Source organism: Leuciscus leuciscus (genome assembly GCF_965113295.1).
Source record: "Leuciscus leuciscus genome assembly, chromosome: 16".
NCBI lineage: Eukaryota > Metazoa > Chordata > Actinopteri > Cypriniformes > Leuciscidae > Leuciscus > Leuciscus leuciscus.
In genome coordinates this window covers 7,059,957-7,132,045 of record NC_138740.1, presented here as the reverse complement: position 1 = coordinate 7,132,045, position 72,089 = coordinate 7,059,957, and the positions used below count along the sequence as shown (strand labels likewise).

The following is a 72,089-nucleotide window of genomic DNA, read 5'->3' as shown; positions in this document are numbered from 1 at the left end:
AAACTGAATCAGGACTGAATGTTGTAATAATAATGTATCTTAACTGCTTAGCTAAAAATTTGATATGTTAAAGCATGAAATAAGGTACCACGAATCAGTGAATTTGAGTTTGATGTGTGTATATTATTATTATATCAGTAATATAAAAATAAATATATAAAAAAAGTTAATGTTCAAAAAAGTATTTCAGAGACGAATACTAATGTCGTCCACCAGAGGGAGCCACAGAACAGCAAATTAAAAGACTATGAAAATTGTTCAATAACTTGTAGTCAAAATAGCATACATTCATTATAGTTTCATAAAGTTGAAAAAAGCCCAAGGGTCCGTGTACTTTTTGTTCATTTGATTTCCTGTTTGGAATGGAATAACGAGAAATGAAAACCAGCTTGTTTATTCGTTTTTTTAGTTTAGTTTAAAAAACGAAAAATGAGATTTTGGCTCGATTTTTCGTTTTTCGTTAGTGGTTTACAAATCGGTTTATGGGCTCGATATTTCATTTGCACACGTGGGCGGCGCTGAAACGCCCCTTTCATCTGATTGGTCAAACCGCTCCGCCTTCAGTAAGCTACGAGCTTTTCTTTCTTTCAGGCAGAATAAGAGTCAGTACGAGTGCGGCACTTTAATGCACTTTAATCAAATAATGTCTGAAACCACCACTCACTGTTAACTACGCACAATATGTGAAGCAGAAATATGTTGCTGGTCACGTAATTCGTTTTGCTGAGACTTGCAAGTGTGACTCCATCTATATGACAGATTATTTTAGCATGATGTATTTCCCATTGATAAATACAGTGCAAATAGTTCAAATATCTCCTTGGATAAAAGGGAAGTGGAAATAAAAATCAATAATAGGCTGAACTGTGCCATGATAATATGTCCGTAATATTAGATGCCTGTAGATGACCTACCCATAACTGTTACATTAGAGTTAGGGGATGACACAGTTTGTACAGTATAAAAATCATTATGTCTCAAGTTCCCATTAAACATGAAAACCCAACAACCCAATGGGAATATATCCTTAATGCGTAAAACATCCAGAGGTGGACAGTAAAAAAGTACATTTACTTGAGTACTGTACTTAAGTACACTTTTTGAGTATCTGTAGGCTACTTTACTTTTACTGTACTTGAAACTGATTTTCATTTTCAACGTTGGGTTTGGTCTTCTAAATGCAAATGTTGTCTTTGTTTTGGCTTATAGATAACAGTAAGGCTAACATATTCATACTAAAAGCCAAAAAACATTAAATCCCATTACTGGAACTGTGTTCTAGAAATAAATGTGATGTTGATATGAGGGTAGAAAGGCAGGCGTAGATTCAGAGGCATAAGGTAGGCCTACTGTAAGTATTACACACAACAATGCAACAATAATAAAACAATACATTGACATTTACTTTTGATACTTAAGTACTTTTAAAAACGAGTAGGCTACTTCTGTACTTTTACTTAAGTAAAAATCGGTCTTTACAACTTTTACTTGTAACGGAGTAATATTTGACCAGTATATCTGTACTTTCACTCAAGTGAGGAAGTTGTGTACTTTGTCCACCTCTGAAAACATCTGTTCATAATCTGTGATTACACAATTCCAATACAAATAGCACCGGGAGGCGTCTGGAATAAGCCCGCTAATTTTATAGTAGCCTAGGCTCATATTCAGAATGTCCTTTTCGTATAACGCCAACAACCGCACAAATGGGCTTCCTTTGTGAAATATAGCAGACCACTGTTTTAAATAACAGTTTAAAAAAGGTGGTCTGCTATTTTTCTCAAAGGAAGCTCAGTCAGTCAGTCAGTCAGACAGTCAGTCAGTCAGTCAGTCAGTCAGTCAGTCAGTCAGTCAGTCAGACAGACAGACAGACAGACAGAGAGAGAGACAGACAGATAGATAGATAGATAGATAGATAGATAGATAGATAGATAGATAGATAGATAGATAGATAGATAGATAGATAGATAGATAGATAGATAGATAGATAGATAGATAGATAGATAGATAGATAGATAGATAGATAGATAGATGCGCCTTTGTAAGATATGCGCTCGTCTTCACAAAAACTACATGCAGGGTTTTTAAACATCTCGTGTGGAGAAAATATTGTTTGTTCTGGGCAGTATGGCAAAGCCATGGCAAAAAGCAGGATAACTTGTAGGCTATAGCCTACTTGAAAGGAAAACAAATTTGCCAAGTAAAAACAGTGTTTGTGTTATTTTTTCTCTCTAGTAGGCTACATCTTTAAATATAGAGCTCATGACAAATAAAAGTTCCAGATGGACAAACATTAAATGCAAAAACCAGTGTGAATAACAATATCTTAAAATAAACTAGAGAGTGGATACCCAGATATGGCCTGTTTATGAATGAAATTAATGCATTTATTTGTCATTTAAACTGATGCAAACAGGGAAAGAGAGTAGAAAACACTTATTATCCTGTCGCCCCCTCTAGTGGACAGCATTAAGTATTACCGCCTTCATTGCTCAGATAACGCAAGTCAATGGATTTTTTGGGAAAATAAGTCTGACCAGTTAGAAAAGATATAAGCGAGTCAGACCAGTCTTAAGGTCTGAGCTGAATTTGGTGAAGCATTAAAGTTCTAGGCGGAGTCAATTTCTCATAATAATAATAATAATAATAAATAATAATAATAATATTCAAATATGCTGGCTTTCTTAAGCCAACATAATAAAGAAAATTCAGTATGTAACATCGACCAATTCAGTATGTAATACAATTTTATTAGTTTTATAATAAAACTAATAACATTTTAAAGGTATGCCGTGCTCTTCAATTTACATGATTTTAATTAATCCCAAACCTGGTAATTTTGTCATTATTAATGTACGTTCACTGATTCTAGCTTCTTTCTTTTCTGTCTCTTTCTTTTCATGTGAACTGAGTAGGCTACACATGCTTACATTCATAAATATAAACTTTATTTCTATTCAATTTTCAAAATGATTTATAGCCTACATATAAGCCTACACGCCTACCTGCCTTTTGATGTAAATAAAAGACGAGAGTGGTAAATGTTACGGACATATTATCATGGTACAGTTCAGCCTATTATTGATTTTTATTTCCACTTCCCTTTTATCCAGAGAGACGGAACTATTTGCACTGTATTTATCAATGGGAAATACATCATGCTAAAATAATCTGTCATATAGATGGAGTCACACTTGCAAGTCTCAGCAACACGAATTACGTGACCAGCAACATATTTCTGCTTCACATATTGTGCGTAGTTAACAGTGAGTGGTGGTTTCAGACATTATTTGATTAAAGTGCATTAAAGTGCCGCACTCGTACTGACTCTTATTCTGCCTGAAAGAAAGAAAAGCTCGTAGCTTACTGAAGGCGGAGCGGTTTGACCAATCAGATGAAAGGGGCGTTTCAGCGCCGCCCACGTGTGCAAATGAAATATCGAGCCCATAAACCGATTTGTAAACCACAAACGAAAAACGAAAAATCGAGCCAAAATCTCATTTTTCGTTTTTTAAACTAAACTAAAAAACGAATAAACGAGCTGGTTTTCATTTCTCGTTATTCCATTCCAAACAGGAAATAAAATGATCAAAAAGTACACGGACCCCCAAGAATGAGTTTGCAAAAACTTACAGACCATGAATTTTTTTTATTTTAATGATATTGACAACATATTTGTCAAGTTGCAGACATGAATGTATGTCCAACTGAAGAAGAGGCACTATATTAACTGTCTACTTTTATATAGTAGGCTACATATATTCATACTTCCATAAAGAGACACTTAAAAACTCATATTTTATTTGAAAAGAGACATGTCCATCCATTGTATAACTATATATCATCAGCACAAGCCATTGTGCTTGAACACCGACGATCGCCTCAAGTTAAACTGCATTGTTTCATTTACCTTCTGTGTCATTGCCCACAACGCTTACGTGACAGGACTTTGAAACAGCAAACAGCTAAAACAATAAAAGGCATGACTTACATCGCATCCTTTTTTATAAGCCCACTAAGATCCACTTATCATTTTCAAGAATTTATTTAATTTTTTTATTAAGCTGAATGATTAATACGGCCTAAAATGAACACTCGCCAAACGCGAGTAAAAATCAACGTTGGCGAGTATGAAACGGTGTCAATCACCAGTTGGCCAGTAACATTTTTATGAATTCTAACAATGCAGTGTTATGAGAACATGAGCAAACATGACCGACGCTCGGATTGATGGACCAGCGCTGCATCGAAAGTTTAAGGCGTGCCAATTTAAACATGCAAGCGCAAGAACAGTTTGAACTCAATTTGTTATTCGCAAGTGGTTTGGGAAGTTTCTGTGCGCAAAAGCACACGCCCAGAAAGCTGTGACTCAGACAGCGCGCAAATACTGAATTGAGCCGTTTAAAAAAAGTGCGTGTTTCAACGAGTATCCTAGTGAACATAGTCAAGTCAAGTCACCTTTATTTATATAGCGCTTTTTACAATACAGATTGTTTCAAAGCAGCTTTACAGTGATAACATGAAAATAATACAACAAAGTTTGTTTTTCGAAGAAAATGGCATCATCGTCCACCTTAAGTAAGGCAGATCAATAATATTGTTGAATATTAAATGTCCCCCAACTAAGCAAGCCATTATAGGTCAGAAGTCAGATTGGATCAGAACATTGAGAATATTTATCCAGTTCCATCTGGTTGAAGATCGGAGTCACGCCGGTATGGAGACGAGTTTGTTGAGGATCGGTGCCGATGAGGCCTTCACAGGGCTGATGAGGCTGACCCTTGAGGAAGGCGTTGTGGTCGTGTCTAGGCGCAGGTCCACCATCTGATCTGGATACGGCCCGGATCTGGCTGACTGCAGTAAACCTCATTAGCGTAGATGCCATTCTTCTTATGATGTAACGAGTACATCAGGTCAGGTCATCATAGTCAGTTAAACAGCTGAGAAAGAAAACACACATGTACAGTATAAGTAGGCTATATTGCATCAGTGCATTAGGTCTTAAAGTGACAGCAGCCTAATAATCCTGCTGCTCTCTCAAAGGACAAAGGGGAAAAAAACTTACTGCTCTTGATTGAATACCTTTTGTGACTTTAATGAAGATTAATCTGTTTAATTTAGTAATTAATGCAGTGTTATTTAACATTTGATAATTGTGATTAATTTATAATGGCCCTTTTGCAACTTTTCCCTGTATTTATTTCAGATATCTGTCAACAGGAGACTCATTCCGATCAATAGCTTTTAGCTACAGGGTGGGTTACTGCACAGTGGCAAGGGTGGTAAAAGAAGTGTGTGAGGCAATATTGTCTCTCTTGGTCCAGGAATACATGCTTGGTGTCTCACCAAAAGTGGCAGATGCAGAGGTGTGAAGGCCACTTGCATCCTTCACAATTTCCTACGTTATGAGGATGCTGATGCAGAGGAAGGAAGTTGTGCCCCCCTGCCATCAGAGCCACAGTTTGCCATGCAGCCCATCCAGCGAGCTGGCAGCAACAATGCCTCTAGGGAAGCACTGGAAATAAGCCAAAGGTACACCACCTACTTCTCTTCTCCAGCAGGTGAAGTTGCATGGAGGTATTCTGTCATCTAATGCCTCATAATTACTCCCACCACCATCAGGACCACTGCCATCAGTGCCATCCAGGACCACCACCAATAAAAATAAAAAAAAGGCTCTTTTAAAGCGTAACTCTCTCCAAAATGCAACCTAGGCTCTTTTTGTTAATCTACCCGAGGCAAACTTTCGTTTAAAAGCATAATTAGAATGGAAACGCCACTTTAAGTTTGACCGTATTTTCGTTTTAGGTTAAAATGCCTTGTGAATGGGAGTGAATGGAGCACTTTTATGATAGCATCAAAGCCCGTCTACGGAAAGCCTGTTCACTCCAACGCCCCATTAAGTCCTATTGGTTGTAGTTCCAATCAGAGTTCCACTGGGGGCGCTCGCCATGAGTGCAAAATGAATGGGAGTCAATGGGGCTAGACGGCTAAATTTGTCTCTTTCACCCGATTGCCGTTGAGAAATCTCAGATTTGATTGTAGGTTTTATAAGTTCAACATGGGTTATAGGTCGAAAGTTGAATGAACGAGTACTTATGTCCTTTCGATTTCTTACAGGTTGAGTTGTTGTTGCCCATAACACACTAGCATTCTGCTAATGAACGCTGATTGGTCAGTGAAGGACTGATTACGACCAGAGATGCCGCTTGATGGCATCGTGGCATCCGAAGCGGGACCAGAAACAAACAAAACAAAAACTCATCTAGCACGTGTATTTACCTGTGTCAGCTGTGTTGTGTGTTTACCTGTGTCAGCTGTGTTGTGTGTTTACCTGTGTCAGCTGTGTTGTGTGTTTACCTGTGTCAGCTGTGTTGTGTGTTTACCTGTGTCAGCTGTGTTGTGTGTTTACCTGTGTCAGCTGTGTTGTGTGTTTACCTGTGTCAGCTGTGTTGTCGATGCCTCGAGAGAAAAGAAAGTGCAGAGCGCGAAAGCACCAAAGTGACTGAAGGATTGCCGTGAAGCAGTATCTCTGGTCGTACGATGTGTATGACGTCATTGACATTTTGAAAGACTTTTTAAAGCAAATAAGTGACTCTAAAAAATCTAACACCAAGCAATGTGTAATTTCTTTGCATCCCCTTTCGAAAACAACATTCAAATTACTAGACAAAAAATTATATTCTGAGAAAAGTGGATTTTGATGTGTATAGCGCCATAGACCTCCATTCATTCTGCACTCGTCCTGTGAGCGCCCTCATATGGAACAAGAGTGGAACAGAAACCGGAAGTTTATTGAGTGGCACTTCTCCCCTCATTAGACTTTCTCTGATAGCATCCAAAATCACTATTTTTAAAACACTAAGGAGGCTCGATACGACATGAAACTTTGCTCAAAGTATCACCAGGGGCTCTACACATGAACTCGAGCATTGAGAACATTGTTTGTGTACACAGAGTTTACTGAAAAGAAAGATTTTGAACAACTCACTGTAGCTGTGTCCACCGGGATTTTGACAGTCAAAAATAGTCGATTTCCGAATGCGAATGAACGGACTCTGAATTTTAGTATTGTTTCTTATATGAGGATCCTTTTTCAAATACAAGGTCAATATTAATTTTCACTAACGAGAAAACAACAAATTGTCCGTGAATTTATATTGAAGTAAGCTTTAGGAGCTTTCCTCCCTGTTACGGAGATTGACTATTTTTGACTGACAAAATGTCGGCGGACGGAAACACAGCGAGTTGTTCAAAATCTTTCTTTTTAGTAAACTCTTTGTAATTCCAGTTTACATCCGGTGTTTTAATCCGTCTCTTTTGTCCACTTCCAACCACTTCTGTCCTGATTTCTTCGAGGGGAAAGTCTATGGGTGGGTAAATGTATGGGGTTTATTCAGATCTTTCAATCTAATGGACAAAATAAGCTCACACAATTTACATATGAACGCGACCGGAGCCGACAGAAAACACAAGCAGAGCATCAGCTTTAGTTTCTGATCTGACAGATGCAAGCCCAGCCGAACTACTGTGAGTGTGTGTTAGAAATCAGGGGTCCGTTCTTCGTACGTCGCTTAATACATCCGCACTGTTTTTCTCCACAGCAGAGCAAGAGCTACACTTATGTTACCCGTTTAAAATGTGCTTCCACTCGATCCAGCCCGATCTCATGAAAGTGTATAGCACGAATTTGATTTCTCATACCATTTATAATCTCTAACCACGACGCTCCGACTTTTAAAAGATCTGCTTTCGCACTCCATACTCAGTTGGATAAGCTTTCAGACACCGGTTCACATGGAGGGCTTTCCCCATAGCGTCATCGACACAATGTCTCGTTCCCTGTTCTCAGGAAACATGTTACAGTTGTAACCTGAGACGTTATAGTTATCATCTTTAGATTAATCAAAGACTGAATTTAGTTACCTGAACCTAGATTAATCAAATCTTAACAAAGTGACCTAAACATTTTACTAGTAATCACACGTTTTATGTGTAATTTTACATGTAACGTTACAATAAATCGTAGGTATAATTTAATTATTTTCAATTTGAGTTAATACAGGTGGAGCTGGGAAAGGTGTAGTGTTTCTGAAAGCTGTAACTACAACAAATGCTGACAAAGTAATTGAAGGTTGAGCACGCAAGCTCATTGGCTACTCATACAGCAGGAACCAATCAGCTGTGCCCTACAGAGAATGATGGACCAATCAGCCTGTTTCATGACATCACTTTTTATTTGTTTTTGGGGAACTATTCCTATAAGCTTCAAGATTGACCTAAATCTTTCTAATAATACAAAAATAGCATCTTTAACTTAAATAACCAATGGGGGTGTCAGGCAACAAATTGTATTATTATTATTGCCCACAGACTCTAGTCTCATTTATTGTAGGGTTATGTTTTAGACAGGCTGTGTAAGTTTGCAACCATGTACAGTAGATGGAGATTTTAAACCTTTTTAGGAACTGTACGGTTATCCGGACCACACGTGTGTCTTTTAGTCCCGTATAGTCCGTATAGTCATCCCTGATTGGTCTTAACCCCAGTGACGGGTAGGTTTAGGGGCGGGGTTAGGGGTAGGCCATCGTGTGGTCCGGATAACCGAATAATACCCCTTTTTATTTCGGGAAGCACAAAAATAGGCTTTAGCCTTTTCACTTCAAAGTTTTCTCATAGGTTGAGACTTTTTTAAAGCATTTCTTCTTTTGTATTCATTGAAAGCATTTATTCAAAGGGGACATATATACAGATTGGTCATTTATAAAGCACTATATACATAAAGATGACTTGTCTTGACTTTTAAAACAAAGATGACTTGATGACTTCTTTCCAGTCTTCAGTCTCTCATGTTCTGGCTCAGACGTGGACAGGCTCTGATCTCTAGTGTGACGGCTTGAGTTCCTGTCAGGATGGGGTTGGACTTCAGGCTTCAGGTCAAGTCTCGAGCTCGAGCCCTCCACCGAGGACAGCAAGTATGTTATTTCCTGTCCAATACAAAGATTATATAAGCAAGTCATCTCATGAATGTTTTTTTGTTTTGTTTGTTTATTTAAAAAAAAAAGAAGCTGATTTACACAACGGAATTGAATTTTTTCTTTTGAACAATTGAACAACTGATTCTGTTTATTACCATGAAGCTGCTTTGAAACTATGTGTATTGTTTAAAACGCAATATATATATGTTTGTGTGTATATATATATATATATATATATATATATATATATATATATATATATATATATATATATATATATATATAATAATCTAAGAGAAAACTATATTTTGTTGTTGTTGGCCTGGCTGATGTTCTTACCTTCAATGCCAGGAAACCAGGTCTGGAGCTTTCTTCTGAACTCAGCCTTCTCTTCTTCAGCGTGTTTAAAGTCAGCTACTAGTGAATTAAATGTGCTTCCTGGGGAGGCAGTGGACATGAGTGCTTCCTCTTGGGACGAGTTGGGCACAGGTACTTCCTTAGGGGACACAGTGGTCACTAATGCTTTAGGTACAGGTATTCCCTGTGGGGTCCCGTCTGGCATGGGTGCTCCCGCAGGGGACTGGGCAGGCACAGGCTCTCCCTGCTGGTACCTAGCAGGAGTTGGGGCTCCTTGTGGGGCCTCCACTATTCCCCACTGGCCTGAAGTGAGCCCACACCCGTTCTTCTCAAATGATGAGCGTAAACGATCCTCTACCTCCATTATTGCCCAACACCTCCCTGCGCGGAGGGCTGTGATGAGCTCATGCTCACCTAAGGGGCTTAAGGGTTCTGTTTCTCTGGAACAGGAGGGCATGGTGGACATGCTCAGTTTGATGGATAAGCATCTTTGATGGCTGTAAGACATGTTGTTCAAAAAAAAAAGTGTATAACCGAATGGCTGTTCGTGTGCAACAGTGAACTATCTGTGAAAAACTGTGAGAGAAAGAGAGAGGGAAGAGAAGAGATGACTTAAGTACACCCAGGAGCTCCGGAAGCTGGTTGCCTTAGTTTTATAACATTCATTAAATGTATCAATCTCTTTATTTATTATTATTCTTTACAATAAGCGATATGCCCAGTGGCAGTCCATCAGAGGAAGAAAAGGAGACAAAAATGATAAAAAATTAATATAACAACGAAGTTGATGAAGTTAACTTGTGTTGTATTAAAAAAAATTCTGTATTAAAAGTGTTGTTATTATACTTTTATTTTTAAATATACTAAAGTAATTAATTATACAGTGAAATATTTGTTTAAGAACTTCGGAAACTACCTTGACTATTGACAAGTTGTGTTGGTGATCGACGTGATTATAACGCGTATCAAGACTTTATCTAGACTTTAATTATCAGCAAATATATACAAATTATTTGTCTTAGTTTTTATTTGTCAATTTATTATTATATAATTGTATAATTAAGTAGGCTATAATTATCACCAAAAAATTAATAAATATATACATATATAATATATATATATATATATATATATATAATGTCTTAAATACAAATATTTAGACATTTTATATAGATAATTATAGCCTACTTAACCCTAAAACAGGCAGCGTGACCTGAGAGTCTTTTTTGGGGCATAAGAATTTTTTTCCCCATCAAATCCTTTTTATCATTTATCACAGCCTGGTCTGTCTTGAGTATGCTGGTCACATAATTTGCTTCAAATTTTTTGTGATAAATTAGTCAGCCTGACCTAAATCCAACATGGCTACCGGTGATGCAGGACATTCAGATTTTAAGGAAAGTAAATATATATTAAACTTACTTTTCTTCTGGAAAAATTATAATAATACTGCTAACATTAATTTTGAACATTGTCTTAAGGTGCTGAAGAATAAAATTAATTAATATGTTGTTCATGTTGTTATTTAGCACGTTTTGAAATATATGCGACTCCTGAGTCACGTTGCCTTTTTAGGGTATAAAAAAGGGATTCATTTTGACCATCTTTGTATTTTGAGTTTTTAATTCACTATATTACAATTAAATCCTAATCTAATCATGACAAACTATATATCGTTGGAAAGGTCTAAGACTCCTAAATATATATTTTAGCACTGTTTTTTGTTACAAACTATGTAGGAACAGTAATAGATAAATTTATGACAAGTGCACCTCAAAAAATCTACATCATAACAGGAGTTCTGGCGATTGTCACAAAAAAGTCGACGCACACACTTTTGATAATTGAAACTTTGGTTTTCATGCTAAAAGTTCATAATAAAACATAATCTAGTATTTGTCAATAAAAAATGATCAAATAATATTATACTCTATATATATTATCCTCTAAAATATAAAATTATCTTTTTTATCACTTTTTTATTACATCATATTTTAGTAGTTATCATAAATTAGGTATCATTTGAAAGCTTACAAACTCAGAATTCATCCTGTGAAAAACGTTTTGAAATTGGACATTGCGTTACCATAGAAACGGTACTCTAAATTCTATTATCGGGCTCCTCCCCTTTTGGGCGTAATCATGTTTCATAATTTATGATCAAAACCTTTTCTAATCTTGACAAAATATTGTCAGAAAGGTCTGAGTCTCAAGGTTCAATATTTTGTGATAGAAGTGATATTTGGACAGAAGTGTATTAATTTGTTACGGCAGAATGCATACAATTAAATTCAATGGAATGTATGTCACCTGGTGGCTATTTTTGGTATTACGCCTAAACAAAATCTCATGGGAACTTAAAGTTTTGTGATATCAACTTCAAATTTGGAACACAACTTGGTTAGATGAGTTCGTAAGCTTTCCAATGATATATAATTTGTCAACATTAGATCAGATAGGCCAGTAACAGTTAACAGATTAATGACTTGGTCCTTACCCTAATCAGGCAACGTGAACTGGGAGTCACAACTCATAAAATCCAAAATATATCAAATATTTCAAAAATTCTTTTGGATATGTTTTACTTAAGTCCAGATGATACAAAAAATGACTCGATCCCCTGGTCAATAAAACAAAATGCATTTAATTATAATTAACATGACAATGTGTACAAAAGTAAAGTAGCCTAAATTCACGTTTATTTTTACGTTTCTGTCAATCTGAGGTCGGTGTCGTTGCCACAACGCGTTGCTATTGGTTGCGTCAAGTTGCGTGTGTCTTTCTTCGGATGAGGGTCTAAAACTCCAGAGTAGTGTGTGTGTGTGTGTGTGTGTGTGTGTGTGTGTGTGTGTGTGTGTGTGTGTGTGTGTGGACGGCAGGCGTAACCGTAGCAAAAGTTATGCGTTTTAAAATGAAAATGCACTAGTGTAAACGTAGGTATTCCACATTCTGCCTGGGAACCGATGCTCTCAAGCCAAATATAGTTATTTCAGTGGCCTATGTGGCTCGACGGCAGGAAGGAATAACCAAACAATTTTTAAATGTTTTTTTTCCAATAAAAGTGTCGATTCAATTAAAAATCCACATATCACATATTTTAAAATATTAGATAATTCAATGAAGCCTGTTTGTCATGTATAATACACCGACCAATCGTTATCTGGCACAAGTTAAAATTTCATTGGACAATGTGAAGTGGAGCGGTAATTTTCCAGTCATTCATAAATCGTTTGAAAATTCGATGGACAGACGAATTTACATTTATGAAGCGATCTGAATCTGCGTCAATGGATGCTAAAATCAGTGGCGGAGCTAGACTTTTAAAACAGGGCTGGCAAAGGGGTGGCAAGGTATTATTTTGGGGGGTCAATATACAAAGTGTTCAATTACACTAAAAATAAATTATTTTCCACAAAATGTATATAGATTAAATTGAAGTTGTTTATTTTCCAAAATGTACACAATTATATATGTATTAAGTATACAGCAAAAATAGAACAAGTATTCAAAGTGCTCCTTGGACTAATCAAGTCCAGTAGTAAACAAAAACTGAGGTAAACTTGGACCTGTCAAAACAAGGCAGGACAAGGCAGTTGTACACATTCAAATATGTACCAAAAGAATAATAATAGAACAACAATACAAAAAACATAGAGCCCTTTAACACTGACTCTAATGATAAACTTCAATAGTTGTACCAGGTATGACCTGCATCTACCCAGTGGTATGACATCACTAAGTTCACAAAAACAAACATTCAGAACAGCATAATTCTGCGGTTCTGGTGAGATGAAGCAAAATGTTTTACAAAGTCCTCCATATTAATGGAATATGCCCTCCTTGACTCAACACTGAGTATGCACAGGTGACTTAATCTATCATCTGCCATTGTTGTCCTGAGGTGGGTTTTTATTAATTTAAGGGCAGAGAAACTTCTTTCGCAGGATGCAGTGCTAACTGGAATCGCAACCGAAATTTTACTAAGCCTAAAAAGTTCATGGAAAACCTCTTCCAAAAACCCCACAAACTCAAGTAGAGAAGCTGGTCTCTCTCCACTTTTCTCCCTTCTTAAAAGAAGCCGTCTCGTTTGATGAAGCTCATGCTTAAGGTCTTCTAAATCTGACTCGAATGTTTTCCCCAAAGCAAGCAGGGGTTCCTCTTTTAAGAATGATGGGCTTTTGGGGTCAAGAGACTGCACTCCTTCCATTATCTCACAGTTAACTAATTACAACTAATTACAAAGCACTGCACAAAACCAGCACCAAAAGTCGCATTAATGGGTATATTATAGCTCATTTATAAAACAATAAGCTGGTCTGTCACAGGCTGAGGGACATTGCGATTTAAGAGACAGATTTTAAGATTGTCTGATTTGAATGTTTTTTTTGTTTTTTTTTTACCACTGATTGATTTGTAAGAATGCCTCATGTGAGCAAGACTCTGAGATTGTAGCTGGTTTTCTACTCTCAGAATATGATGTTGATGATGATGATATTATAATAAAGCTAATAAAAGATTTTACAGGATCCACCTCTTAGTTTCTTCAGCTGTTTTAATTCAGTGATGTATAGAAGCTTGTTTCCGCCACAGAATAAAAGGTAATTACGCCTTTTTAATCTCACAATTCACATTTCTAAACTCCTTATATCCTGCAATTCTGATTTTTTTCTCATTATTTCTAGCCTTGATTAATTTGGACAAAAATCATCCCTGCACAATGTCCATTGCATTGTGATGGTGGGAGTGGTCCTATGTGTGTATATACAATGCAGTTTTCTCTAAGCGGTTCTCAGAATTGCGTCCTTGGGACGAGGGCACGTTAATATATATATGATGTGCATGGATAAATCATTTATAATAAATTATTTCTTTATTGCAATATTCAATAAAAACAAGAATTGTCCATTTGTCCATTTCATGGTGACTATAATATGTTGTTCAGGCAACACGTGCATACTATGATAGTTCCAATACGCAAACCAGGGAAAGATTGCACAAATCCAGGAAATTATAGACCAATTGCTTTGACATCTAACATCTGTAATATAATGGGGGGAAAAAAGGTAAATGAAAGGTTAATGTATTATGTGGAAAATAATTTTAAAAAATTCAAATATCAGAGTGGTTTTAGGAGAGGGAGAAATACCATGGATCCAGCTGTGTGTGTCTTTACATGAAATAAGAAAAGCACAAATAAATAGAGAGTGTAGTTACCCTGGAAATCCAGAGTTCTCACGAGAGCACAAGTTGAATTTGCTCAGCAAATTTTACTCTGGCGTCGAGTAATGATGCTCATTAAATATGCCCTTGTCTCCGAGCTGCACCAATCACATCGGGTTATCTGATATAGGCGGGCCAGAGGTGAGCTAAACAGATGACGACAGCGCTGTGACGTCGAAGTCATTAGTTAACATTGCAAGATGGCTATGGATGAACACCAGTTGTTTGAAACGGCTTTGGCCGCTACAATGAACGAGTTAGACTTGGCTTTTCATCTAAAACAGGAACAGAAGACGGCGCTCGAATCGTTCCTTTGCAAGAAGGGCGTTTTTGCTGTTTTGCCAACCGGATACGGCAAGAATCTAATCTACCAGTTAGCGCCGCTGGTAACTAAGCGTATGGGGTTTATTGTTGTGATTGGTCGTAGTGTTATCTTACGTGCAGTGAGATTTTTAAAAAGCATGCTTGGTGCCGCCCCTCGAGCTGGCCGATTTTCATTAGTCGACGCCAGACCATTAATCTTTCAGATTTAGGTCTGGATTTCCAGGCTAGAGTGTAGTGGCATTTTTCTTTGATATAGAGAAAGCATACAACATGATGTAGAGAGAGAAGGGCTGTTAATCAAATTAGGCAAGTTAGGAATTAAAGGTCAAATGTATAGATGGATCAAGGATTTTTTATTAGGGAGAGCAATAAAAGTTAGAATAGGAAACAGATATTCAGAGAAAAGTTTATGATCGAAAATGGAACTCCACAAGGAAGTATAATGAGTCCTTTATTATTTGCTATAATGATAAATTATGTATTTGAGGATTTGGAGAATGGGCTGGGGTTTTCACTTTTTGCTGATGATGGGGCAATCTGGAAGAGGGGAAGGAACATTGATTTTATTGTAAAAAAAAAAAAAAATACAGGAGGCTATTAAAATAGTTGAAGAATTGTCATATTGATGGGGTTTAAAATTCTCAGTTGACAAGACAAAGATAATGTTTTTTTACAAGGAAAAAAAATGGAGGTGAGGTAAATCTAAAATTATATAATAAAGAACTGAAAAGAGTGAAACATTAAGTTTTTAGGGTTGTGGTTTGACGAAAGAATTACATGGGCGATGCATATCCAGAAAATATTGGACAAATGTAAGAAAGTGATAAATATAATGAGGTGTTTAGTAGGAAGTGGATGGGGAGCAGATAGAATGGCATAAAAGGCCATATATAGTGGGCTGATTAGATCTGTATTAGATTATGGTTGTGTGGTGTATGGATCAGCAGCAGATACGTCTGTCTCTTAGACAGTATACAGCATCAGGTATTGAGACTATGTACAGGAGCTATAAAAACTACACCAATTATAGCACTACAGTAGAAATGGGGGAAATGTCATCAGAAATGAGAAGGATACAGTTATCACTGAATTATTGGGCTAATTTACAAGGCCATAGTCAAGAGCATCCAACACAAGACACTTTAAAGCCCTGTTGGGAAAAAGAGAGGAGGAAAACAAAAAGCTTCGGATGGACAGTCATACAGAAAGCAACAGAACTTAAAGTTAATCAGTTAAAAGTTAGTTCAACTAAACCACTACCAGTAATAAAACCTTGGTTACTTTCAGACGCCACAGTAGATTTTACATTGTTAGAAAAGAGAAACAAGAATAAGGAATGTAATTCATGTAATGTGCAGACATATATTAATGAGTACCACAGCTATGTTCAGATCTACACAGATGCATCAAAGAGTATAGACAATAAGATAGGAGTTGCTTATACATTTGACCGTCAGTGCTGCTAGGAGGCCTGCGGGGACCAGGCCCTTCATCAAATTAGTTTCCCTCACTCCTAAATCCTCATGTGATGTACAACATACTTATGCTTAAATAAATTTTTGATAGTATTTGAACTAATAAAATGAATTATGGAAAATAAATAAATAGAACCTTTTCTTCTTTTCGGTGTGGCAATGTGCAATTTACCCTATACGTCACATCATGTAAAATCACATGATTTATTTAATCAGCAGTTGGTCAGTTAGTTAGAATCTAACTCTTCTAATGGAGAGTTTTATGTTTTTATATATTACTGTATGATAAAATAATGCAAAGCCTATTTTTATAGGCTTAGTATTTTAATTAACGTTACTTCAGGTTATCACTGACCCAAATAATTTGATCCCAGTGGTGGACAGTAAATATTTTTACTTCGTTACTGTACTTAAGTACATTTCTCAAGTATCTGTACTGTATCAGAGTATTTTTCTTTTGGGAAACTTTTACTTCACTACATTTCAAAGCATATTATTGTACTTTTTATTCCACTACATATTTTTTTTTTGTACTTTTTATTCCACTACATAAAAACATTTGCTCCAGTTGAATTGTGCTTGTATTGCACATTGCACCACTGATCTATATAAGTGGTGCAACCATAAAGCTGCCTCTCAATCCGCTCGCGGGTACCACATTTACTTCTTTTTCGTGGCTTTTTGTGCTTAAACGGCCAAATACATACAAAATTGTCAAAATGCCCATCTTGCTATTCAGGTAAATACGGTCAGTCTTGGAACCCAAAATAGGTGAGAGAAAACGCATGTTGTGTAACAGTATATTGGATCCGTGCATAAGCTCTTAAGTATCAGCAGCCTAATAAACCTGCTGCTGTCATGTTAATCATGCATTCAAGTTTTACAATGGAAACTATCAAGTGTTATTTTACATACAATTACTTACATTTTTGTAGTATTTCTTACCAGAATGCTACTGTTAGACCCACCTGAAAAACTTAAATCCATGTTTATTTCATTTGTCTTTTTATTCTATTGTATTTATTTGTGCTATCATTTGCAATTTGTTTATTTATTCTTATTTTATTACTGACTGTTTACTTGTCTTTTTTTGTAAATGCAGTTCAACAATTCAAATAAAGCCTCCCTGTGTTGTGTGTAAGCTATTACACAAAACTACCCCAATTATCAAACAATTATGAGAACAAATTATCTGTGGTGGTGGTGGTATATGGCAGTTTTCCCTGTGGTATCAAAAACGGTATCGAATATTTTTCAAGGTATTGTATCGAATTCCAGTCCCATGACACATTACTACATGGTATATTTTGTTATTGATTAATCAGCAATTATCAGTAGTATCAATGTATTACAAGTTTAGGTAATAAAATAAAACGTTTTCTTGCTTGCAGATCAATACATATTAAAGGTGCTCTAAGCGATGTTGGGTGACGTCACTTCTTGTTGACGTTAAAAGTATTGTCAAACAAAACGGAGGCTAGCTCGACCCTCCCTCCTCCTCATCCTGTCCTCGGGCGGCAGTCTAAGGTGGGGGCCTCGACAACCCGATGCCTGGACACGGAAATTAGCTCTAGGGACGTGGAACGTCATCTCGCTGGCGGGGAAGGAGCCTGAGATTGTGCGTGAGGTTGAGAGGTACCGACTAGAGATAGTCGGGATCACCTCCACGCACAGCTTGGGCTGTGGAACAAAACTCCTTGAGAAGGGACTCTTTACCACTCTGGAGTTGCCCATGGTGAGAGGCGGCGGGCTGGTGTGGGTTTGCTTATAGCCCCCCAGCTCAGCCGCCATGTGTTTGAGTTCACCCCGGTGAACGAGAGGGTCGCTTCCCTGTGCCTTCGGGTCGGGGATAGGTCTCTCACTGTCGTGTGTGCCTACGAGCCAAACGGCAGTGCAGAGTACCCGGCCCTCTTGGAGTCTCTGGGAGGGGTACTGTAAAGTGCTCCGACTGGGGACTCCGTCGTTCTACTGGGGGACTTCAACGCCCACGTGGGCAGTGACACCTGGAGGGGCGTGATTGGGAGGAACAGCCTCCCTGATCTGAACCCGAGCGGTATTCTGTTATTGGACTTCTGTGCTAGTTACAGCTAGTCCATAATGAACACCATGTTCAAGCATAAGGGTGTCCATCAGTGCACATGGCACCAGGACACCCTAGGCCGGAGGTCGATGATTGACTTTGTGGTCGTTTCATCCAACCTCCGGCCGTATGTCTTGGACACTCGGGTGAAGAGAGGGGCGGAGCTGTCAACTGACCACCACCTGGTGGTGAGCTGGATCCGATGGCAGGGGAGGAAGCTGGACAGACCCGGCAGACCCAAACGTACTGTGAGGGTCTGTTGGGAATGTCAGAGAGATCTTCAATTTCCACCTCCGGCGGAGCTTCGACCGGATCCCGAGGTAGTCTGGAGATATTGAGTCCGAGTGGACCATGTTCTCCACCTCCATTGTCGACGCAGCCGCTCGGAGCTGTGGTCATAAGGTCTCCGGTGCCTCCCGAGGCAGCAATCCCCGAACCCGGTGGTGGACACCGGAAGTAAGGGATGCCGACAAGCTGAAGAAGGAGTCCTATCGGGCCTGGTTGGCTTGTGGGACTCCTGAGGCAGCTGACGGGTATCGGCAGGACTAGCGACCTTCAGCCCGGCTGGTTGTTGAGGCAAAAAATCAGGCCTGGGAGGAGTTCAGTGAGGCCATGGAGAAGGACTACCGGTTGGCCTCGAAGAGATTCTGGCAAACCATCCGGCGCCTCAGGAGAGGGAAGCAGTGCCCTATCAACACCGTTTACAGTGGAGGGGGGCAGCTGTTGACCTCAACTGGGGATGTCGTCGGACGGTGGAAGGAATACTTCGAGGATCTCCTCAATCCCACCGACACGTCTTCCATTGAGGAAGCAGAGGCTGAGGGCTCAGAGGTGGACTCGTCGGTCACCCAAGCTTAAGTCACCAAGGTAAATCAAGAAGCTCCTCGTGGCAAGACACCGGGGGTGGATGAGATCCGCCCTGAGTACCTCAAGTCTCTGGATGTTGTGGAGCTGTCTTGGCTGACACGCCTCTGCAAAATCGCGTGGCGGTTAGGGACAGAACCTTTGGGCTGGCAGACCGGGGTGGTGGTCCCTCTTTTAAAGAAGGGGGACCGGAGGGTGTGTTCCAACTACAGGGGGATCACACTTCTCAGCCTCCCCGGGAAGGTCTATGCCAGGGTACTGGAGAGGAGAATTCGGCCGATAGTATAACCTCGGATTCAGGAGGAACAGTGCGGTTTTCGTCCCGGTCGTGGAACACTGGACCAGCTCTATACCCTCTCCAGGGTGCTGGAGGTTTCATGGGAGTTTGCCCAACCAATCCACATGTGCTTTGTGGATTTGGAGAAGGCATTTGTCTGTGTCCCTCGCGGTGTCCTGTGGAGGGTGCTCTGGGAGTATGGGGTCCGGGGCCCTTTGCTAAGGGCTGTCCGGTCCCTCTACCACCAGAGCAGGAGCTTGGTTCGCATTGCCGGCAGTAAGTCAGACTTGTTCCCGGTGCATGTTGGAATCCGGCAGGGCTGCCCTCTGTCACCCATTTCTAGGTGCAGCCAGGGGCCGGAGGGTGTCAGGTTTGGGGACCACACGATTTCGTCTCTGCTTTTTGCGGATGATGTTGCGTGTTGGCCCCATCAGACCAGGACCTTCAGCATACTGGGACTGTTTGCAGCCGAGTGTGAAGCGGCTGGGATGAGAATCAGCACCTTCAAATCCGAGGCAATGGTTCTCAGTCGGAAAAGGGTGGCTTTCCCACTTCAGGTTGTTGGAGAGTTCCGGTCTCAAGTGGAGGAGTTCAAGTATCTTGGGGTCTTGTTCACGAGTGAGGGAAGGATGGAACGGGAGACTGACAGACAGATGGTGCAGCTTCTGCAGTAAAGCGGTCGATGTACCGGTCTGTCGTGGTAAAGAAAGAGCTCTCTATTTACCGGTCAATCTACATTCCTACTCTCACCTATGGTCATGAGCTGTGGGACATGACCGAAAGGACAAGATCCAGGATACAGGCGGCCGAAATGAGCTTTCTCCGCAGGGTGGCTGGGCGAGCCCTCAGAGATAGAGTGAGGAGCTCAGTCACTCGAGAGGAGCTCAGAGTAAAGCCGCTGCTCCTCCACATCGAGAGGGACCAGCTGAGGAGGCTCGGGCATCTGTTCCGGATGCCCACTGGACACCTTCCCAGGAAGGTGTTCCGAGCGCGTCCCACCGGGAGGAGACCCCGGGGAAGACCTAGGACACGCTGGAGGGATTATGTCTCCCGGCTGGCCTGGGAACGCCTCGGTGTATCCCCCGGGGAAACTGTCATCGCTAGTGGCCCGTGCATGCATATCGACTGTCACTAAAAATCAGTGGTAAAACGTGAGGAAATGCTAGATTTTTTTAATAGCTGGCAAAGTTAAAATCTAATGAAATACACGGACACCTTATTTTTGTCCTTTTCAAAAGTAACTGAATGCCCTGCTACATATTAGCCTACTACGGTAATCATAATTGTATTTAAAACATTTAAATGTACATGTATAATTATGTCATTATAAAATAAATATTTGTTTATATACACACTATAAATGCATATATTTGAAAGTAATACATTTTCCGCTTAAAAAAAAAACAAAACAAAAAACGCTCCGTACATAGCCTATATCTACGCGTCCCCTAAACCCACATAATAAAGATGGACAGTGACATAGAAATTTGCACAGACTAAGCATACGTTCCATACAATTGAGGTATTATCCGAAATATCTACATTTTAATAACGAGTGATTATTTAACAAAAGGCATAACGGTCAGGGTTACATTTTAGACACACACACACACACACACCTCTGAAGCGATAGAAAAGTCCTCGGGACCGCATCACTCGCAAGACGAAACCTGCATTGGTGTACAAGGCCGAAGTCCACCATTCTCCAGTTGAATGGTTGCTACACACACATAGTTTAGATGTGTCCGTGGTTGATGGCCGGAGTCTAGCCCTGGCAGCATCGCGGGGAAAGATGTACTGGAACTTTTGCACCACGAAAACAAACGCGCGTCCCATCATTGCCTCTCTCATCTACTACGCGATATCACAGTTTGACATGTCTGTCATTGGAAAGTTCCACGTGGTGTCATGAATAATTAAGAGAAAGTGACTTCTCATTGGATAAGAAAACTCAGTACATGAATAATTATGAGACACCGATGAGTCATCAAAGTACTATAGTGCTCTGCCACGTCACTGCCTGTGACGTGGACACGATGAAGATTTTAAACCCGGAAGACGAAAATAGCAGAAAAAAACTAAAATTTAACCATTTTCCCCATACTATTAAATCTAACAGATGCTAACATTGTCTTCAATGGTGCTCAACACACATACCTCTGTTAAAATCTCAGAAAATTTGGTTTAGGGTTTCATGACCCTTTAAATATTTGGAGTGACATGACTATACTGACAACTGTGATCTTTTATAAAGTAAAGAAAAGTCATTGACAATTTAAACTCGATATCTTAAAGAATAAGAATAAGAAATTGAAGAGTAACGGCTGGAAAGTCAGGATAACGCCTCTGCACTGTAGATAGGCTGATGACTGCAGAACGATTCAGACAACCACAGGCCTGCTGATGTAACTTCTGTGAAGACGCAGGACGATACCGATCTAAACCAACGATAATGATTTGTGACTTCCTCTGTATATTCCTCAACAGAAACCATAATTTTTTGTAAATTTGATTTTAAATTTGTGCAGAACAGAGACCAATGAAAATGAGATCAAATTTGGACGAGTCAAATGAATGTAAATTGTACACAGATCTCATAAACTATAAATGAGTGGTCAGTGCTTGTGCATCGAACCACTTAGCCAGGGTCTTCATGCAGGAGAGAATCAACATTAAAATATGATCTGAACCAGTATAGTTCCACAAGGACCTGAGTTTAGTGTTAGTACTAGTCCCACAATTGTGTGGAAAAATATCATATGCAAGTGTATTTGCCCATGTGACATCACAGACCCCGTAATATCCTAACAAACTGCTTTTGTAGCTCGGTTAAATGCTTTTGTTTTAATGAGGAGGATGTTTTAACAACTTCTAGGGTATTTTAACGGTATAAAGACCTTTTATGTGTCAAAAGGTCAAGGGAAATTTGATTTCTCATGTCATGAGCCCTTTAAAGTACAATAACAATCAAAGGCATTTCCTGCAAATAAAATGATGCTTTCTTTATTACTTTTCTGCAATTTTACCTATGTTGTAGCTTACTCTAACTTTACTGGGTATTGCAGTGATTATTGTTTGTTCTTGTATGAAAAATTGCTTTCTATGTTTCTCTTACATAAAGCGCTTTGTATAATCTCATCTGCTGAACAATTTCTTAGTATTTTCTGAATAAATATACAAAAATGTGTATAGTGTGTAATATAATGTTTTGGACCAAATTTTGTATACATTACACAATTATTTTACATGGCAAGATCACCATAGCAATGGTTATAACATGTTAAGCGATTTAGCATCTTTCTGTGGAGTCCTTGTGATATTAAGCCCACCAGTTAGTGATGATTCAACTACACCATTAGTGCTAAAAGTTGAGTCAGACTTCCTTCAGTCTAGGTCATCGCACACATGGGCTGTTGCTGATTGTTGATTCTTGTTCTCTGCCGAACCACATCAAAACCAAACCTACACACTCTGACAAACCGCTACTTGAAATTACCCTTCAGAAAACCCCTGATAGCAAAACCTACTTACTGGTCTAGAGCTTTATAGTAGATGTCCAGGTCCTTATTGGCCAACTCTGTTGTTCTCATGACAATCATTTTGTCTCTGTAGAGATCCTCAGCCCGGCTATATTGATCCTCATTGAGCTCTTTACGAAAACGGAGGATCTCGTCCTCGTAGCCTTTCTACCGACCGACAGCCACACTGCGGTTCTTTTTCAGGTCATCCAACTTTCGCTCCACTTCTCGCCGCTCACTTGACAACAGAAGATACACTCTTTAAGATACACACTCATTTGAACTCTCAGCCTTTGTGAACATTTAAAGCGGCGCTATGCAGTTTTGGCAATTCCTTCGTTGTTTTCTCGCCAGTTTCTCTATGGAGCTCCCCCTACAGCTTCGGAATAGATATTTGACAACACTGTCGTCAAAACTCATTGGTGACTCTCCCCCTCCCATCTTCTAACTCTGGTCATGTACATTTGTTTTCAAAGAAGCCGGCGAATGCATGGAGCCATGTCCACTGAGGTGTGTATGATACACAGAAGGCCAGCATATAAATGTTTAGATAGTGTATGTGTGCAGTGCCGTAAAGCAATTCATTACACGCGAGACCTGATATCACACGATACTTCCTGACGCTGAGGTCAGGCCCGCCGGCCCAAAGTTGCAAGGGTGATTTTTTCCGCTCACAGGCGCTAGGGGGGGTGCGAGAAGACCACCATTCAACCCGAAAAAAGTCATATAACCATTCCAATGACTCCGAAGCCGTTCAGTTATGGTAAATTAAGCTAAAAAAAAACTGCATAGTTCCCCTTTAAACAAACTAGGTTTCATTAAAGTAGCAAGGAGTAAAATCTATGAGTTGGTGAGAGAGATTAATTTAGAGTTATGGTAACCAAAGAACATACTCAGCATATAAAGTCTTCTGAGCTTCAGAAAGTGTCAAACATCATCAGGACTTCCTAACTGGCACTTAGTAGTTGTATATAAGAGGTATAAGTTATCTCATACTTGCGCAACTGCACGACTTGCATGTTTCCCATCTCCTTAAGCAAAGCCTCAAGTTTTCTAGACACCCCTTTCAGCTCCTCTGCACGCTTCCGTAAGGTCAAGTTATCTTGTAGGCAGCGTTCTTGAACCTGTTAAAAATCACAAAATCATATATCATTAAAAATGGAAATGAATAGCTATATTGTATAATTAAATTATACTGTAACGCTAAATGCCTATAATTAATGGCTAAAATTGTGAAAAAATCGATTTCATAGAGACATCAATAGCAGTTTTGGTATCGGTGATATTGGCCTTCTTTCATTAAACAAATATTTAAAATATAGGCTACTGTCTTTATGTTGTTTCTGCATTGATTTGGAGAATATGAAATTATTACAAATAAAAAATATATTTAAAAAAATGAACGTTAGGTACGATTAATCCAGTAAATGAACGCACTTATACAGTACTGTACAAAAGTCTTAGGCACTTTAGTATTTTCACCCCCCAAAAATTTATTTAAGCCAGTTATTTCGATCTTTTGCTGTAGTATGTCAGTAGGAAATATCCGTTTACATTTCTAAAGATTCCTTTTGCCATTAATTGTAATAATCCAGTGATATTTTTAAATGCACAAGGAGTCTGACAACAGCCGGTGCTCCACACGGAGATCTGATCTCACCATCATCAAGTACATCTGTGATTACATGAATGCAACTTTAAATTACTTCTGCAGTCTCAAAATTATCCAACCACCCGAGTAGCCCTAACCCTAACCCTAACCCTAAACCCTTGAGTGACCGCAAAAGACCTGCAGCAAGACTTGGTGGCAACAGACACTGAGGTTTCAGCTTGCACAGTAAGGTACGTACTAAACTCATGCGGTTTTCATGCCAGAACTTCAAGACGTACACCACTACTAACCCAAAAGCACAAGAAAAGGCAGCTCCAATTTGCTCAAAATCATATAAATAAGCCACAGAGGTTCTGTGGAGCGATGAAACAAAACTTTTCGGCCCTGTGGATCAGCGGTATGTTTGGAGGAACAAGAATGAAGCATTTGCTAAAAAAAATAAAAATAAAAAACTCTGCCAACAGTTAAGCATGGTGGGACTCTGTGATGCTCTGCGGCTGCTTTGCATCCTCTAACACTGGAAGCCTGCAGTGTGTGGAAGGAGAGATGGATTCATTAAAGTATCAGGAAATCCTAGTGAGGAAGCTAAAGCTTGGGCGTCATTGGACCTTCCTTGGTGGGATTTGAAGACGACGGTTGCAGCACGCAAACCCAAGAATATTACTGAAAAATATTCTAATATTCAGAATTAATGAATATTACTGGGGTAATATTGCTCATGAGGAATGGGCTAAGATTCCTCAGAAACGCTGCCAGAAGCTGCTGTCTGGTTAAACATCTCGTTTGCAGCAGGTCAAACAGCATAAGGATGTTCTACTAAGTAATAAAGATGCTTGCCATTAAAGGGTTGAATAATTTTAGAACTGCAGAAGTCATTAAAAAGTGGCATTTTCAGTTGAATTTGGGGAAACCACTTGAAAGATTTGTTGTGTTGAGCTATTTAAATTACCTTTGTTTGATTTGTTCATTGCAAACAGCTGAAAGTCTGTAAATGTTGCCAATAAATCTGATTTGCAATGGGGGTTGAATAATTTAGATTACAACTGTATATATAGGCCTATGCAACAACAAAAGCAAAAACACATAAAGCTTTGCTTGACCTTCTGAGTGTCAATATCTTGTCGGATGTTGCCCATGTCTTTATTGGTCTTCTCTCGCTGTTTTTCAGCCTCGTGTAGTTGTTTGTCAACCTCTTGTAGCTCAGTTTCTTTTTGCTAAATAAGAAAAAGTAAAAAAAGAAAATAAATGAGAAAACATACTTGCATTTATTAGGAAACGAGAGCTAAGAGATGCACATTATTTTGTCGTACCTCTTTGTAGCTGTCTTTGCCCTCTTCAATGTACTTGGTGATCTCTCTTTCAAGGAGGGTCAAGTTTTTAACTTTTTCCTTGAGTGAATTTATCTAAAAGAAAGTATAAAGTTTTAGTCAACTCTGATGATAAGCAATGACTTTGGCTTGCATTAAAGTAAAAATCCACAACCTTTCATGTAATACATTGTGGTGAATAATTTCACAGTAAACATAAATAAGTCACATAAAACCTAAAACACAAATGCAAAAACAAATTAACCAACACCTTTTCTTGCCCTTCTTCCCGTTTCAGCATCCTGCGCTTTGCAATGTCCTGTTTCTCCAGCTGGAGCTTCTCCAGAGTTGCAGCTAGAGGAGACATCTGCTCCTTTGCATCCTAATAAACACAAATCATGACACACCAGTAAAAATATGATTACATTATCGTTCAAAAGTCTGGGGTCTGTAAGATTTTATGTTTTTGAAAGAATTATCTTATGCTCACCACAGCTGCATTTATTTGATCAAAATACTGTAAAAAAAAACTGTTGTGAAAACTGTTTTTCTATTTAAATATATATTTAAAATGTAAGTTACTCCTGAGATGGCAAAGCTGAATTTTCAGCAGCCATTATACTATTATACTAAAATGTATATTACTGTCATTTTTGATCAGTTTGATGCAATCTTACTGAATAAATACATAAGTAATCTATAGATGTTCCCTTTTATGGGTTCATATAACGCTGAGTCAGGAGCTGAAGCTATGGGAACAGTAAACCACAGCACTACACTACGAGATAACTGCTGGTTTATCAGTCTGTGATTGCAAAAACACAAAACACTGACAAACATGAATAAATAACACCCCGCTCAAGCAAAAAGCAAAAAAAACAACAACAACAACAACAAAACTGGGAACCTGGGGTCAGGTTAATATCAAGATTATAAACTGTTATAAAAGTGTCCAGAGGTGAAGATAACCCACACGCCTCATAAGCTTTACAAATAGCATTTCTCACCCAATGCAACATCAGCTACTCAGACCTACACCATTATGGTCTTGATGGTCAACTTAAACCTTTAACTCTCTGGGGTCGATAAACGCACCGGTGCATTCTGTAACTGTTGGATTTTTTCCACATAGCAATGTGGTAATACTTCTTTTATATTAACAATGCATGCAGTTTCTTTTATATTACATTACTTTGTTTAGTCAGCCACATATTTTAATTTTATGTGTTTTTATTTTATTTTATTATTATTGTAGGTGCATTTAAACCTCTCCTGTAAATTTAAAGATTATCCCTAACTGAGATTTAAATCAGAGTTTAAAGTAATGGAGCAACAAGATTAAAGTTAATTTATCTTAAATGTAAAATAAAACTAGGATCAAAATGATAGTTTAAATGAGAGCATGCTTATTTTTAAACAAATTTTAAAGTTTGGTGCAACAGAATTACTAGATACACATAAGCGTAATCCCTATTGGTGCAACTCAACCTAAGTAGTGAAAGTGATTAAAAGTATCGAAAAAATACCTTTTCCTATTAGCATCTATCTATCTATCTATCTATCTATCTATCTATCTATCTATCTATCTGAGTTGGTCGTTCTGTCTATCTGTTGATACAGTACTCAGGATATACAATTTCCCTTATAAATTTATATAAATATAAAATAAGAATATCAAAGAACAAATGACACATGTTTAAATTAATGTACATGGCCATTCAAAAGATTGGGGTCAGTAAATGAATACTTTTAATTCAGCAAAAGACTATTTAAACAGATTAAAATTGACAGTAAAGATATTTATTATGTAACAAAGGATTTCAAATGCGGTTTGAAATGCTGTTCTTTTGAACTTTCTATCCATAAAGACTCCTGAAAAAAGTATCATGGTTTCCACAAAAATATTAAGCAGCACAACTGTTTTAAGCAGTACCAAATGAACTGAAGGATCATGTGACACTGAAGACTGGAGTAATGATGCTGAAAATTCAGCCTTGCTATCACTGGAATAAATTACACTACTATTTTTGTATATATTAAAACAGAAAACATTATAAATTGTAATAATTGTCCACATGTTTTTACTGTATTTTTGATCAAATAGATGCATCCTTGGTGAGCACAAGAGACTTCTTTCAGACCCCAAACTTTTGAACAGGAGTGTACATTCACATGAGATTCACAAAAAGTGTTTTGTATTCTACATAAAGAGCTGAACGTACTGGTGTCCAGGCGGTGTTGGGTCTCTTGTTTCTCCTGGCTGACCTGCGTCATGGTTCGGCTGAGGTCAACTCCCTGAAGCTTGGCTGCATGCTGAGCGATCTTTCTCTCCACATCCTTCAGGTCAAGCTACATATGACAGGAAACATTCTGATTACCCACAGTTCAATAAAAATACTGCGTTGTGCTAATACTAACTTGTGCCACATCAATTACTGTTGCATCCACGTTTATACTCTATTTCAAGTGAGAATAATATATCGAAAGCCATTTATGAGAACTATTCATTTATAGCACACCTTTAAGCTAAGCTTTTTTTTTTTTAAAAACAAGGAGAACACTATAGTCTCTGGACTCTGTCCCGGACACCAAAATTGTAATGATTCATAACAATTTGTTTTTAGATTTCTATGGAGATAAAGGTTAAGATCGTGATTTTTTCGGGAGTAGTACAGCACACCATGAGAGTATATTAGCACAGTTTGTTTGCTTTTGGGATCCAAAGGAGCATTTGGACCTGGAAACTGTAATGTATGAAATCAGACTTAAAGGTGCACTTATGCAGGATTTTCGGGGAAAAAATTGTGTATAGACTAATACAAAAATAATGCCTCTCAATCACGGTTTATGGTCCACTAGAAGTGTGCAGCGGTGTTTGTGTCTACAAATACACTACTGCCTATATTTTCATATTTTCTTCCTGAATTCCTGTGGAATGTGTAGCCCCAGCCAATAATGATGCGTGGCACAGGTGAGGACAGGACTTTATCATGTGAGTCTGAAGCTTGGTTAAGTTGTCCGGTAAGTTGCTATTGCCTTGTTGACAGCTATCTGTAATCCGTCAGAATACTAGGCATTATAATTATGTTTTTATGATGACACGTAATTATTGTTTATTAGTGAGCTAGACTGATGATGGCTAAACTCGCTCGCAAATTACAAGCAGTCATCTAATTATTTGCGGATGATTGACACAATATTTGATTTTTTTTTTTTTATAACAAAACAGCTTATCGCTCATGTTCCCGCTGGTGTTCTCTTGAGTCGTTCGGCTGCGTGTGCAACTGATAGACAGGGAGAGGACTTGTGCCTCTGGCGGTTTTCAGCCTGTGAGGAGGGGCCAAGTTTAAATGTTGTGTTTACAAACAGTAACTGAAAATCCTGCATTGTGCACCTTTACAACCGGATAACAACTTTTGCTCTATTCTTCATAAAGCTACTATATGACTTCAGAAAACTTGAGATTTAGTACATAATAAACTTTCAGTATTGTGTATTTTTAATAAGAATCCCAAATACTGCAGTTTTCTGAATGTTCTATGTGATAAATAAATAAGTCTTTAAGTAAATGTTGTGTTGTTCTGATGTGCTGCATGTTACTGGATTTTATTTTCTGCGTTTGGACTGGCTGGAGATGAGCTTAGACCTGATAGCGATCCATGAGGGAGACGTCCTGCAGACAGGCCTTGGCGGTGTCTTCCTCAGACATCAGTGTGCACAGCAGCGTCTCCTGCTCCTCAGTGTCTCCTTTCAGCTTCTCAATGTCTCGATTCACACGCTGGAGTTTATTTCTGAGCTCTGGCAGCTCTTTCTCCTGGAGCTCCACTATGGACTGCCTGTCAAGACAAAAAATATTCATCAATATCAATATAAGGGGTGGATGGAAGGAGGGGTAATCTGGTGGATGGATGGAGGATGGGGAATGAAGAGGTAAAAAGGAGGAAGTATGGATGGAGGAATGAAGGGGTAAGTAAGTGGATGGATGGATGGATGAATGGATGGGGGAATGAAGGGGTAAACAGGAGGAAGGATGGATGAGGGATGGAGAAATGAAGGGGTAAACAGGTAAAGAGAGGGGGGAATGAAGGGGTAAACAGGAGGAACGATGGATGAGGGATGGAGAAATGAAGGGGTAAACAGATAAAGAGAGGGAGGAATGAAGGGGTAAACAGGAGGAACGATGGATGAGGGATGGAGAAATGAAGTGGTAAACAGGTGGACAGAGATTGCTGCTGTCATTGCAATGCAACCATGCACTGCGCTCTCCACAACAACGAAGAAGTTTTAGTTGCTAATGGATTTCCACCTCCGAAAAACGCTTGCTGTAGCTCTGCTACAAGATTTATTTACGGAGAAGAGAAAAACACCTGTAGTGTTTGGGTGCACCCCCCATCCTTCATGCTAACTGAGATTTTAATGTTGTTACGGAAAGGGTGAAGTTGATTGGTTGGTTCTTGTCACATGACCTGCGGTGCGTTTGCGGCATTCTGAAAAGTAGATATTTTTTCATCTCGCTGTGCCTGGAAAAAATAAGCGCATCGCTTTAATTATGAGCGTGCTTGCCGCGCGCCTACATTTGAACAAACTTGAGCGTGCAAAAGACGCGATATGTGAACGGCCCATCGGCGAGCTACCTCCAATCAAGCCACGAGCTACTGGTAGTACACGAGCAACGTGTTGGAGACCCCTGCTCTAGAGCTCTGCTTTGTAGACTACGACTCAATATTTTTTTGCTACTTTGTAACTTTCTGCGGCCAGCATTTCTGGAAATGAACAAGGGTAAAACCTTTTTTAGACCTGACTAAATTACATTTAAGACCTCGGATGAAAATCTGGCCCTTTTTAAGACGTTTTAAGGCCTTAAATTTAAAGGTCAGAATTTTTTACTTTTTAAGACCCCGCAGGAACCCTGGATAAACAGGTGGATGGTGGATGGATAGATGGAAGGATGGGGAATGAAGGGGTAAACAGGTGGATGATGGATGGATAGATGGAAGGATGGGGAATGAAGGGGTAAACAGGTGGATGATGGATGGATAGATGCAAGGATGGGCAATGAATGGGTAAACAGGTGGATGGATGGATGGATGGATGGATGGATAGATAGATGGAAGGATGGGGAATGAAGGGGTAAACAGGTGGATGATGGATGGATAGATGCAAGGATGGGCAATGAAGGGGTAAACAGGTGGATGGATGGATGGATGGATGGATGGATAGATAGATGGAAGGATGGGGAATGAAGGGGTTAACAGGTGGACATATGGATGGGGAATGAATTGGTAAATAGGTGGATGGATGGATAGATGGATAGATGGAATGAAGGGGTAAATAGGCGGACAGATGGATGGGGAATGAAGGGGTAAACATGAGGAAGGATGGTTGAATGGAAGGATGGGGGAATGAGGGGGTAAACAGGAAGAATGATGGATGGAAGGATGGAGGAATGAAGGGGTAAATAGGCGGACAGATGGATGGGGAATGAAGGGGTAAACATGAGGAAGGATGGATGGATGGAAGGATGGGGGAATGAAGGGGTAAATAGGCGGACAGATGGATGGGGAATGAAGGGGTAAACAGGAGGAAGGATGGTTGAATGGAAGGATGGGGGAATGAGGGGGTAAACAGGAAGAATGATGGATGGAAGGATGGAGGAATGAAGGGGTAAACAGGTGGATGGATGGATGATAGATAGATAGGGGAATGAAGGGGTAAACAGGTGGAAGGATGCAGGAATGAAGGGGTAAACAGGTGGATGATGGATGGATGCATGGATAGGTGAAGTAAAAGATGGATGTATAGACATGAAGTAAAGGATGGATAGTTAAAGTGATAAACAGATTGAGGAATAGACAGATAGATAGATAAAGTGATAACTGAATGGCAAGAAAAGTGTTATTGCCTGATGGGCTTCAGTGCCATCATTTCATCACGCTTGCGCTCTTTCCTCTTCAGGTCCTGCTCGGTGTTCTTCAGTTTGTCTGGGACGTGCCGCAGCTTGGACTGCATGTCATTAATGACGTCCTGGAGCTCGGCCTCTGAGGGGAACACACGCTGACACACGGGACAGCAGGGCTCGCCCTCCTCCGTCAGCTGACTGATGAACTGACTGTACACGGCGGTGGCGCCCGCCAGCATGGCTGCCAAGAGAAGACAAAAAGATAATGAGAATCAGTGCTGGGGGGAACTCATTACAAGCAACTTGAGATATGTAATCAGATTACTTTTTCAAGTAACTTGTAAAGTAAAGTTTGAATTTTCCAAAAAATACCTCAGTTACTTTTTAAAATAAGTAACGCAAATTACTTTGTTTTCCCATTTATTGACTGACAGCTCTCCTGTCCCCATGTTGAGAGAATCATGAGTAAGTGGAGAGGCGTTGTGTGAGTGTGTTTGTGTGCTTTGTGAACATGATGCTTATTGTAGTTCTAGACTAAAAGTGAGCGTGCATTTACTCATCTCACTTGCACAAAAAAAGATTCAATATTTCTCAAAATGAATAAAATCAGTGAAATGCAGAATCAAAATACTATGCAAACCTTCAAAAACTAAATATGTTAAATAAAACATACATTTTTATGCATTTAATCTCACTTTATTGACCAATGTACTTGTTTCTGACCTTTGATAATGTAGAGAAACAAGTAGAGAAACTTGTGCATGCTTTCATCACCAGCAGGGTGGATTACTGTAATGGACTCCTCACTGGCCTTCCCAAAAAGACCATAAGACAGTGTCAGCTCATACAGAACGCTGCGGCCAGGATTCTGAGCAGAACCAGGAAATATGAACATATCACACCAGTCCTCAGGTCTTTACACTGGCTCCCAGTTACATTTAGGATTGATTTTAAAGTATTATTACTGGTATATAAATCATTCAATGGCCTAGGTCCTCAATACATTGCAGATATGCTCACTGAATATAAACCCAACAGATCACTCAGATCATTAGGATCATATCAGCTAGAAATACCAAGGGTTCACTCTAAGCATGGCGAGTCTGCTTTTAGCTATTATGCCAGCCGCAGCTGGAACCAGCTTCCAGAAGAGATCAGATGTGCTCCTACAGTGGTCACATTCAAATCCAGACTCAAAACACTTCTGTTTAGCTGTGCATTTACTGAATGAGCACTGTGCCACTGTTCGTCCGACTGTTTGTACTGTACTGTATTTTATTTTTCTGTATATATAACTGTTTTAATTATTCTTATTTATTTGTATTATTTTTATTTCTTCTATGTAAAGCACTTTGAATTGCCATTGTGTATGAAATGTGCTATATAAATAAACTTGCCTTGCCTGCCTTGCCTTGCCTTGCCTTGATGATTCAGTTAAACCATAAGCAAAAATGACTATAGATTTTTTTTTGTTTTATTGGTTAAAGTAAGTTTTAAACTTTGAATTTTTAAGTTTTATTGGTTAAAGTGTTAAACCTGCATCCTATTCTTCCGTTATCCAGAAATGGCAGCAGAGCTGATAGGCTTGTCTGAGCTGCGCCCTCTACTGTACAGCTGTGAATTTCCTTCAGCCTGAGGCTTATTATTTCACTTTTGGTGTGAAAGGGTCTTTACATTTGCCCAAAAATATAACTTTTTTGTTATAAAAAAAACAAGCCCAGCCCAGGTGCAAAAAAAGTAACGCAAAATTAACATAACTCATTACTTTAAAAAAAAAGTAACTAAGTAGCACAATTAGTTACTTTTTAAGGGAGTAACGCAATATTGTAATGCATTACTTTTCAAAGTAACTTTCCCCAACACTTCCGATAATCACATTCAAAACACGGAAGACTGAGAAAACCAGGAATGTTCTGAATTCACACACATACTGGGTTGTGTAACTGCTGTGGACTTCATAAACTCAGCTGTGTGGGTCCCAGCTTGATATCTTATCAGACTTCATATCAACAGTCATTGCTCTACTTGGCATAAAGAAAGTCTATATCCTGTTTACCAATAAACAGTAATTTACCGTCAAGCAGGCCCACACAGAATCTGCATCTGAAAAGCTTCAAAGACTTCAGCAGAATTCAAAGGCCATCATACACAAAACGCGTCCCTCGACCCTAACGGGCTCATGTATGATTTGTCCATTATATTAGCATTTTCTACCAAATGTATATGGCATTATTCTGAAGATTTGCCAACAAAATGAGCACAGTATGTAGATTTAGTGTGGATCTGAAATGTTTTGTGAGAGCATACCTCTCTCTTTAGAGGACTTCTCCAGCTCATCCTCCAGTTTACTCAGGTCTGACTGGAAGTCCTGACTGCCGCACACGTTGAAAAGTCTCTCTTCATAGTTGACCAGCTGCTCTTCCTTATGTTTGATTTCTGCCATTAAGTGAGTCTTCTTCTGTTCTCCAGATGCAAGCTCCTTACTATGAAAAATAAAAATGAAAAGTCTTGTCTAGTAATGCTAGTTAATTTATCTGTAGGCTGCAAAGGATGTATTAACATTTATTGGGAATTATTTCAGCACTGTTAAAGTTGGAGGATAATTACATTTTATTGTGTAAATACAGCATTTGGAAAATTGTACATTCTCCAATATTATTTTGCACATAAACATGTATTTTATTGATGTGTGTGAACTTACGAACAGTTGATGTACACTACTACAAGTGCAAGTCATATCTGCCATATTTGCTAGACAGCCCTATTTTAGACATGTCTGTGTAAGCTAAACGTCACCATTTGAAAACTACACTGCATGTTCCACTGACCTGAAGATGACCTGTTCCTCAGGAACCCGGAATCGAAACCAAATATGTATAAGATTTAAGTATGTGGGTGGTTGTACAAAGCCCAGTATTTTCTGTTACATCAGTGTCAATGCATGTGTGTATGTCGCTCATCACGTAGACATTTAAATACTGATTAAAACTGCATTAAACATTATAGGCCCTCACACTGAATATCATCATTTATGGCATTATCTAGCTTATTATAATAAACGTTTGCGGATAAACAAATCAAAGGGCGACAGACTTCATTTTGCTGAGCCGTTCTCTGGTGGAGTTGATCTCTCTGGTTTTGGAGTGGATCCAGTCTGCCAGCTCGCTCTTGCTTGGAAAGTGTCCTAGCAGAGACACCAGCTCTTCATTGTGTCTCGACTTGATCTTCCTCACTTGCTCTTCTTTCTCCATCTGGAATCCGAAGCAGAGATAAACTATTTATTTTCTAGTTGGATAAAGCTGTCACTTTGCAAGCCTCTGTCTGGCATAAGCACTGATCATAAAACTGCTATATTAGAGTCTATAGATCACACTATCCTGACATTACTGTGCTGTATATTCTGTATACTGCCATAACTGCCTAGAAAGAATGCCTTTTGGCCTAATGACGTCCAGTTAATATCTCACAGTTTGCTCTGATTCAGCACATTTTGATAAATGTAATAATGGGAATAATTTGGTTCATCCATATACTGTATATAAAAATCTGCAAACTTCTAAAACATAAATAGTAGCATATATTGTCTTTGCTAAAACACTCTTGCTTTTTAAAAAGAGTATGAAAACATAATTTCTGAAGGAACTATTTTATAGATTGCACATGACCTTAATAAATAATTATTTAAAAGCAATCTATTCAATTAAAGAAATTAATCTGAAAAATTATCAAAGTAAGAAATGGATGACCAATGTTTGTAAAAGATGATGTGTTTGATTGACCATTCATTTTTAAATTCAGATTTCCAATCATATCTTGCTTTAGGCAGCATGGAATGTTATAAATTATTTTGATGCCCCATCAAACATTTTAAAATAAACCTAGCATTCGTTTTCATTTTAATAGGCATCAATTCAACTTTTTTTGTTGAAACTGAAATTTAACACAATGTACAATTGTAATAGTGTACAAATGTACACTATTGTTATAAATAGTTAATTTTTTGTGATGTAAAAATGACAAACTGAAGTGTTTATAAAAGACTGGAGGATATTAGGCGGTCAGGAAACTGCAGAAAGACTGTACTGACATCTAGTGTTACAGTTATTTACTGCAAACATTGTGCTGGCAAACTCAAACACATCTAGAACTTTACACATTTTGTAGGATATATTGTGGTATCTCGAGATTATTAGCAGAATTCTGATGTCATCTCTGCACCCCTTTATTGTCCAAAGACATTTGTTTTGTTTGTTTGCTGCATTTGTTTCAGAATTAGGCATAAATGTGTTATCACAATGGATGGATGAAGCATTTATAAAGCGCTTTTCTAATGTACTAATGTACAATACTGTACATACGGTCTCTCCTCAACCACAACTGGAGAGAGTCTGGACTTCGGTTTAACGTCTCATCTGAAGGACGTGCTTTTTTTGACAGTATAGTGTCCCCATCACTATAGTGGGACGTTAGGACCCACACAGACCACAGGGTGAGCAGCGCCCCCTACTGGCCTCAACCTAGTTTTCCCAGGAGTCTCCCATCCAGGTACTGACAGACTCAACCCTGCTCAGCTTCAGTGGGAAACCAGTCTTGGGCTACAGGTGATATGGCTGCGGGCGAGAATGATGTGTGTGTTCACCTTGGTCTTCTTGAGCATGTCCATCTCTGCATGTGCCCTGGTGTGTGTGTTGAGCAGTTCCATCTCCTGGTCCAGTCTGCGCTGGGCCAGATCCAGTTCAGTTTTCTCCTTCTGTCAGTGGCGTATCCAGGACATTTTTACTGGGGTGGCCAAGATGGGACACAAAACTAGAGTGGGGTGGCCATATATACTATAAAGTAATGTTATGTAAACCTTTAAACTCTTATATGTAAGGTGGGAGGAGTTGGATCTAGATTAGAGGAAATAGAGGATTTTAATAATAGTAACAAAGTGCAAACTTTATTTTTAAATAATGGTACTATTTCATAAAATGTAAGATATAGTCACAGGCCTATTTAGGAAATGTGTTTACTATAGTCTGTTATTAATTGCCATAGTGGGGGATATTATTTACTCAATTAACTTGGCCATTAACTTGTCCGAAAATGCATTTGTGTTTATCTGCAAAAAGGTTTACATACACTAGATTGCAGCCTAGGCTACTGTTAATGTAAATATAATGTTAGTGGTTTGTTTTTAAAGTCTACATTAGAGACCTGCGCGGGACGGATTTCTCACTTAATAATTCCTAAAAAGCTGACATCTCAGTTCATCGCCATCTCACAAATCTCTGTTATTATCAATGAAACTGGCAGCATAATTAATCTTTCATATTATCTACACTTTGTTTGATATAATAGATGATTTGCCAGTATGCAGAATTCAGCACTGAACAAAAAGTCCATTTTGAGCGGTGAGGGGATTCTATCTTAAATGCATCTGATTGGCCATTGCGTTCAAGAAATCAACACATATGTCTGTGATTGGTTACATTGTTCAACGCTGCAAACATGTTATAAATAGAGACTCTGGCCTGTAAATAGTTTCTATTTTGTTTTAGTTGTTCTTGTTGCTTTTGTGCAACAGATGAATGACAATTTATTTGTTTTTATTTGTTCAATTTATAGATCATTCTATTTTGCGGGAGTCCCGACTCCCGCGAATCGACACACGAGTGCATTACCGCCCGCGCCCGCACTCGGCCATCAGATCTATATTCCCGTGCCGCACTCTGTTGCGTTGGGTCCCGACCATACCTCTCAATCTCAATCGACTGATTCCAGCGTTTTTATCGTTGTTGTATTGTTGCAACTGTGTGACGTCCTCTTGTTTCACGGACCAGCAGCAGCAGGTGCACCGTGCAGCGCGCGTGCTCTTATCTCATGGGTCATCTGATCTGCATGGCCAAATGTCCGCTGAGCAGAAATCAGCTCTCACAGTCTCAGTACGACCGTTCCTGTGTTAGTTAAAAATGTGAAACTGGCCCTAAATCAGTTGATCAGCTGTCATCACTGATTGACAACATTTCTCGTTTCTTGTGTTGACGAACTTGACCTACCTATCAGATCTGGGGTGGCCGCAGGGGTGGCCAATGAGCTTTCAGGGGTGGCACCGGCCACCCCAGGCCACCCCCTAGAATCGCCACTGCCTTCTGTAGATCGATTACTTCTGCCTTCAGACTGTCCACAGTACAGGCCTGCGTGGCATTATCAAGCTCAAGCTCCTATAAACACACATACATTAAGAAAAACACATACAAAAGCAATGCAGGGTGTCAATGATGGTAGTTTTGTTGGTTGCGGTGTTAGTATTGTTTTCTTTCTACAATTTATTTTCAGATTTTAGGCCAGATTTATTAAACAGGGCAAATTAGCGTGAGACTGTAATCCTGACTGACATTAAAAATAATGTCGCAAATACCAGTAAATTGAATACCGCAGATCTTAGTAGATTACGTTGTATAATTTATTTAAATACACTTCTCACATAAATTTTACATCTGAAAGGGAAACTCCTACATATGTATGCAATAAGGTCAGCTGCAAAAATGACTGTGTCTGTGTCTTTTCATCGCTATTTTCTCACTGTGTGTCTTCAGTAAACCTCAAAGTAGTTTTTTACCCCAAAAGAGGGATTGAGCTGGTGCAAGCTGTTAGCTGACATGAACGCGCTATATACATAAATGTTTTCCATAGTCATTTTAGTTAAAGGTTCAGTTGGTGGAAACCAACAGAACATTGACAAATGAAATATGTTTTGTATGCGCAGGTCGCACAAGCGAACTGAATTTGTTTTGCACTACTCAGTTGTTCCATAAGGTGGCAACACTGGCCCGGCTGTTGTTTCACAGTAGAAAACGAAACTAAAAGAGACGGAACAACAACAACATAGAACATACTGAAGACTGCAACAACAACAAACACACATTGACAAGCGTTTGTGTGAGGGGTGTTATGAGAAAGCCGCAACTTTATTTTAAAAGACATTTTTATCAGTCATAACTTCTGGAGAAAAATAGGGCAAACACTGGACACAGATGAAACTTTCTAGAGTGCATGTGTCGACCGTCTGCATGCTATCAAATGGAGTATATTTTGAAAGGCTACGAGTTCGACTGTACGCATATGCTAGCGCATGTGTTAAAAAAAACTAAGTATACTCTGGCCTTAATGCTCAAAGCAAGTTTAGTGGTGTAGTGCAGATCTAACCGCTTTCTGAAGCTCAGTGTCCAGCTCCTGCAGTCTGCTAGAGGAGCCCTCCAGTTTTTGGAGATCACACTTGATGTTCTTCAGTTCCTGTTGTTTCTTGGCCTGTATGTCTCTCTTCAGCTCAACGGTTCTCTCTAGACCGGTCTTCTTGTCACGGAGATCATCGATGCTTTGCTGCTTCTGTGCCTCTTTCTCCTGCATATCTTGCTGAAAACAAGAAATTATTATTAAAAATGGCAACATGCTATATACTGATACTAATACTGAACTTTTGAAAATATATGAAGTTTCAGGATATTTATAAATATCTGAATTAATATTATTTAATAATTTTCTGTTAAGCATTGAATAATACAAAAATAATATAATTAAAGTGTTACCCAAACATTACATATGTCTCTATATTGGATAAAACACTTCATAAAGTGTATAAAAATTGGCAATGCAATATATATATATATATATATATACAGTGTATATATATATATATATATATATATATATATATATATATATATACTGTATATATATATATACATACATACAAAAGAGCGTGAACTGGGTGGTAAATGAACCTGCAGTTCAATTATCTACCATAGTTTGGTTGAGGGCCAGTGTCCTGGTCCAGTCTCTCTTTGACTTGTCTGTGGAAGCTCTGGAGTTGTCTTTCGTTAAGAGGAGTCCGATCATAGCCCTCCAACTCCAGGGAAGACGCTAAACTCTTCACCTGGGTGTCCCTCTTTTTAATGTTTTGTGTGTGTCTATCTGCCTCCAGCTGCAGACGGCCTTCAAATGAACAGAAACAATGACGATGAACAGCTCTGAGAAAGAATAAACTTTTTTCCTGCTAAAAATGCATTTTGAGCAAAATCACTCGATGTGAAAGTATTAGCCTAGTTATTAGTGCATGTTTACAAGTATAGTGTACTTTAGGACTGGAATAACTAATCTATAAAAGCAAAATTTCTTAAGTGAAGTAACTTTGCAGTAGTAGTTATTTCAATTTAAAAAGAGGATAAATGATGAAGGCCACAAAGTGGGAGAAAAGCAAAAATATATGTGTTTAACGCCAAAAGCTCGAGACGAGAGCACTTTATATAAGAACTTAAGGACGTCACTATTCTTCTATTGACTCTTTTAAATACTACAATCAACGAAACAACCATTTGATATAGAGAACACATTTCCACCACCACCACACAACAATAAATGAATAGCAAAGGAGCAAACGACTACCTTGCTCAACTAGCAAGTCATTTTTGATGCGGTCCATCCTCTTGCACTCTCGGCCGGCCCGTTCTAACTCGCGCTGGCACTCTGTAAGTCTCCGTTCCTTCTCTTTGACAGTCTGCTGGTGGTTCTGATACATGTCCTGCAGCTCATCATCTGAGCCCTGAAACACCTAAAAACACAGCACAACACAGAGTCAAGGCGCCCCAAGGAATGAACACACGGTGTGCTGCAAGGCTCTGTCTTAGGCCCTTCGTTTTTCTTTCCGTACATGCTCTCTTTAGGTGATATGTTTTGAAAACATGGTATTACGTTTCATTGTAATGCTGACAACTCTACATTTCTCCAGACTCAAGACATGTTTAATATTGATGATTGTCTCTCTGTTTTATTACAATTTAAGAAGTAACCTTTGGGGAAAGAAAGAGGGGAGGAATAAATCGAGACATGACTCAGGTTGAACTCAAATCTGTCACTTGGGGACATTTAATTTAATATTCAACAATATTATTGATCTGCCTGCATTGACACCATTATCTGAGAACTGAAGTGAGCTGGATGATGACATCACTGTTTTCACCAGAGCTGCTATACATATATATATATATATATATATATATATATATAAATTAACTAAATTACTAACTTTTTTTTTACACCAAAAATGAAACATCACTGAGCTTACTTAAGCTGGACTGTGACGCTGTTTTCTTCTGGAAACAAACTTTGCTGCACTATTTTCCTGTTATCTCTGTAAAGCTGCTTTGATAACAAACTGTATTGTAAAAAGCACTATATAAATAAATGAGACTTGACTTGACTACCAGTGAACCAAAGCATCAACACTAATGTGACTTCAATGGGAGCACTGTTGAGAACAAACACATAGTATAACACTAAGAGTTTATTTGGATCCCCAATAGTCCAGAAGAACCCTTAGGTAAATGAAGAAAATTTTATGGCTTTTAGTAAGAAAACTTAGTGGATGGACCTCTTTTATTTTCAAACAATATAAAACAAGCAAACGCAAACCCCTCATTCCAACATCAGATGAAAAACAGCAGCAGTTAATATACCAAAACCATAAATTATTGAACATCCTGTACATGTTTTCTATGCAAAACACTTCCTCTGCTTTCGCATGATCCTTATCTGGCATTTATGACTAATACTGAGAAGCAGTGAAAGCTTCATAACTGATGACTGATATAAAAAAAATAAATAAAAAAAAACCTTGGGTTACCTGCTCCATCTTTTCCTCTAGTTCCCGGTTATCATCCTTCATCTGTTGCTTCCTGCTGTCCAGAGCTTTGATGTCATTATCCAACTTCATTATTTTGCTGAGGCTGCTGTCTATGTCATACAGTCGGTTCTGAAAACATGGGGAAAGTGTGTTTAGTGAATATACATCACATGACTGCATTAGTGTATGGGCTAAAATTCAACTGATGTGCAGTCACAAGCACACATTTGGACTATTTTACAGTGGGGCTCATCTATCTTTTGTTTTTAACTCAACTGATCATAATGTGAAGCTTCTGTTTTTGAACTGATGTCAGACTTATCAATAATTTAGAATCAATTTTATATTTTAGTTTGGTATCAAAATAATAAGTATAAGTAAATAACAAGTATCAAAAAAAAAAAAAAAGTATTAATCTTGATGATCTTTTTATTAATAAATAATTTAAATGACTGGATTATTTAAAAATACACATTATTACATGTTTATGTAAATACATACATGTAAAACATATATTTTTGGGATGAATTTGCTGCCAATGACAACAACGATATGAATAAAATCTTATATCACGATACGAATAAAATCTTATATCACGATACAAGTAATTTATTTCATGATAACGATATATATCACCATATATATCATTTTGCTTTAAATTAGGTTATGATTACAAAAATGTTGATACCATAGAAATGTCATAATTCCGGTCACAAAAAACGAATACTAGGCTTAAAAAAAAAACTAAAAAAAAACTCAAGCTCGAAGATGTAAACAGTCAGCGATAAAATAAGAATAAGAAACCAATTTCCAAGATATATGACCAAAAAATTTATACAAAAAAAAAATATAAAAAAATGCAGAAGAACAAATAAATAAGAAATGCAACATAAACTGTATAATCAAATAATAATAAAAAAACACTATAGTCTTCAATGGGGACGTTAAACATAAATTTCTTCTAATTAAATGTACAAAAGTGATTTAGTCAGGGAGAGATTTTCTCTCTTTTGTAGTTTGATAATCATGAAAGACAGACAGCAGGAATATAAGGCACTTTAAGACCGAATACCCTGACCCAATATACACATGTGTTTTCTTTCTCAGCTGTTTACTTTCACATAAGACATAAATGAATGTTTTGACATACAAGTTTGTGTATTTAACCATTCAAGGCCAATGCTTGAAAACGCATGCAAATGATACGTTTTCGTGACCATGTCGCACAGCAACGTCACGTGAGCGTGTAACTGCGATAGAGACGATAGTCCAAAATTTGTACCGGTTAATCGTGTCTACCGGCCCACCCATACACCTGCCTCTATTAAATACAATTTTAAATATTCATTATCCAAAACAATTAATTCCCACAGATCTCAAAAATGGAAAACCTCTATTCTAAAATCCCACAGAAAATAAAAAGAAAACCAGATCAGCCAACAAATTCTTGGTGTCTCGCCTTCAGTGGGTCAATCTGATTCTCGATGCGTTGGACATTCTCTTTGGAGGAAGAAAGCTGAGCCTCTTTAGTGGACAGCAGCTCTCTAATCTCTAGGGCTTTATCTTTGTACTGTTTTAGGTACTTGAGGTCCGTACTGCAGAGAATAACAGTCCGGGACTGCTTCTGTCTCAACTTCTTCAGGGTCTCCAATACCGTAATGTACCTTTAATCAAAAGGTTTTGGTTATTTTCGGCCATTCATTTGTAATGCCAGCTTAATATGAGTAAATGACACCACAGGACAAGCCAATATGCAAAAAAGTCTGTTTAAATAGACACTCATTTATCGCCATCTACTGGTGTAGGCCTACAGAATTAGACCCATAGTGTTCAAAGCTTCTCTGGCATGATTGTTGAGAATTTACAGTATTTACAAAACATATATTGTGTAGATAATACACAACAGTCCTTTATAGGGTAATAATATGCATTAAATGAAGGGGAAAAGGGGAAAAGAAATAATTATATACACATATCAAACTTCTAAAAAGACTTTGGAATGGGATGATGTTTTCTTGTAGGATATATATATATATATATATATATATATATATATATATATATATATAGTGGTGTGAAAAAGTGTTTGCCCCCTTGGTAAATATGATCAAATATGGCTGTAAAAAATAAATCTGCATTTTAAATCCTTTTGATATCTTATTTAAAAAATGTGCAAAAATCTAACCTTTCATTGGAGTAAAATAATTGAAAGTGTGGGGAAAATCACATTATGAAATAAATGTTTTTCTCCAAAACACGTTGGGAACAATTGTTTGCCCCCTTTTATTAAATACTTTTTGCAACCTCTGTTTTCCAAGATAACAGCTCTGAGTTTTCTCCTATAATGCCTGATGAGTTTGGAGAACACCTGACAAGAGATCAGAGACCATTCCTCCATACAGAATCTCTCCATCCTGTTGGTATTTGATCGAATCCGTGATGCCATGTATCTGAACAAGATGTCCAGATGAAACAAAAACATTAGCTTTTTCGGCAGCAAACACTTAAGATGGGTTTGGTGCACACAGGGATAAAAAAGTACCCCATGTGTAAAATGAAATACTCTGCTGTATCTTTAATGCTGTGGGCCTAATTTTCTGCCAGAGGTCCTGGACATCTTGTTCAGATACATGGCATCACGGATTTGATCAAATACCAACAGATAATAATCTAAACCTGACAGCCTGTGCTAGAAATCTTATAACGGAGAACAGGATGGAGAGATTCTGTATGGAGGAATGGTCTCTGATCTCTTGTCAGGTGTTCTCCAAACTCATCAGGCATTATAGGAGAAAACTCAGAGCTGTTATCTTGGAAAAAAGAGGTTGCACAAAGTATTTAATAAAAGGGGGCAAACAATTGTTTCCAACGTGTTTTGGAGAAAAACATTTATTTCATAATGTGATTTTCCCCACACTTTCAATTATTTTACTTCAATGAAAGGTTAGATTTTTGCAATTTTTTAAAATAAAATATCAAATTATTATTTTTTACAGCCATATTTGATCATATTTACCAAGGGGGCAAACACTTTTTCACACCACTATATATATATATATATATATATATATATATATATATATATATATATATATTTTTTTTTTTTTTTTTTACATATTAATGATTAAAACTTAATTTGAATGCTGTTATGGGGATGATATATCTATGCAGCAAGAATACCTTTTCCTAGATCTTTTGAGATAAAATAACTTGATGAACTCATAAACTGACTGAAAACATCCTTCACACTCCAAAAGCATTATTGCTATAAAAATTACTAGACAAAAATTAAAGGCATTCAGTGCTGTTGCCCATTAAGCATTTGTGAAGGGGATCGTCTAATTCTAAGTTTCAGAGAGAGGATGTAAAATGAAAAACTAAAACATATTTGACCAAAGAGTCATATGTGGACCTCCAAAAAAAAAAAAAAAAGAACAATAATAAAAAGTACAATATGACCCTTTTAATGAATGAAGCTTCAGTGACAAAGCCATTGTCCAGATAAAAATACCTTGTGGCTGAGAAAATCTCATCAAACTTCTGCTTGAGGGCTTTCCCTTCACTGAGAGGCCAGTTGGACTCCTCTTGGTGGCAGAAGATGACATGGCTGATGACAGCTTTGGAGACGCCCAGGGATGAGATCATCTCACGGTCTAGTTCAGCACATTTAGAGCTCTGGATCTCTTTCTCTCTGTGCCTGACATCAAGAGAGGTCAAGATGTATTAACATCCAACAAGAAAACAAGTGCTTCAAACAGGGAACATAATTTACACTTTTCATGGGCCAAGTGGGAGTAAAGGGTTGGGAACCGAGAACCGGAAGTGTTTTTTTAAAAATGCTGGAACCGTGCGAAATTCCTACGTTTTGGTTCCAAAAACGGTTCTGGTGCGATGTGTGGGCGAAGTGCTGGGTGCTTATCCTTTAATAGCAATGTCTCACCTCATGAATATTATAGGGCACCTATTATGCAAAATCCACTTTTACATGGTATTTGGACATTAATGTGTGTTGGCAGTGTGTGAACACAATCACCCTACAATGATAAAAATCCACCATCTCCTTTTACTTTAATCCCCATTAAACCAAAGCAGTCTCATTAGATATGCCGTTTTGATTCTCTGAGCAGTGTGACATCATACTGCTCAGGCCCCGCCCATGGCCGCTGACTGACAGTCCTGCATTACCATAGTTTCCGCCCTCAGCGAGTTGTACGCTATCCGCCATTTCCTCTGCGCTCGAGCAGCTCTAGTGACAGTGTCTTGTAAGCAATCCCGGTGTTCTGTTGTTGGATGTAAGAGTGAGCGTAAGAGTCTTCATTTTCTCCCATGTGCCGCAAAATATTATCCGTGTCTTGTGTTTTGTCCTTGTGTCTTCGTTCGTTTGTTTGTTTGTTGTCTGGGAGTAGTCGGTCTTTCGGCGGGTAAACGCTGCGTCGGCCAAACAGGTTGTGCACACATGTACAAATATACTTCACTGTGGACTGTCTTACTCATTGTCACTGTAAATAAATTACACCCCTCATAGGAGTGCTGTGTGAGTAAGCCATGTTTTTTTTTTGTTTTTTTTCACGGACTCCAGTTACTTTTTCCCTTCCCCCCAAAGTGGTGGCAGCGGTGGGATATCAACTCACAAAACAGCGCCAAAAGGACGAAAAACCAGGGCTGGGTTGCGGTCACAGATGAAGAAGGCGACGATGGAGAATGTGGCTTGGAATTCGGCAGAGACTACAGAGGAAGAGGAAGTGATGGCAGGGCTTCCTGATACCTCGAGAAAGTCCAGGTCACTACGGACTGAGCCAATGACTCCAGACGCTACAGCTGGTGAGGGAATGGTTTCCGAGCTGAAAGGAAAGCAAACAGTAGCAATAACAATTGCTGTTTTTGGTGTAGAACTCCTAATAGCAATGCAAATTGCTGTTTTGCTCTCTTCATTTTCTTTAGAAAATTTGCACTCTTCTGTGAAGGTGATCTAGAAATGAGCGATCGCTTGACAACCACTCAGCTTAGAAGCATAGTATGTATGAATTGAGTATACCGGTCCTATTTATACCCGTATTGTCTGGGTGGGTGTGATTCGACATGCATATCTCACTGGCCAATGTCCATTGGCTCGTTTTGTTACCACTTGGAGGTGATCGGTCTCCCAGGCGAGACCCCATTACATCAGTATCATCGTAACGTCAAACGTGACTGACTGAATGGGAACATAATATTTTTACAGTATTGCTACTTTTACTGAATTTTTGCTCAAATAAATTAAGCCTTGGTGAGTATAAGAGACTAGTAAAAGACAACTTACTTGATGAAACCCTCAAGGAATTTGAACTCAGTTTTCTTTCCCTTCTGTGTACTTTGCATAGACTTCTGGACTACCACAGCATCGCCATTCACATCTCTAAACTGGAGTCTGATCCGTGCCTGTACATCCGTTTCATGAACATCCTACAACAGACCAACATTATCTATAATTAAAACTCTTTAAAAACTAAGTGTCATACTGCCCAGCTCTTGCATTGACAATACGAAACAATGTTTGCAAGTTTGAAAAAGTTGAATAAGACAAGCAAAAATATGTGTAATTGAGAACATTTCTATAACAGCTTATATTTGTTTACTTGAATTACTCCTGTCAAGGACCTACTTTGGGATCGTGGACAAAGGTGTTTCCTTTACTTCCTGGTGGAAAGTCTCCTGAAGTGATGTATTTGAGACACTCAATGATGGTCTGGAAATTCATAAAAAGAAATAGTTAATAGCCACCTTATTCCTGCGCCCCATGGCGAAAGGGTTACTCTAAAAACGCTGTAACAAGGTATGTTGCTATGGGAAGAAGGAGGTGGGAACCGGCGAATGTTCACACACTTTATATTTGTAGAAACTACAAATGTAGTTTTTTTGTTGTTGTAAAAAACTACAAAATTGTAGTTACATAATTCCTGTTACACATGTGTACTTACACATACCATTCTGTGGGTCGTTACATGTGTAGTTACACAAACATTACAGCTGTGGATACTATGTACCAGTTTGTAATTACACTGTAGTTACATACTATGTACACATGTAGTTACCATGTACGTTCACAGGTATTAGGGCCACTTAATGTAAAGTGGGACCACACTTTATTTTACAGTGTCCTTGTTACATAGGTTACATGTACTTACCATAGTAATATGAGTAAATTATGCATAATTACATGCAATTAACCCTCAACCAAATCCTAAACCTACCCTAACCCTATAGTAAGTACATGTTGTTAATTATTATTACTCAGTACTTGAATATATAATTACACTGTAACAATGACACTGTAAAATAAAGTGTTACCTAAAGTGTTACCAAGTATTGCTACTTAAGTACTGAAAAATAATATGACTCAAGTAAGAGTAAATACGTCGTTTGCTTAAAAACTAAAAGTAACTACGTTACAAAGTACTTTAATATTATTTTTCTATTTTTACCCAAAATGGGGAGATGATAGCGGTATGGATCGCTAAACACTCACATGTCATCCGTTTCATTCATACTGGAAGCCCAGTACTGATTCATCCCTCATGCAGAAAGTCCACAAGTGAGATTCATAGAAGTATAAAACTTATGACATTTCAAGAAATGCCTTATATGGATATAATAACATGCAAATAGAGATGTTTTAACTGATGAAACATGAAGACAAACAGATGATAGCGATAATATATCTGTTCATCAAGCTATCTCAGGTATTTTCGTAAGAATGATGTAGGGGAGACCGGGGACAGTTGCAACAGGGGATGGTTGCAACATGTCATTTTTCTCCAATCAGAAACAAGCTAGAGTGATGTCACTCATACTGCACATGCACAGTTAGACCCTCCACCCACCAAGAAGACAGTAGACATATTCAACTTCTGCTGCTGCATTTATTGAACAAAACTTGTTTTGGAGGTATGAAAGTAAATTTTTTCATGAGATATATTTTTGTCAAACTGTCCTGAAATTTTGTATGAATTAATCAAAACTTACTTCGTTTGAATTATTGTTTTGTTGACTTCTAAGTGACATGGTTAGCATGTGTCAAAGTCAGTGTGTCTAGCAGGCGTATGATGTTCTGTCATGGCTGATCGGGTCGGGGACGGTTGCAACATGTTATAAATTGCATGTTTAATAAAAGTTTGTTGCATTGCAAATTGTTAAATTCTTCCTGTCTGACACTGAAATATGGAGAGATTGAATAGCATCTGTAACTCCTGCACACTGAATCTATGTAGGCCTATGTTCTACACATGAACAAACAAAACTCAATAACTGTTATTTGATAAATATGACAAAATAAATAAATAATAGGCTACAATAATATTATTGAAATAAATAATACTATAATATTATAGTAGGCCTAAAACAGTTAATATTTTCAGAATTCTTTGCTCATTGAGACAAAAAGCTTAAGTTAATTAATGAAATTTAAAGTATTTTTTAACATGTTGCAACCGTCCCTGGGTTGTGTTGCATCTGTCCCCTGGGTCGGGGTCAGTAGCAACATCTGACTTCTTCCATTCAAATAAATACTGTGAACAATATGTCATATATAATCATCTTTAAATGGTATGGGTAATTAGCAGACAGATGCAAGTTTAATATATACAAATTTGGTTGGTCTAGTCCAAATAGTCTCTGAGTAACTGAGAGAAATGCAAAAAGTGTTGCAACTGTCCCCGGTCTCCCCTATATGTCTTTAAAGGGATAGTTCACCCAAAAAGGAAAATTAGCCCCTGATTTACTCACCCCCAAGTCATCCTAGGTGTATATGACATTCTTCTTTCAGACGAATACAATCAGTCCAAAAAATGTCTTGGCTCTTCCAAGCTTTATAATGGCAGTGAATGGCTGGAGAAAATTTGAAGCCCAAAAAAGTGCATCCATCCATGATAAAAGTGTTCCACTTTTACTCCAGGGGGTTAATAAAGGCCTTCGGAAGTGAAGCCATGCGTTTGTCTAAGGAAAATACCCATATTTAAAACTTTATAAACTATAATCACTAGCTTCCGCCAGACGGCCGTACACATCGATTTACGGTGGAAAACCCGTGACCTGACACACAGCGTAATGACGAACGTGGAAGCTCAGAGGAAAGAGCTAAACAAAACATCGGTCACGAATTAGCCATTTTGAAGAGAAATGTCGGAGTATTTCTATATAATAGAAGAGGAGCTTCAGTTTGTTGCACAGCCCTATTTGTTTAAACCGCGAGAGGTTTCAAAGCTTACGATACTCCTACATCATGCATCACGGGTTACTCTTGTGACGCAAGTCAAATTGCGTAGTATGCGTACGGTCGTCTGGCGGAAGCTAGTTATTTTAGATTATAAAGTTATAAATATGGGTATTTTTCTTACAAAAACCCATGGCTTTGCTTCTGAAGGCCTTTATTTACCAACTGGAGCCGAGTGGAGTAATTTGTTTTCCTAATTTTTTCCAGCCATTCACTCTCCCATTATAAAGCTTGTAAGAGCCAGAATATTTTTTAATATAACTCTGATTGTATACTGAAAGAAGAATGTCATATACACCTAGGAGGACTTGAGGGTGAGTAAATCATAGGCTAATTTTCATTTTTGGGTGAACTATACTTTTAATGCAATGCTATAATCAACATAGCTTGTATCATAGAATATAATAAAATAATATATTCTCACTCTGTGTTAAGAAGCAACATGAAACCACAGAAGTCACTTTAAACACGACTGACATGTATTGTGTTTTTGGAGCAAAACATGATATTAAACTCATAAATTGTAGTGTTTGACGGTATGCTAAGCAAACATACTAGCTTTCCCTGTTGTCAAGAGCGATTGTTTTATTACTAATTTTGAAAAGTAAGACCAGGTAAGATCATTTGAATGTTTTCATTTGAATCATTTCATAATTGAAAGCAAAGAAGGTTAAGTGAGAGGTCCGATTAAAAAGAGATTTACAACAGTATGAATAAAAAAGTGGCAGTAAAAAAAAATTAAATAATAATAAATAAAAATTAGTGGTGTATGGTTAATATGTAAAAAAAAAAAAAAAAATATTTCGTTCTACCGAAAATGTGCTGGGAGCCCACTGTTGCTATAGTAACGAACTACACTTTTACATGCATCTGATTGACAGATAAATCATGCGATCTTATTTCACTGTTGTTGAGATTTTTTCAGCTTTGTACAAAGTTTGCTTCGTACATTTAATGTATTGTATTGTTAAAGAGGGCGAAATTTACCATTTAATTGAACTGTGCACATTTATTTTAGACACTTACATATTAATGGTGCTGATGATTTTTAGAGACCCCCACAGGTGTATGATTTTACTGCTTTCATGGGAGCTCATCCTCTCTCTATAAGAGCTCATTTCTTGCTCCGTGTCCGTGCATTTTAACCGGGAAGATTTTAAAACGAGCCGTTCATTAATAAACACGCAAAATCGCTGTGAAAATACAGACCGGAAGTCAAAAGACAACGAGCGCAGCGCTGAAAAGGGGCGGGGCTACATAAGGTCTATAGGCTATATATCATGTTATACATGAATATCAGTCACGTGACCTCTTACGTCATCCGCTCTTTTTCCAGTTGACTGCCGCCATCTTGAGTACCTACCTAGTACTGTCTATGGTACTGACAAGCATTAACTAGCTAGCTTGCTACTATTTACAGCTTCGTACGGATACAGTAAATGGCTACGAAAGACAACATTTCGCACCTCGACTGCCATGAAACGAAACGCTACTTTCAAAAAATAATATCGTTATAACGCGATCCCTACGCGATACCTGATGCGTACTTCAAGCCTCTGTCCGGTGCTACCGAACAACCAATCCTGGCATTCAATTATATTATATGTTGATCCGACTATTTTAAGCGTGTATTTAAATGGTCCAGGGGCAGAACTTTTGCCAAGCGTGTCAGAGGTTCTGGGTTCTGTGTTCTAATCCGGACTCATATATTTTTATTTTATTTTTTTCTCATCAAAACCGATTATGTTTATCAGTGGTTGTATATCAGGCAGGGACACGTTTGTGTGCAGTTTGTTTTGTAATTTCACCGGAACAAATAGAGAGTCTCTCCACATTGAAGCACGCATCCGAGTGAAGGCTGTGCGCGACCACAAACAAACACAGTATCCGCACCACTGATCGCAGCGGCAACGAGCACTTTGATCACTTGATTTCAGAAACAACACATTTCAGCGCTAGATCGCCTCTTATTTAACAAACGAACGAAATGAATGCTCTGCTAGTTAACTGGAGATGTTTTGATTATTTGTATTGGTACATTCCTGCCGCGAGATGTTTCAAAAGTGGTGGGGACATGTCCCACTCGTCCCACCCGCAAAATACGGCATCTTTTTTCGTCCTGAGGTAGCCTGTAAAAGGATATTTTGGGGTCTCCTTTTTTGTTGTTGCACCCTACCGCACATGTTGAAGGCATAGCTAGCTAGTTCCTTTGCGACTGACGTGAATCAGGTACTCAAGATGGCGGCAGACAAGTTCTAGAAGTGAGTGACGTCAGTGAGGAGACGTTGGTGACATCATCTGATATTCATGTATAGCCAGATATGACGGCACTACTGCAGCATCACCACAGGTGAGCAGCTGAGAAACTCATCAAGCCAATGTGCAAACTATCGCAAATCAAAGTGAAAGTAAGTCGCAGACACTTAACACACAATCATCTTCATTAAAAGTAAAGAAACTAAATATGATTAAGATCTGGGCTAATACAAACAATGCTGATATCATTATTATCTCTGAAACCTGGCTTAAAAAATCTGTATCTGATGAACTTATTTCTATTGAAGGTTTTAAAGTTTATAGAACTGATCGGGTTGGCAAAGGAGGTGGGGTTGCCATATATGTGAAATCCAAGTTTATAAGCTCGGTAACCCTATCACTAACTAAAGCTAAACAGTTTGAAATTCTGACTGTGAAAGTGAATATTTCAAAAGATGCTGATATTACAGTAGTTGGGTGTTATAGACCTCCATCTGCTTCAAAGGATGCTTTCCAATCTATATCCGAAATATTACATGAAATTAATCACTCTGAATTTATTCTTATGGCTGATATGAATTGGGACTGGCTTTCTGGGAACTCTGATTGTTTTAAAGACTTATGTAATGACTTAAACTTAGTGCAACTTATTAATGAACCGACAAGAATAAATCCCAAAGCAGAAATAAAATCTACTCTCCTAGATCTAATCATAACAAACTCAGTTCATAAATATACCTCAACTGCCGTATTTTGTAATGACGTCAGTGACCATTGTGCAGTCGCTTGTGTAAGAAATACAAAAATCCCTAAGGTAAAACCGCACATGATCCTAAAAAGACATTTTAAAAGTTTTGAACAACAGGCTTTTCTGCATGATCTGTATCATAGCTCCTATGTTCAGCCCATAGCATAGACTGTAAAAAATAGGTTCAGCCTCACTCTGTGCGAGCTGCACTGAGCGGCTGAAATTATAGAGTCTGTCAGTTATTATAATACATATGACAGAAACAATTGTCTAAATTATGTTACATATTCCTCAAAAGTTGTCATGATATCACTAGTTGACAACATAGTACTATTTTCGGAAATCATAGGCTATGATATTGCGCAGGTGCACGTGATGCAACGCTGTCAGAGCCGACAGCAGACAGACTCGTGTGTCAGACTCATTTCAGTGCACATTAATACGTCAAAAACGATTTAATACTGCAAATAGCCTACTAGTTTTTTTGAATGTTTATTTATAATTCATTTAGGCGGACAACAAGGCTACCAAGTACTGCGCACAGTGCGCAGCTAATTAATTTAACGTTTTTTTTTCTAACGTCATTTTTAGTCGATTTTAGTCGATTTTTAGTCGAAAACTTCAGGACTTCAGTCAACCAAGATTTTCTTTGGTTGAGTACAGCCCTACCAGATAGCCTGCCTCGAAGTCTCCTGCCAACCACAGCAACGCCTCTAGGGCTGGACGAGTCCTGAATCATGACTCAACTTCAACGCTCAATACTGCATGTGCTAAAGTTTGAGCTGTAACATCCAGTTTATAGAACCTTGCAAATGTATGCGGCGAGGACCAACTCGCCGCTTCACAAATATCCTGTATCGTGACTCCTTTAAAGAAAGCCCATGAAGTTGACATTCCCCTTGTTGAGTGTGCATGTAAACCAGCTGGGGGCGCATGACCCTTACTGGAATATGCCAATGAAATCGCCTCCACTATCCAGTGCGACAAATGCTGCTTAGTAATCGGTGTCCCCGTTCTTGATTTCACCCAAGATACGAACAGCTGATCACTCTCCCTGAACCCTCTGGTTCTTTCCGTGTAAATGCGTAAAGCACGCACTGGGCACAACTCATTTAGCTTTTGCTGTTTTGATGAAGCAAAAGGTGGTGGATAGAAAGCTTTTAGCTCAAAAGGAGTGACAGAATGAACTACTTTGGGCATAAATGCAGGATTAGGCTTCAGAACTACCCCTGCATCCCCGGGCATGAACTGCGTATGCTGAATGCACTGAATACACGTGAATCTCACGCGCTTCGCCGAAGCCAAGGCTAACAGCAGCGCCGTCTTAAACAACATTATTTTTAAATCAATCTTGTCCAGTGGCTCAAATGGAGACATTGAGAGAGCATCAAGTACCAGTGCTAAATCCCATGAAGGGGAAAGCGGTTTTGAAACTGGCAAAGCGCGACGTGCGCCCTTCATGAACCTGCACACGCCCTAAAGGATGCTGCCCCACGGTTTTATTATCAAAACTTATGTGACAAGCAGAAATAGCGGCCAAATACACCTTTATGGTTGAAAACGCTTTCCCTTGGTCTATCAAATGATAGAACGACTGCCACTGAGCACTGAAAAGGAATCTCATGCTTAGCTGCGCACCAGCGCTCAAACACGCCCTATTTGCATTCATAGAGAGACATAGTCGACTAAGCTCTAGCATTCTGTATGGTTCTGATGACATTGTCAGACAGACCGGTTGTATTCAAATTTAACCACTCACAGGCCAGGCCCATAGTGCCAAGCGTTCTGATTGGGGATGAAAGATTTCCCCCCTGCCTGCGACAGTAGATCTCTGCGTAACGGGAGAGACCACGGGTCTTCGTACAGCATACGTATGATCTCCGCCAGCCAGTATTTCCCTGGCCACTTCGAAGCTATTAATATCAGCTTTAATCCCTCCTCCCTCAGTGTTGGGGTGTTGGGGATATTAACGCTATCGGTGAGAACGCATAAAGGAGAGTGCAGGGCCAATCGTGTGCCAGCGCATCTATCCCCAGAGGCGCGCTCTGATCTTTCAGAGAGAAAAACAGAGGACACTGAGCATTGTCGTGGGATGCGAACAGGTCCACTGTTGCTCTGCCGTATATTTCCCAGATCTGTTCAACCACTTCCTTGTTCAATTTCTACTCCCCGTAAAGTGGATTTCCCCTGGCCAGCAGATCCACACCCTGGTTCATGACGCCCTGTACGTGCGTCGCTCTCAGGGATGAAAGATTGGCATGGCTCCACAAAATCAGTTTGCGTGCCAGCATGTGCAAGGGAAGTGATCTGAGGCCTCCCTGTCGATTTATACATGCCACAACTGTAGTGTTGTCCGTTCTCACAAGAACATGATGCCCTTTCAGAAAAGGAAGAAAATGCTTCAACGTTAGAAACACGGCCAGCATTTCCAGATAGTTTATGTGAAGATTGGTCAGATGATGACCCCATCTTCCATTCACTATCCTGCCCTTGTGAATGCACAGAAACAGAATGATTGTGTGATTTCTCACTTCTCGCTCTGACTGAGCTGTCACCAACCAATCGTCTATGTAAGTAGCGAGAGAAATGCCTTTTTCCCTGAGCGGGGTCAGGGCTGCTTCTGTACATTTTATGAATACTCTCGGGCTGAGAGACATGCCAATTGGTAGAACCAGGTATTCGTATGTCACTCCAAGGAAAGCAAACCTCAGGAATTTCTAGTGGGGTGAATATATGTTTATGTGAAAATATGCGTCTTTCAGGTCGATCAATGTAAATCAATCGCCCGGGCGCACCAGATTTAGGAGTGTAGAATGAGTGAGAATTCTGAACTTGTACTTCCTTAAGTATTTGTTCAGTGCACGTAGATCTAAATTGGGACGAAGGGCACAAGTTCCTTTCTTTAGGACGAGAAAGTATCTCGAGTAAAACCCACTGTGGCTTTGCTCGTGTGGGACCACTCTTATCGCCCTTTTCTTCAACAGAGAGTAGATTTTGCCCTGAAGAATGTGCTGTAATTCTCCCTGCACTGGAGAGTGAATTATCCCTTTGAAAATGCGGGGGGATGTGGCAAACTGCAGCCTGTACCCGAATTGTATTGTCTTTAATACCCAGCGGGACTAAATGCACTCTCGCCAATTGTCTATTTGCAGCGTTCTGGTGCCATCGTGTGGCTGAGTCATGAACGAGTTTCTGGTCTGTACTGCGCATGCGTGGGCACTTAGCGCTTGAGCAGAGTCTGAGTGGCTCATCACCTCTAAGGGATCAATCGCTCCCCGAGGTGATGTTATAATGTATTCTGTGAACATGTTTTGCAAAAATTTTTGGGGCATTATGTTTTCCAACATTCTCTGTTGTTCTCAATTTTGAACATGAAAAGTTATTGTGACTAGCGAGTGGGTGTGCACCACTGAACCGTGTCTTGTCCTTTTCACCGCTCTGCTTCCCCCGGCCCAACTAGGCGCTGTTTTCCCCACAGAACATCTTGCACTCCACTCTGACCCTCTGCTCGGAATGTGAAAGTTGGGAGGTGGGCGGGCCATAGCCTGCGTGAAGGTCTGTCGGGGTGGCGGAGGGGGTGCAGTCTGTGTCTTTTTTTGGCATACAGAGTTGCAAGGCCTCGTCATCCCTCTTTTTTTCTTCGCATCTCTTTTGCATCAGTGTCAGAGCTGAGCCGAAAATGCCCTCTGCAACAACCGGTGCATCCAGAATGGCTTATTTTTCTCTGTCAGAGAGATTAAGCCATCATCCTCTCTCTTGGATAACCATTGTGGCCATGGCTTTCCCAGCAGCTTCAACCGCGCATCTCTGAAGACGGAGAGAGAGATCCGTGTTGTGTCTGACCTGGTATGGTAGACACTTCGTCCTGCAGCTCCGCTTGGTATGCGGTCAGCAAAGAGATCGCATTCATAGCCCTGACAGAGAGCGCGACTGCTTTATAAGCGCGTTCCGTCATGCTCGACTGGAAATGGCCAGCTTTAGATGGCAAGGTCGGATTTGCAGCCTCCCTGCGCTTCGGTTGCAAGTGCGTGGCAACTAATGGCTCCATGGGGTACATTCGGAGAAGGCCTTCCTTTTCCATCCCCTCCACATCGAGAACGGAGCCACCCTGCACTGGCATCTTGCTGGTAAACGGCTTGTCCTTCCACGTAACTGCAACCTCCTCCAGGAGCTCTGGGAAAACAGGAAGGAGCTGTCGTGCTGCCTGTTTTGCACTCAGCAGCCTCTTCTCCTCATTGCGAGACTTTGCAGTCTCTGCTACCACGGTCGGCCACGGAATATTTAGTTTCCCTGCAGCGCGCTTGCACACATCTTGCAGATCAACACAAACAAGAGGGGAGGATGGTGGCCCGCCCGCCTCTTCCATTGTGTCAAAAGCATCCAATGAAGCCCTGAAAGGAAGCGTGTTTGAAACAAGAAACTCAATTATGTTAACAATTGCAGAAAAATACTTGCGATTTCTATCTAGCTGTCTCAATTTCCCTAGAGGTGGCGGCCTACGCTGCTGAACCTCATGAGGCGGTGGCACTCGCTTCAGCTCCTGGCGCGGTGGTAGTGTCTAGCGATGAACTCTCGTCCTGTTTTGAATCGGCCACGGAGGCCGTTTGTGAACTCTTGTCCAGTCTCGACCCAGCCGCAGAGGCTGTCTGTGAACTTTCATGCTGTCGTGAACCGGCTCCGGAGGCCAATTATGAACTATTGTTTTCTCCTAAACCAGCGATGGAGACCATCTCTGAACCCTTGTTGTCCTGCCCTGAAACGGCCTCAGAGGTCATTTACGAACTTTCATCCTGTCTCGACCTGGCCACGGTGGCCATCTATGAACTGCCATCCTGTTCTGAACCAGCCAAGCAGACAGTCAATGAATTCTTGTACCGTCCTGAACCAGCCAGGGAGGCCAGTTATGAACTTTGGTCCTGTTCCAACCCGGTCGCAGAAGCCAGTTATGAACTTTCATGTGATCATATCACAGCCAATCAACTCTCGTCCTGTTCTAAACCGGCCGAGGAGGCTATTTTTGAACTCTCGCTCAGTCCTGACCAGTATGGTGACAGTTGTAAAACCCCAAAAGATTAGGACCTGCATAGACCCTCAAGATCTAAACAGAGCAATACGAAGGGAACATTATCCTCTTAAAACGCTTGAAGTTGTTGCAGAAATGCCCAGAGCCAAGATATTCTCTGTGGTGGATGCAAATCAGGGATTTTGGCAGATCCGGCTGGATGATGGCAGTTCTAAACTCTGTACATTCAACACACCCTTAGGGGGGTACAGTTTCATAAGGCTTCTTTGTGGGATTTTATCAGCTCCAGAGGTGTTCCAAAGGTGTTTGTCTCAGCATCTGGAAGGAATGGAAGGAGTTGTTAATGTAATGGATGATATTCTGGTGTGGGGAGAAGACAAAGACTCACATGACTGCAGACTGAGGAAGTTGTTAGAAAAACTGAGAAGCATAAACCTGAAACTGCACAAAAACAAATGCAAGATTGGCCTAAGTGAAATCAGCTACATAGGTCACGTGCTGAGCAAAGACGGACTGAAACCTGACAATGAAAAAGTGACAGCTATTCTTGAGATGCCGGAGCCACAGGACAAGTCAGTCCTGCAGAGGTTCTTAGGCATGTTGCAGTACTTTGCAAAGTTCATCCCAAATCTTTCAGAAGTAACTGCACCTCTCAGAAAGCTGCTGGAAGGAGAAACACTTTGGCACTGGGAGAGTGAACAACAAGACAACTTCAATCGTCTGAAAGTGCTAGTGAGTACAGCACCAGTGTTGAAATTTTATGATGTGAGCCAGCCGGTTACCTTGTCTGTGGATGCCAGCTCAGAAGGTCTAGGATCTGTGATTCTTCAGGAGGGACAACCAGTAGCATCCGGCTCAAGAGCACTAACAGACTGTGAACAAAACTATGCACAAAACTATGCACAGCTGTTAGCAATTGTGCATGGCTGTGAAAAATTTCACCAATATCTGTATGGACGCTGCATTCAGGTTGAGTCCGACCACAAGCCATTGGAGATCATTTTCAAGAAGCCACTCCATAAAGCTCCGTTCCAGACTTCAGAAAATGATGATTAGACTGCAAAAGTATAGCCTGATGGTGAGATATGTTCCAGGAAAAGAGATGATTGACAGCTGTGATTAACAGGTTCTCTGAGCGAAGTAGTCACTGAAGCACCAAAATACTTTTTTTCGGGATCTTCGGAGGACTGAGGAGATTGGAGCTTTAAATTTAATATCTACATTTCTATAATTAATTTTAAAAAGTGCAGGAGCGTGTGCTTGCAATTGATTCTGCGAGAGTGAGGGCGGGGCCTTGATTTCACGGCTTCCTTCCTGCTCACTACTGCGCACAACTACTGCGCGGACTCAGATCCCGAGATCGCTACTGCGCAGACTCAGGTCCCAAGATGTCAGCGCCATATCGGGACACTGGCAGCTTCACTTCTCACCAATGGAAGAGAGCGAAGGGGCGTCGTCCATCTTTTTTTACAGTCTATGCTCCCGGATAACAGGAAATGAGCAAAGAGGTGGGGCGTGTGTGGAGGTGAGGTGCCGGGCTATCTGAAACCACGCCCCCTAGCTCGACGTGATCGAGTTAGCTCAGGCATAGGAGCTAATGCTATATGCTACTGGCCTCGCGCTAAAGTGATAGCTGACTTGAAGTAAAGCCAATAGTTAAAGTTCATGTTTTTGCCCTTCGAAATACTATAATAGTTAAAAGACATAACTAAAAGTGAGACTATGTATATCGTGATGCATTATTATTCTGCTAGTTAAAAATGTATTATCATGCAGTAACTTACAGTATTGATCTGAGCGTGTGTGAGTGACAGTGATTAATGAGCATGTCAGCCAAGTTCGTAGAGAGCTTTATTCAGTCCATTATAAATTCTGATTTTGGCCGCCTCTCAAATAGAATAGAATAGAATAGAATAGAATAGAATAGAATAGAATAGAATAGAATAGCCTTTATTGTCATTGCACTGTGGAGGTACAACGAAATTTGTCTCCAAATTGGTACACCACACAAAAAAGGTAACAAAAACTACAAGGAACAATAAACAACATACATCAGGACAAAAGACAAATAGGCTAAACAAATGATGTTCTCTCATTAAAATGTAAATAAAAAAAGACAATATATATATATATATATATATATTTTTTTTTTTACATGTATATATATATATATATATATACATAAAATCCATTTAAACGTTAAAATCTTAGAGTGTCTGTAGTTATTACAGAGTGCAGGTAGGAGGAGGTGGACTAATTGCACTAATTGTCTGCTCTTCATGGGGTATGGGGTGATTGAGGGGGGGCGGGCTTATGTGTGCAAATGTCCATAGGTATTGGCAGTTCGTAATGGGTTAAACCATAGATATTACCCAAGAAGTTCAAGTAAATGCACCAGAAATCCCCGCTCATTCAAAGGTGTGCATCTATTGCATGGATGGAGAAAGCACTGACACTTGCAGGATTTCATCTGACGGTACTTTTTATGTAACACTAAAAAGTTAAATAAGCATATCTAGTCCATCTGTTCCGTGAGAGCAGCGGTACCGCAGAACGAGTGTAGCCTCAATATCTATAGATGTTTTTAAATCTGAACTCCAAAAAGCAATGAAATTGTCAAACATCCATGAGTGCATGTTCACAGAGGAAAACAACTGAAAAACAGCGCTGGTTGTTCTCTCGATACTCGACAACGACGGAATCCAACGGCGTGGGCGAAGGTATAATGCGTGAACTAAATTGTATGAAATAAGCACAAACATATAGCAGAGATGCCAAATTCAGAGGCTGGGATTAGTTGAGGTGACATGACGCTAACAGACACAGACAGCAGACAAACTGCTAGTATTGACGGCAGCCGCAATCCACCTGTCACTCAAGGGCCACGCCCTTAATTATGGAGAACTTTTAGGCTTAATATAATTTAAACGATTGATTTATAAAAAAAATTATCCCGCTCACAGTATCCCGCTCACAGTATTTTAACATGGTGGAGATACAGATTTGACTCACTTTTGCATCCAGCCTGAAGCGGCCAGTCGATGAATTGCAGTTTAATTCACTTCCGTGTTGGCTTCAAGAGAAAGGCCCTGTCACAAATGGCACACTAAGCACTCGTGGTCTTCCTACGAGTCCGCACTTTCGTGACGTAATGGCACTTTGACTGTCGGGAAGAAGTCTGCTGCGGAGTCCGCATCAGTGCGTGCTCGGCAAAAGTGCGCATCGAGGGCACATATCGACTGCAAAGGGGGCACTCGCGAGCACCCTTCTGAGGCCTAAAATGAAAAATGGGACACCCTACGGTCTCACGGACTTAACGGACACGCGCATGTGGCAGCCATTGTAAGTCCACAAGACCGAAAGTGTGAATGAAGTGTGCCATTTGGGACAGGGCCAGAGACAGGGGGTGCTTCTCATTTCTTATTTGTGCATCCTCGTTACCTTTCCTCGCGTCTCAGCTCCACCCCCTGTAGGATACGAGGGAAGGCTGCAAGGAAAGAAAAGGAGGATGGAGGAATCGAATGAAAGCTTTTTTTTATCCATTGGAATACTTGATCACTCGAGTGTCACTTCACAGCGTCATCAGCAGCGCTCAAAGGATCTGCCCTTATGTTGTTGAAGTTTGTTTATTTAAGAAATTCATAATAAATAATAATAAAGCAAGATTCCCTGTTGAAATATGTGAGGTGTGGTTTATATAAACTGCAAAGGTAAAGTATAAATTAAAATGATTGTGACCGATGTGAAGGGGGAGGAGAATGGACTATATGCACGCGCATAAAGATAAGTCAGCTCGTAAACTTGCGGTAGAACGTCATTTGATGTTGTGGTACTTTTAGGTTAGTGGGCGGCACCTTCAAATCCGTGAGGTAAAGACTCCTTGAGACTCTAGTGGTTTTTAATAGATAAAGTTTCAACTAGAAGTTATTTATTTAATTTATTCAATACGTGAAAATAAAGTAATGATAACTTAAGTTAACGAAATGAAAAAGCCATTTAAATTTCAGCGCTGTGAGGGGACATCAGCTGAGCACTGTTGTGTCCCTCAGTGCTCGTCCTCAGCGAAATTTATTTCAATCATTAGTTTTCATACTTTCCCTTCCGACGTACAACAGAGAAAGAAATGGATAATAAATATAAGAAGAGACAATTTAATTATATCTCACCATACACAGGTGTGCAGTCGGCACTTTGTGCCAGAAGAGCTCAAGGAGCCTGCTGAAGTCGGAGGGAGGCGAAGGCTGAAGCCTTGTGCCGTACCTGTTCTGTTCCCTTGGAATAATTAGGCTACTTTCTTGGAGAGAGGCTTGGGGTTTGGGAAAGGAGAACGACTCGTAACGCGCCGCTCGCGCTTGCGGTCTGAAACGGCCGAAATTCACAAGGTTTCCTACATGTGCGTTCCGTGTGCACGTGTGATGCTGATGTTGTGCGATGTTAATCATGTGGCGCCCGAGTGCATTTGACCGGCATAAAACCGGTCACCAGCTGATCAATCAGTTCATCTCTAAAATATTAGCATTAAAAGTAGGCTATAATGTTCAGATAGACTATGCAACAAATTATTATAATGCTATTTCATTACAATACTCATATTAACAAATTTTTTTTAGCTATTTTTTTTACCCCAACTTGCTGCGGTCCCCCTCCAAAATTTAACAACAGGTATGAAATGTCAGAAAGAGAAAAAAAACTTAATGGGAAGACGAGCATAGACTGCTGCAGCTTAGTGGATAAATATATTTAGCCTATTTATTATTAAGATTGCACAGTTGGAAAGAAAATATATTTATAGGAACATTTCAGCAGGCTCAAGATAATTAATACAGTAACCATTATTCATTATTTTAATCAATTCGCAGCCATAAAACGTGATAATCTGCATTCTCATGTATGTGCGCTTGTGCAATAGTATTCCGTCAAAATGGCTGACACGCGGCTAGGGGTCACGTGACTGGGAGATCCCTATAGCACACTCGTTTCATCACCATCCAGTTTGCTGTTGTGTTCCTCCCCTAGACCAGTGGTTCTCAAACCTGCTGTCTTAGGTTTAAATGTAAATAATGACTGACAGCAATATACAAACCGTTTTTCCAGCTCCATTAGGTCCCACAAGCACCGTGAGAGGGCTGAAGAAGGAGATCACTTGTTTGTCTTTATCCTCAACTCCAAAACTCCTCACTCCTAGAATACTCATCCTTTCCATCTTTGACATATTGGACCAGTGCTTTGACTTGTAGCCTTGAAATGATATAAAAGTCTAATTAAATATCAGTGCACACAATCAAAACTTGTTAATTTCTTGCAATATTAATGAAAGCCTGTTAAGTTAATTAGATCGTACACCTAATTACTTGGACAAGAGGCATTTATATGGTTCTCAAACAGAGTCATTTTATAATGACGACAGAGTAGAGTGCAGCTGGGCTAGCAAAAATACAGACAAATATCAACACAGCTATAAAATAACATTACATTTGATTAGAATACCTCAGGACAAATAACGCTGTAAACTCCACGTAAACTGCGCAGTGCAGTACTTCCGCAGTCAACTCAGCGTCACGAGAATCATCTAGAAACTACATATCCCACAATGCAATTTTATTATAATAGAAAAGACGTTAACAGCAATTCTTTTCATTTAATGACGAATACATAAAACATTATATATTATTATAATTAAATAACACTTAAAAATTAGTTTTATTCACGCCATGACCATAGAAATACAATTCCATTTAATTAACTTGTTTATCAAAACGCGTATGAATTGCTTTCTGGATTAGCAGCACTCAAAACATATCAAATGCTCATGCCACTAAATGCATCTTCCCTGAAGAAACTGTCGGTTAGTTTAACAGTATCAACATGAACACTAAATTAAACTAAACATGAAATGGTGAAATGGTGTGAGATTCAACATGTAGCCTACACTACCAAAATTCAAAGTTTGGTTTGTAGATGTGAAATTGTCGCATATTCAAGGAGAAGATTTCAAAGGTGTTCAGAGACCTGCAAACCTCCACCCACAATCGCTCAAATCTTCCCTCTCATGCTGTTTCTTGTCTGTAAGTCAGTGGCGCCTCCAGAAATTTTTCATAGGGGTGGCCAGATGGGGCCACTTAAAATCTTGGGGTGGCACACCAAAACTATAAACCATAATTTCAGAATTTTTTTCTACTGTTGTAGTAAACCGGCCTGTAGTAAACTTTTAGAAAGACTTAAGGAAACTCCTACTGATATACTATATGATGGTTTATTGTGTTATATTTAATGTTACTAATGATATAATGTGCATAGACTAATAACAGTACAGTTAACATTTTGAGTTGCACAACAATTCTGTTGTATTTTGCAATTATATTTGGCATAAGGTGTACATTTATTGCAAACAAAACAGTTACTGGGGAAAAGCAGATACTGGCAGATACAAATATATTATATTTATATATTAAATGTCAAGAATTCAGAAGTGTATTTATATAGCCTACACTACAAAGAAATAATATACAATTAAATTATGCTTATTTTAAATGTATTGAGCAGGCTAGGTATAAAAAATATAGGCTTTTAATAATCTTTCAGTGCGCAAAACAATGATAATATGAAACGCTTCAAAACAGAGCGCACAAAGCGCGTATGCGCATCGCGGGTGCAGAATGATGTGCTCAAAGCAACATGGAGTCACAGTGTTCAGCGCTGCGCTCATAGGCTGCGCTGCACAACGTGCGCATTTAAAAGTTCACGGCACAAAGCGAAGAAATGTCGAGCGCACAAATCCTAGTGTCTATCTGTCCAACAGTTTATTGATCATTTGTTTCACAGTTTTAAATTCCAGTTATTGTGCGTTTGATGCCTATTCATAGTCCTTGTGATGTGTGTGATCTAACAAGCACACGTGACGGTAGTGAGTCGTTTAAAAACAGCAACAAACTCCAACAAAATAAAGTCATTTTATGCAAAGCCACAGCCTTTTATCTACAGATAATGCATTATAATGTGAATATATCATATTGGAGAGAGTTTTACCGTGCATCCAACCGGAAGAGGCGCGCGCGCTGTTTGAATACTGAATGGAGAATGATTGACAGCCACAGAGGAGAGAAAATGAGTTTCCGTAAACTTTAATGATGTAAATAGACTTCTGTCCGTCACATTAAGCTATGGAATGACTTCAGATGCCTTTGTCACCAAAACTGACGCGGGAGTCTTCTTCGTCTTCTTTCTTAACTTCTTTTGAAATTGTTGACCGACGGGCACGCGCTGAGCTGTTGCTGTCTGAGCGCGCAACAGCGGCATGGACGGAGGGGCGGGGGAGTACTGGCGGCTACTGTGTGCGATCGAAGGTCTAGAGCGGCTTAATTGCCTTGCCTGGCTGTGCATTAGGGATGAAATGCATAACTGATGCTACTAAAATTTATACTGGCCAGCGGGGTGGCCAGTGGGGTGGCCAGGAGTCCGTGGCGCCATTGCTGTAAGTACTCCATTTGCAGGTTTAATATACAGTATGCAATTTAATTATTTACATGAGTGTAGGTTAAGGTTATGTGTGTGCATGTCAGAGCAGAGGGTTGTTCCATAAACAAGCCAGGCTTATTTTGGTTTGTCAGACTTATTGTCGGTGGATTCTGTTTCATAAAGCAAACTTAAAATAGTTCAAACTCAGTTAACCTGGCAATTTATGCTGGAAAACTAGCCTGGTCCAGGGCAGGCTAACTGTCAGGCTAAGGCTAGCTGTTACACAGATCCTCTAACATTAACCAATAGGAACACAATGATATTACCACTGACACTCTCTCATACCATTATTGGACTTTATTAACCACTATTAGTCCAAAAATAAATACACAGTATACAGAAAATCAGCATAACTAAGGCTACAATGATAAATGAGACAACATATATATATATATATATATATATATATATATATATATATATATATATATATATATATATTATATATATCTGAGAGGATATATATTTTTTTTTACTGGCTGAATGTTTTGAGTCTAAGATTTAATTAGATTGTTTTAAAGATTTATGAATACATTTCTCTCTGGTTTTGTTTGGCAGCTGTAGTACATTTTTTATGGTTATCAGAAGATCAGAGAACAAGTTATTCAAGTAATATTATTTAAATATTAAATAAGTAAATAGATAAAATTACAAATAACTATTAAAAGGAACCCTCTGCTCTGTTAATGCTGCTCCACACAAACTTATCATTAACATGTGTGGAGCATCGCACACTCATCTTTGCCTCTCAGTGTCGCTTTTAGTTAGAATTACCTAATGATTATTTTTGTTTTAACATCATAATAGTTAATATTTAACATAAAATATGTTATTTATGTTTTTTTATATCATGTTAATTTTTATAATAACATGTTATATAAATATCCTCATAATATAGTATGAATAAATATTATATATAAACACTATAAATACAAAACTAAAAAATAACACAACTGTTTATCTGTAAAGATTGACTTAACATGTTATTTTGTAGTGGTTCGGAGTCATCGGATCAGAGGACCAAATCCTCTAAAAGATGCAGAGATTTTTGTTAAAATGGACAAGGACAAAGACATAATAACCTGGAGATATATAAATACTGTCAAAGGTAAGTTATTTTTTTTGTTTCCCATAAACCTTAGCCTTTCTCTTAATTAGTTAGTTAACTTCTATTAAAATACACAATGGTCAACCAGAAATACAGTCTGTGACGTGTGTAACCATAGATATTATATATGATGTCTATGTGTGTAACATGCATGCCTTGGATAATCATTACGCGTTTACAGCCATTCGTCATCTTGGAAAACAGTCTCGACTCATCGAGTCACGAACGCCGTGCTAAGTGAGCTGGTCCATAGGAATTATTACGTTTGTAAAATCTAACGTAGCACAGCATTCGTGACTCGACAAGTCGAGACTGTTTTCCTAGATGATGCCTGTAAACGCGTAATGTACTGTCTTTATAAAGTATCTTCTTATTAAACTGTCTGTACACTTACAAAGTTCTCAATGCTTCGTTTTGCATGTAGGGACCCTCATTATGCTACCGTGTTAGTGTGAGGCTATTTTGAGCCTTGTTAGTGGTATTAACTAGCGATTTACTTTTACTTACTCTGTGCCCCATATACTAGCGTTATAAGATCATCTGTTTTTAGAGATAAAAGTCTTTACATTCGATTTTCATGAAAACGCATCCCAGGGAATGATCGACTCGGTAACCATGTGTTAATTACCTCACATAATGTATTTAGTGCATCACTAAGTAGTAGATTTTAGAAGGCAGGCAGCAAATGATGATTGAAAATGGTTTGTTGTAACGTTAGCTTGATGGAATAGATGGATAGAATTAGGAGTGACCTTTGTCTTCTTTAATAATAATACAAATGATGAAGGTAATAATAATATCATCATTGATTTTTTTAAAATTATTACTGTCAATATTAATAATAATAGTTGATTTTTTTTTTTTTCAAAGGACTTTAAGTTTCATATCTTAAGTTTGTATTTTTAATATACATTATATTTATCAGAACTTTAATATATTCTGTTCTGTTGTGACACTAAAGTTAATTTAAAAAAAATTTAATTTATTTTTAAACTGCATTATATTATTTTAGTAAGGCTGAGGACTCTTAAATAACTACAAATAACTAATGTTAGGGAAAATCTGTTCATGTTTTGTTACACGTTTCTCGATAAAAATATATATATATATATCGAGCCGATATATCGGAATATCGGATTTTTAAATCACCAAATATTTGTATCGGTATCGGCCTTAAATCCTTTATCAGTCGGGCTCTAGTGTAAAACAATAGTTACTGCTGAGTCACATACGATAGGAGGATCTTTTGTGACGTCATTGTTTATGTTTGTCGCGTTGCATCATGGGAATCGTGTGGCAGGAAACACCGCTAGATACCTGTAATTTGATTGTTTTGCACGTTTGGAGGAGGATTTAGAGAAGAGGATGGTTCACTCTTGCTGTGTGGTCGAGTACGGCTCGTTGGGGGCCTGATATAAAGTTTTTTTTCGAATTCCCTCCGAAAAGGATCGCGAAAAACGAAAGAAATGGTTGCGTGCAATTAGGCGATTGAACCTGGACGCTCCGAAGAAAGCCTGGATTCCTGCAGCTAACGTTGCTGATCGAGTTTGTGAGGCTCATTTTGTTCATGGTAGGCCTAAGTCTTAGTGACTATGTATTTATAGAAGATTGAATAAAAAATTAAAAAAAACTGAGTCAAATCAACCGAGTCATATGTTTTCGCGTTCTGATTCAGGTGTCCCAAACCGCGATCCACAGCACCCAGACTATGTTCCTCACATCAAAATGGGCTATTCTGGATCGCAAAACTTAAAAGCAAAAGAAAAGGCTGTTCTAACCTCTGCTTTTAGCACGATCACTGCTTTCTGTTTGGCAGAAAAGATCGGCCCAACTTTTTGAAAAAACAAAATAATCATAGGCCTCCAGACTTTTGAAAGCCTTTAATCTTTCATGAGTGAAGGGTCCAGGGGTTTCTATTAAATAAGAATAAATGTCTCCCCAGCAGATTGGTGGCCAAGACACGGGCAAGTCGGACCAACGTTTTTTGTCATCCCAGATCTCATATGGGCTTTGAATAACTTCGATTTTGTCACCAATACAAATTTTGAGCTTCTCTCCAAACCTCCTCCGGTCTTCAGATGTTAAAGTGCTTATATATTGTGGATTTCGCCTGCTAACTCTCTTGAAAGTGCTCGTCGCGTCTTTACTGCCCGCAATACTGTTTGTTTTGTTGCCACACAACCACTCGCGCATGCGTACAAAGATGTCAACAAAGATCCTCCTATAGTCATACAAGTCCTCATTAACCAAATAATGTCCTCATAAACCATGAGTAAACACACACAAGTGTTGTAAAACAATAGTTACTGCTGAGTCACATTATTGCTCTTTTCTCTTTGTTTCTGTCTTCCAGTTTGTCCATGTCGCTCCAGCCATGACAGGAAGTAAAGTCACGTCTCCTAAAGAGGTTCGTTAATACTTTTTTCAATGAAGTTTCACACACGCTAAAACATGATCTAAAGTAAAATTTTCTTATTGCTACTAAATGTGATATAGCAGTACACTATTGTTAAAAACACTTGTGTGTGTTAATAGTACCATGAGTAAACACACACAAGTGTTGTAAAACAATAGTTACTGCTGAGTCACATCCAATAGTCATACAAGTCCTCATTAACCAAATAATGTCCTCATAAACCATGAGTAAACACACACAAGTGTAAAACAATAGTTACTGCTGAGTCACATACAATAGTTATATGAGTCCTCATTAACCAAATAATGTCCTCATAAACCATGAGTAAACACACACAAGTGTTGTAAAACAATAGTTACTGCTGAGTCACATACAATAGTCATACAAGTCCTCATTAACCAAGTAATGTCCTCATAAACCATGAGTAAACACACACAAGTGTAAAACGTACTCGGTTACTAACGTAACCTCGGTTCTCTCTAGAAGAGGGAACGAGTACTGCGTAAGATATCTTACGCTAGGGGAAAATCCTTTTTCCACGAGATATTGAAGCCAAAAATTATCCTTAATTTTGTAATAATGCAAAATAGGGATGGGCATTCGATTAAATTTTCTTAGTCGATCGTCGGGAGAATTAACGATCGACTATCGATTAATCATTAATATTTTTATATTGAAATTCATTATTTCTTTAACTTTTTATAAATTAAAAATGCAATGAAAATACAAAAATACAGTTTGTTTGTCCTCGATGAGATCTTTATTACAAGAAGATCAACTTGAGCAGTGAAACTGGACGTTCGGTAGACTTGAAGATTCCTGCGGTGCTCTAAACCAGCGGAACCTGCAGCTGCGAGCCGGCGTTCTTAAACAGAGACCCATGGCCACTTCATCCGTTTTCTGTGATCGGATAGCTATCTGTTCGTGAAAAGACCAAATCTAAATGCCCTCCGAAACGCATTCGAGACGGATTTAAATCCGATCGCTCAAACCACTTTAGGAGGAGATCTGAGACGCATTCCAGACGAAACTGGACAAGAGTAAATGCATCTGGTTGTTGAAACCACATATGCAAATTTGACTTATCCCAAAAATGATAAGAAATAAACGTGTGAGAGCGTGTTATAGGCTATATGTTATGTTATATCCAGATATGACGACGTTACTTCAACACGCATCACCACAGATGAGCATCAAGCCAACGTGCAAACTATCGCAAATCAAAGTGAAAGTCATTCATCAACATATTACAACAGGCTTGCTCACTGCAATACTGACATTTCCAGTCGCCCGAACTTCAGAGGGGAATGACAAATGTACGAGAAAATGGAGGTCGGTCCGTCCGCAGCGGGACCAGAAACACTCTCTTTTCTCCTTACGCCAGTGACGCACGGAAACCATAGAAACGGTGTTTGGGTGCAGGCGAGCGGGTTGTACAACGCGCTCGTTGGCTGCAAAATGCACATCTGCAGTCGCCTTTCAGGGAACTGACAGAGCGAAGCATTGGCGGCATAATTTATCTGCCGCTAGACCGGGATTCGAACACCGGTCTCTCGTGCGGAAAACCCAAGATTCCGCCACTGAGCCACAGGGGGGAACACAAAGGCTTTCAGATGCACGAGCATATAAGAGAGCGTCAACATGTTTTCTTCAGCGTTTGCTTGCAGGCGCGCTTGTATTAAAACAAGCTCGTTTGCTGCAATATTGATATTTCCAGTCGCCTGATCAGGGAACTGAGAAATGTATGAGAAATTGAAGGTCAGTCCATCCTCGGCGGGACTAAAAACACTCCTTTCTCCTTTCGCCGGTGAGTGACGCATGAATGGGGCGCAGAGGCAGGGTAGCTTTCTTATAACGTAAAGAAAAACTAACCCCGACCGTCCGCTTCCAGCCTCCTCTGTGAACGGCACAGTTTGCGCGGCTCGAACAGAGGGAGAGAGAAAGCTAGCCCCGTGACCGTCCGCTCCTGACATCCCCTGTGAGCGGCGCGGTTTGCGCGGCTCGAACAGAGGGAGAACAGGTATCGTCCCCCAAGCGGGCAAGGCAAGCGGGCGAACCGGCGAGCTTTGCGGGTTGGGGGGGGCGGAGGAGCAGTCTCGGAGAAGGATGCCAGGTGAGTCCTAAGAGTCACCATAGGCAGTAACTAGCTCGCAGTGAGGGCAGTCGCCGTCAGCGAGCGCGAGAGCTGCGTGATCCTCAGGAAAAGGGGCGTCTTGAAAAAGACGCCCAGCTCTTTTAGTGCAATGAGAGTGTGTGTCGCGGCGGCGAGCACACACACATACATAAACACAGTAGCAGAGAAAGGATATAACGCCGGATAGCACAGCAGGAAGGCAAGGAAGGCGGCTCGGCCAGCGACTTCAGTGACTCGTCCCGCTGAAGGTGCTCTCTCTCAGACGGCGCGGCTTCTTCTCCAGCTCCAGCGATGCGTGTGCTTCGCTTGAAGGATGAAAAATCTGATAATAGCTGCCTGCGAGCAGTATTTATAGGCCTAGACCACGCCCGTTTCGGCGGGACGTGACGCAGCGGGCGCGAAGCACCCTCATTGGGTCTGGCGTCATGCCAGGCCTCGCTCGATAGGCTGCTGCAGTTGCCGCAGAGCAGCCAATAGGCGCGCGAGCTGCCTCGCCTATGTCTGCATGCTGCCGCAACGCGTTTTGCATTATTACAAAATTAAGGATAATTTGTGGCTTCAATATCTCGGGAAAAAGGATTTTCCCCTAGCGTAAGATATCTTACGCAGTACGAGAGACCTCTCGTAAGAGAACAATAGTTACTACTGAGTCACATACAATAGTCATACAAGTCCTCATTAACCAAATAATGTCCTCATAAACCATGAGTAAACACACACAAGTGTAAAACAATAGTTACTGCTGAGTCACATTGTTGCTCTTTTCTCTTTGTTTCCTGTCTTCCAGTTTGTCCATTTCGCTCCAGCCATGACAGGAAGTAAAGTCACGTCTCCTGAAGAGGTTCGTTAATACTTTTGTCAATGAAGTTTCACACACGCTATAACATGATCTAAAGTAACAATTTCTTATTGCTACTAAATGTGATATAGCAGTACACTATTGTTAAAAACACTTGTGTGTGTTAATCGTACCATTTGTACACTGTGAGTAAACACACACAAGGGTTGTAAAACAATAGTTACTGCTGAGTCACATACAATAGTCATACAAGTCCTCATTAACCAAATA

General features: G+C 39.4%; 1 protein-coding gene and 1 pseudogene across 2 annotated transcripts; both read right to left on the bottom strand.

Annotated features, from left to right (window-relative positions):
* Positions 1-8,678: 8,678 nt before the first annotated feature.
* On the bottom strand, positions 8,679-9,799 carry LOC309478565 (uncharacterized protein). The gene is made up of 2 exons (XM_082142181.1): positions 9,318-9,799; positions 8,679-8,987 (listed from the first exon to the last, which is right to left on the bottom strand). The coding sequence occupies exons 1-2, from the start codon at positions 9,790-9,792 to the stop codon at positions 8,938-8,940; spliced, it is 525 nt and encodes a 174-aa protein (XP_081998307.1). The 5' UTR covers positions 9,793-9,799; the 3' UTR covers positions 8,679-8,937.
* Positions 9,800-21,905: 12,106 nt separating this feature from the next.
* On the bottom strand, positions 21,906-63,369 carry LOC309477513 (DNA repair protein RAD50-like; annotated as a pseudogene). Its single transcript has 22 exons — positions 63,335-63,369; positions 62,931-63,085; positions 47,214-47,297; positions 46,872-47,014; positions 45,084-45,269; positions 43,032-43,236; positions 41,573-41,701; positions 40,336-40,501; positions 39,694-39,885; positions 39,100-39,306; positions 38,043-38,114; positions 36,551-36,661; positions 35,005-35,162; positions 34,219-34,394; positions 31,915-32,152; positions 29,659-29,848; positions 28,137-28,361; positions 26,284-26,394; positions 26,016-26,108; positions 25,806-25,919; positions 24,090-24,217; positions 21,906-23,331 (listed from the first exon to the last, which is right to left on the bottom strand). The product of its transcript is annotated as a DNA repair protein RAD50-like (transcript).
* Between the last annotated feature and the right edge of the window lie 8,720 nt (positions 63,370-72,089).

Excerpts from the sequence above, each read along its gene's own strand:
- LOC309478565 (XM_082142181.1), bottom strand. The coding sequence starts at position 9,792 with ATGCCCTCCTGTTCCAGAGAAACAGAACCCTTAAGCCCCTTAGGTGAG. Across the intron at positions 8,988-9,317 it reads CTGGTTTCCTGGCATTGAAG|GAAATAACATACTTGCTGTC; the intron begins GTAAGAACATCA and ends TGTATTGGACAG.